The sequence below is a fragment of the Nelumbo lutea genome, chromosome 2 (assembly GCF_056320005.1).
Source record: "Nelumbo lutea isolate HS-2025 chromosome 2, American lotus-T2T, whole genome shotgun sequence".
Classification (NCBI taxonomy): domain Eukaryota; kingdom Viridiplantae; phylum Streptophyta; class Magnoliopsida; order Proteales; family Nelumbonaceae; genus Nelumbo; species Nelumbo lutea.
Genome location: NC_142685.1, coordinates 102,023,023 through 102,095,111, shown reverse-complemented (window position 1 = coordinate 102,095,111; position 72,089 = coordinate 102,023,023). Strand labels below are relative to the sequence as shown.

Here is a 72,089-nt window from a genome sequence, read left to right as displayed (position 1 = left end):
TCAAGGGTATTTTTAGTTGACCATACAAAAGAATACAACTGAACTATTGCGAAAATGTGACTGATGCTAGAGACACTCCAATGTCCCCCATAGGCCAACAACAACCCTCTCAGCCCTCAGTAATACACGGCCCTTTGCCAAGTGGGGAATGGATCTCTTTTAACTCTTCCCTCAAGCCTTTGGGAATAGGAAGTACCTCATCATCACAATAGACTACTTCACCAAGTGGGTCGAAGCTGAGCTCTTGGCAACCATCACGGCTAAAATGATCCAAAACTTCTTCTAGAAGAATGCCATTTGCTGCTTCGACATTCCCCACATGCTCTTTACTAAAAATGACTAGCAATTCGACAATGCAGGGTAAAGTGAATGTTGTAAACCTCAGTATCAAACAATAGTACACCTTAGTAGGCTACACTCAAATCAACAGCCAAGCCAAGTTCACTAACAAAACCATCTTGGAAGGATTGAAGACAATATTAGATAGAGTCAAGGGCCTTTGGGATGATGAGCTATAAAACATCCAATGGGCCTAATGGGTGACACCTCAGACAACCACGGTTGAGACCCTATTCAACTTGAATTATAGGATCAAGGCCATCATCCCAGCAAAGATCAGCTAGTCATCCCTGTTGGAAGGTGTCTGAGAGCAAGCTCAAGTTAGGGTTGTGGCCAATCAATAAAGGGTTGCCCAGTATTATAACTCTCGAGTAAAAGAGCTCCACTTTCAAGAAGGTGGCCTCATCCTCAAAAAAGTCATGGTGCCTAAGCCCAGCATTCGAGAGCTCAGACCCAACTGGGAAGTGCCTTACAGAATCAGGTATGTGATCGACCTTGTCACCTTTTAGCTAGAGTACTTGGGTGGAAGACCGATTCCTTGTACTTGGAACTCTGAGAACCTCTAAATGTGCAACTATCAATGAGGATGTGATTAGTTGTACAAAAAGCATATCAATGAAAAATGCAAAGTTCCACCCACCTTGGCTCATACTTTAGTGTAGAAATTTCTTCTCCATCCAACTACTAGGACTCCTCAGCCGCGCAACTAGCCATAGCACACAACCTTCATCAAGGTCATACTCTCAAACTGGACGATGGCCAAGGCACATGACTCTTGGAGAGTCATACACCTACTCGCTTTCTTGCTAAGGCATGGTACCTCTTAGCTATGGTATTGACCCATGACATTGGCCTACTACCTAATAAACAAACACACAAAAATGGGCAAGCTATTTCGCTAAGCAAAGAAACACTCTATGACCTCGGCCAGGCGCCATTTGTTGAGCCTCGGATGTACACGAGTCCATTCACTAAAGTCCCCAAGGAAAGTTAAGTTAAGCGGGCTAAGGCATTCACCTTTTCTTCCTTCTCGCTAAGTAAAGAAAGCCAAGGAATTCACCATTTTTCTTTACTAATTTCAAATTAACTATCACTAAATTCCCTGACACGTCATTTAGTGTCTTTTAAAATAGAGCACAATTGTTAAAATTGGGTACTAGTATTTCAAAAGTAATATCATTTACAAATTGTATTGTTTTATTCACATGAAATATTGCATAAAATATAGAATTGCAGTTCAAACAATACTTGGTCTTTCATATGTTGGATTATTTGGATGGAAGATTAATCAATTAAATTTAAACAACACATTAAATTTAAACCCATGTTATTAAGTTTCTGTAGGAATTTTTGTTCAAATTTACATCCATTCAATGTTTTATAACAAAGTAATTGAATTTTCTTTGGAGCAATGTTTTCAAACTGTCATTGGCCTAGATGGTCAGACCGTTTGGCCTGGGAAACCGTTCATGCAACTGGTTCCATTTCACCCTAAACCCAGTCCATGGACAAAAACCATTGATTTGTTTAGCCACCCGCTGACCTGGTGGTCAAACTGCCAACCCATTCAACCCGTTCAATGCTTTTTGCCTTTCTTATTTTAATTATTATTTTTTTTTATTTTTTAAGTTAAAATGAGCCATCAATTCAAATAGGATAATCAAACCGTCAACTCGAAAATCGGTGGCCAAAAAAATTCTATTCCAGGTCAATTTTTAAAACCTTGCTTTGATGATTTTAGAACTTCTAGAAATTAATTCACTTTTCCATCCTAGTGCTACCAAAGATTTTGATAGCACATAGAAAAAGTGAAAGTCTAGCAGCAATTCTTTTCTATATAATAACATGCATAGGCTATTAGAAATTCCAAGGGAAAAGGTTACTTATCAATTTAACAAGAAGAAACCCAATGGCAGTTGATGGAGGTATATGTAGCCTCCAATAAACTTGAGATTTGTGGAAGCTCTAAGACACCCACACCACTGCCTAGAAGCATCCACCTCGGCCGACTGGTGCCACCTCAGACCAACAGGGCTCATCTCACACCCTAGGGCCTACCTCAAATTAGCACAGATCACCTAGGGAGAGTTGGCCTCACCTCAAGTGACTCGACCTCTGCTCTAGTTAAACAACCGTGCTGCTAAGGGTAAAAGGCAACTCGGCTTATGAGCCGAGCAGTGTGCATAAGAAAGCACATTTCACCAAGACAAGTTGCATTAAAGAAATACCCTAGCCTCACCACGTGTATGTAGAGCAACCATTTGGAAATACAATCATCACACCTATCCATCATGTCAATCAATAGGCTCCAAGCTTCCTATATGCACAAATAATGTGGTGCGTGAACCACCTAAACATGTCCCATAACTCATCTAGGTGTTCATGTCTTCACTACTAGGTGTCCAACACCTCTCTGACATGTTTTGTTTGGTATGAGTGCCCTCAATCTATATAAAGGATGGATGAGCATTCATTATACACATTTCTGGATTCATTAATTACTGCCTTCTACACTTCAGACAACTCATCACTTACTAACTTGCTTGTTGGAGCTGTAAGCTCAGGATCTCACCTCGGGCCCTTTGACTTCCTTCTCTTGTAAGTGTTTTGTCGACCTTTGAGCTGCCTTTGAGCCTATATAGTGACTTTTTATCTTCGTCAATTGATTCCACATATAGGAGTCGAGGACAAAAAGGCCATTCCCTAGTTTCCTTTTTCTACTACCATATCTCTTTGATGCCATTCTAGATGTTCCTAGCGTACTTTCACCACTCCCATGGGGAGACCTCTTCTAGGAAGCAATCTCAACACTCCCCTGCCTCTCCAAATCGGTTACATGGGGTGTCCCAAAATGATTTCAATCATCTAGCTCAACTAATAAAAGGAATGAATGTACAGATATACACACATGCCTAGCTAGTATATATGGTAAGAGAGGCAGCCCAAGATGCTACATGGGAAGCCATGGCCCAACTACCCCTCCAACCCATTCCATAGGGATCCATATTTAGCCAGTCCTCCCTGCAATTTGAGTCCCCTCACAAGCTGAAAGACAACATACCAAGTAGCTTGGATGTTGACTGGGAGACAAGAGGAGCCAATGCAATGAAAGTAAGACCCATCACCGACCCAAGACCTTTAAAGGGAGTCTGTACGTCTCTGAGAAAGTGAGCAAAACAAACTTATCACTCCTGGACAATAACAATTTCGATCGGCGAACAAAGCATACCATTGCAACAATAGACTAGATATCACAACTCATGACAATGCAGTAAGTTGACACACCTTTGGTGCACCCAATGTGACTAGGGCGTCATCTCTCTCTCCAAAAATTTTTTAGAACCCTAACCTCTAGGCCCCCACCTCCAATACCTATGATGGAACCATAGATCCTATGGATCATGTGGAAAGACTCTAGGTGCTAATGCTCCTCCACAATGCCTTAGAAGCTAATATGTGCTCAGCTTTCCCCACAACACTAAGAAATGCACAAAACTATGGTATTTGGTGCTACCACCTCATCCAATATGAGTTGGGTCCAATTTACTAACCTTTTTACTATTCATTTTGCCACTAGGCATAGGTGCCAAAAGATGGAAACTACCTTGATGCACATACAATAGAAGCCAAACGAGGCCCTTAGGGAATACATCCAAAGCTTTAACTCTGAGGTGCTCGAAGTCAAGAATATAGACCTTGTCATAGTAGTCATAGTCACATTAGATGGGGTCAAGGACCCATGCTTTATGCTTTCCTTGGCGAAAAGGCCCCTAAAGGAATTCTTAACTTGAGTTGAGAAATACATAAACGTCGAGGAGGCACTTCAAATGAAGAGAGACTGCAATTACAAGAAAAAAGAGGAAAAGGGATAGAGATGGGGAGTAGGAAGGTGGCCGCAAGAATTCTAGGAATAAGGAATCATCCTCAAGATCCTAAACTCCACCTCAGAAGTTCTAGTCATACACTACATGAATACCATCTTATGTGAGATTTTAGTGCAAATGAAGACTATGATTACTTCAAATGGCCACCTCAGATAAAAGAAATCTAGCTAAGAGGAACCAGGTATAGGTAAGGTGGTGGTTAGGCTAGGGAGGTGGTCTCTTTGAAGGACAGAGAAAGATCGAGAGTTGGGGATTAATCAGGAAGCTAGGTAATCAATGGTGAGGGTGATCAATGATAAGGGTAATCAGTGATTAAAAGAATGTCATTCGCTATGAGGAGGATCTCTATTTATAAGGAAGATTCCAAGATACTAGAAGGAAGGAATTAGAGGTGTTAGTTTTCTACTAAGAATGGGAATATTGGATTCGTTGTCAATCATTAAGGAGCATTGTTGGGGCTTCTCCACATGTCCCTATGGGAATCTTTCCGATGATTGGCTTTCCTTTCACTTAGAGATCTCATAACTCACTTGTGCTACTACCCTTTTAAGCCTTAACTAACATGACGTAGCGCCAATGATGTCGCCGTCTGGCGGACGATGTCTTATTAGACCTATGTGCTGCCTTGCCATGTTCATCACTCCAAAGCTATATGTGCAATTAATATCTAGGCCTCGTTCTTAACAACTGGGATCCCATGGCAATTTAGAGTTCATCACAGGGCTGAGTGCATATAAAACCTCATCGCATGTTCATCTTGAGTCTGCTTTGGGATTGCGCTAAGCATAGGTTTATCACAAGTGTACAATGAATCGTGGGTTCATCGCAAACCTACGATGTACTAAACGCTCATCATAGAGGAAAGACGGGATACAGGCTGATCGCAAGCACCCATGTGGTATCAATCTAGTGTTTATGGACTGTACGAGCACCATGTACCTACACTAGGAGCGACACTGTGAGTTATACAAGGCAGTTAGGCATGACACTGAGCACTATTTAGACTTAAAGAATGAGATTAAGGAGCTGATTTGGCATGGTCAACTTAAGAAATTTGTGATAGAGGATTGCATTGCCGACCAACAAAGAGATGATGACCTAAATGAAGTGCCAGAAGGAGTAGTTGGCATCATTAGTGTTATTGTGAGTAGCTCAATCAGCAGAAGACGTTGCTACACTACCAGAAGGGCCTCGGTTAGAGAGTTGCAGACCAACCCAAGATGCTGACTTATGAAGAAACCAAAAGTAGAAGAACCCATCACCTTCACTAAAAAGGATTTAAAAGATATCAAAGTTTTGGTCTCCACTTCGAGTTGTAATCTCCACTTACTGCCTTGCGATGAAGTTCCCTACTGAGCAAGGCATAGGCATAGTTCAGGGAGATAATCTTGAGTCTCGTAAGTGCTATGTTGTCACCCTAAAGGGGAAGAAAACACTCGCCTTCGGCCTAAACCTCCTTGAGAAGATTACCAGTATAGAAAGTTGTTTAGATTGGATTGCTCCTTCCTATCAATCAACAATACAGTTGGTAAGCATTTTTATGTTTAAATTCTGATATTTTTTCTTGATCTACAACCAACATTCATGGGCTTGACCCTTCGGTCATAACTCATAGGCTTAATATGGACCTATACTATTGACCTGTAGTGCAGAAAAGGAGGAAGTTCACTCCTATGTGCTACAAGGTGATCGAGCAAGATATCGAACAAGAAGTCAAGTACATACCCATATTGGGTTGTTAACGTGATATTTGTTAAAAAAGTGAATGGGAAGTGGTGGATCAATATAAACTACATCGACCTAAACAGTGCCTATAAGAAAGATTGCCTAATGGATGTAACCTCAAGCTATGGGATATTGAGATTTATGGATGCATTATTGAGGTATAGCTAGATTTTGATACACCCCAAGGACCAGAAAAAGACATCTTTTGTAACTAAAACTAGTTTATACTATTCCTTTGGTACTTGTCTAGGAAGAGAACAAGGTGCTATGACTTATCTATTGTGTCAACAAGGCGCTTCATCCTGTTGAGACCAGGTACAATAACATTGTAAAGATATTCTTTACTTTGGTTATGTCTACTCCGAAACTCCAACCTTATTTTCAAGTCCACACCATAGTAATCCTCACTAATCAATCATTGAAACAATTCTTTTCAAAGCCTAAAGTATTAGAAAAATTGGTGAACTCAGCGAATTCAACATAAGATTTGAACCCCAACATGTGGTTAAGGCATAGGCATTGGTAGATTTCATCACTGAGTGTACATTTAGCCCAAATGCATCAACACCATATGAAGCATTCACTAGCTCAGCGTTCACCCCCAAAATAGCCAAACAATCGACCTGGGTGCTCCACATGGATTTCTCACCAAACAAGGAAGGAAGTAGAGCTAGACTAATCTTGCTCGGATCTGAAAATGTCAAGTTAGAGTATGCACTATGCTTTGGGTTCAATGCCTCTAACAATAAAGCATTGATAGTTGAACTGTTCAATGACTCCAATTCATAGTAAATCAGGTGATAGGTAAAGATGAAGTTGGGAGCCTTCTATGGCAAAGGCATTAGAATTGATCTCTTAATTTGAGAGTTTTATTATCCAACAGATCCTTAGGTTGCAAAATGGTCAGGTTGATGCTTTCAAAGTTGATTAATTTAATTGACTCTAATTCCCAAAGGATTGCAAACACTGAAGAATTATCACTACCTAGTATCTTAGAAGCCCTAATAGTTTAGTTTATTCTAGTGTTGGTATCTAAACCCAGTGGATAGACCAAATCTCTAAACATTTGCAATCCAACACTCTTCAAATAGATGATACTAAGGTTAAGAAGGTATAGAGAAGGACAATTTGGTATGTCATTATTGCAGACCATTTGCAGTCCTACCTATGGTGCTTCAAACCCACTGAAGCATGTATTCTAAGATATCCATGGAGGGATATATAGTGCACACTTGGAGGGCAAGTTGCTATCCCAAAAGGTGCCTCAACAAAGTTATTGTTGGCTAGGGGTGGCAATTTTTCACCTAACCTCCTGAACCTACCCAATCCACCCAGAATCTAACCCACCTAACCCACCCATATACTTGGCAGGTTGTAAATGGGTGGGGTTGGGTTTGGTTGTGGATAACCATTGGGTTAACCACTACATATATAAATGTTAATTTGTTAGCCTTTTTTTAATTTTCTTGTTTCGAATGAAATAATTTATAATTAATGCATTAATTATTGATTAAATTTAGTTTTGTCTCGAATCAACACACTTCACCCAATTCAACATAAATCCAAATCAACTTGACCCAAGTCCAAACCAACTCAACTTGGTCTAAATATGAACAAACCTGATCACCTCGGTCTGGTTCGTTTGGGTCGGTTAGCTCGACCTGACCAACCTAGTATAGACCGACCTAGATCGACATGAATCAAAAACGCGCCCAGGTGAGATGTTTGGCACCTGCTTGCTTTGCCTCGGTTTGGATCATCCGGCCTGACCAGTATTCCCACAAACTGCCCTGAATTCAAACTGGCCCGATTTACTTCTATTGACCCATTTTGGGTTGGTCAGTTTGGTCCCAAACCCGTGGACAAATCTGATGTGGTCCATGGTACAAGTCACTCCACCATGGGTTGAACCAGTCCGATTTGGTCTTACCAAACTGATCCAGATTAAACGGTTCAACCACCTTTGATGTGATTAGTTCGAAGACAATCCAATTAGATAGTTGAAATTGGTTTGACTAGTTTGAACCAAAGTTGTTCTATCAAATCTGAAATGTGAACATATTCAAATGGCTTCACTGCTTGTGTAAAAATAACATGCATGTAATCTGATTAGAACATTCATCGCTTGTTTAAATAGCAATTACTATAACCACCAAGCTATGACCAAATTATTTGTCAAGAGAGAGTTAGTTTTTCTTTTAAGTACATAAATATAAGATTAATGGGTTTGGGTGGGTTGGATTAGGTTAAAGTGCATTTGGGTTGAACCCAACCCATTTAATTTTATATAACTGGTCATTAATTGGTTGGCGGGTTAGATGGGTTGGGTTGAAGCTCAACCCAAAACAAACCCAACCCAACCTACCCAATTGCACCACTATTGTTGGCCAACCAAGAAGCACCTCTCAATAAACGATGTGATCAGTATCGATGCCCACCAACACCCCTCATCAACCAGCCACCATCCTAAAGTACCTCCTTAGCCCATGGCCTTTTGCAAAGTGGGGCATTGATATTCTAGGCCCTTTCCCCTACTATTGGAAGGAGGAAGCATCTCATAGCTGTCATTGATTATTTTACCAAGTGGGTTAAAGCCGAGTGGTTGGCCAACATCAGATCTCGAGATGTCCAAAATTTCTTTTGAAAGATAATCATTTGCATATTTGCGTTACTACAAGTACCAGTCTTGGATAACGGAAAGTAATTTGGTGGCATCAGATTTCAAGATTGGTGCACAATGATGGGGATACACTAGAGGTTCACCTCAGTAAAACACCCATAAATCAATGGGTGCTATTTAGCACTTACAAGGAAAGGACTCTCAATTTGACACCCTAAGCGGTGCTATTCATTTCATGCAACCATGATATCTCATGTTGACGGTTTGTCATGGAGGTTGTAATATAAAAACCTCGTTCCTTACTACCCTAGCACCTATTGGCTTGAGCTCAATTCAGTCAGGTAATGAGTTTTATCCCTTGTATTTATAATTGCATTTGTGATGCACACAAACCAAGACCATGATGCTCTTGGTGATGAGATGAAAGAAGAAGAGTGTGGGGACTGATGCGACCGTTTCTGGTCACGTACCAATTTTTTGTGATGTATCAATTTTTTGGCTAAGTACCTCGTCATTTGACCTGCTCCTAGGCGGCGTGTAACTCAGAGGATGGTGGAGTTCTCTGGTGTAGCGCAACCCAACTGCCCTCTGCATGAGGTGATCTCCTCTCCTTTGTAGGCGGCGGGAGCTGGGGGACCTGCGAGAACTGAACCAGGGGGCCCGGGGGTATTTACCCGGCGGGGACTCTCTGATGCCTAAGTTAGCACTCTGATTGTCGAGAGCTTAAAGATGATATTAGAGGAATGAGAGAGCTAGAGAACAGGGATTACCTCCATTTTTATCATTCTCCCCCCTTGTCTTTGGGGGTCAGAGTCCTTATATAGTGGTGTCCTGTCAAATCAGGCGTAACAACCTCTGTCAAGTCAGGCATAACTGCCTCTGTCTATCTGCCACAGCCGTTACTGCCAGAGCTGAGGTGGCGCGTGCAGGCGGCTGCTGCATAGTACAGCTCTGCCAATCAAGGGACAGCTCTCAGGACTGGCAGGCACGGCGCCGCCTAGCGAGAGACGTGGGCGCAGGCCTCCGGATCTGTCAGGTACGGTTGTCAGGTAGATCTTTCTGCGATACGCCGAGCTGCCCCCAAGTGCCGAGCTACTTGTAAGTGCCGAGCTGCCCCTAAGTGGCGAGCTCTTCGTAAGGCGCCATGCTGCCTGCGGAGTGGCCAGCTACCTATGGCGAGCTGCCTATGCCGAGCTACCTGTAAGTGTCGAGCTGCCCCTAAGTGGCGAGCTCTTCGTAAGACGCCAGGCTGCCTGCGAAGTGGCCAGCTGCCTGTGGTGAGCTGCCTGTAGCTATACCGAGCTCCCCGAGCTATGATGAGCTGCCCGAGCTGCCCGAGCTGCCTAGTTAGGTTGCACTTGGTTTGCATGAGGTGCCAGGTGTCACAATTTCACTGGAGGGCCAAATCCGCCCTCATCATTTGCCCCCCACTCTCGAGCTGAGAGTAACTCAGCGAAGGGAGTAGATTTCTTCTTTTGTCCCTGTAAGTCGACGAGCTAGTAAGTGCTGATCCAATTCCTTAGGCTTTGGGAGATGCCTGTATGTGGTGAGCTGCCTGCCAATGGCGAGCTGCCTGTAAGGTGTGGAGGTCTCCGCCAGTTCAGTAGTGTAGCCCTTGGGGGCAACTTATACTTCACTTTTGCTGATTTTGCTCATGCTGAGGAAGCGGCTGGGTATTTAGCAATAGTGTGGCCCATAGGCTTTGGGAACGACTCGTAGTCCACTCTTCTTGACTTTGCCCATGCCGAAGAGGCGACTGGGTCTTAAGCAGTAATGTGGCCCGTAGGCTTTGGGAGCGACTTGTAGTCCACTCTTCTTTGACTTTGCTCGTGCCGAAGAGGCGACTGGGTCTTAAGTAGTAATGTGGCCCGTAGGCTTTGGGAGCGACTTGTAGTCCACTCTTCTTTGACTTTGCCCATGCCGAAGAGGCGACTAGGTCTTAAGTAGTAATGTGGCCCGTAGGCTTTTGGGAGTGACTCGTAGTCCACTCTTTTTTGACTTTGCCCGTGCCGAAGAGGCGACTGGGTCTTAAGCAGTAATGTGGCCCGTAGGCTTTTGGGAGTGACTCGTAGTCCACTCTTCTTGACTTTGCCCATGCCGAAGAGGCGACTAGGTCTTAAGCAGTAATGTGGCCCGTAGGCTTTTGGGAGTGACTCGTAGTCCACTCTTTTTTGACTTTGCCCGTGCCAAAGTCTTAAGCAGTAATGTGGCCCGTAGGCTTTGGGAGCGACTTGTAGTCCACTCTTCTTTGACTTTTCCCATGCCGAAGAGGCGACTAGGTCTTAAGTAGTAATGTGGCCCGTAGGCTTTTGGGAGTGACTCGTAGTCCACTCTTTTTTGACTTTGCCCGTGCCGAAGAGGCGACTGGGTCTTAAGCAGTAATGTGGCCCGTAGGCTTTTGGGAGTGACTCGTAGTCCACTCTTTTTTGACTTTGCCCGTGCCGAAGAGGCGACTGGGTCTTAAGCAGTAATGTGGCCCGTAGGCTTTGGGAGCGACTTGTAGTCCACTCTTCTTTGACTTTGCCCGTGCCGAAGAGGCGACTGGGTCTTAAGCAGTAACGTGGCCTGTAGGCTTTTCCTGTGAGGTGCCGAACTGACCAGGCACTGAGCTGCCAGTGAGGTGCCGAGCTGACCAGGTGCTGAGCTGACCAGGTGCCGAGCTACCAGTGAGGTGCTGAGCTGACCAGGTGCCGAGCTACCTATAAGGTGTCGAGCTGACCAGGTGGGTGCCTTAGAGCTATGATTGCGTTGCATCAGCTTCGTAACGCTAGTCGCCCACTCCTACAAGAAGCTATTAGGAGCTCGACCTTCGGGGGCAGCACTACTAACTTTAGGTCGCCAGCTCACACGGGAGCCTTGGAAGGCTCGACCGGTAAGGGTGCCTACGTAGTCTGTTGGCCGCCAACTCCCGCGGAAGCCACAAAGAGCTCATCTTTGTAGGGGGGGCCTTGCGAAGATGACTGATGAGGCTTTATCCGAATTGAAGGTAAAGTTAGTCTGCGAGCTCCCTGCATAGTCTTTGAGTTCATAAAAAATGTAAACTATAGAGCGAGAGCTTCAATTTCTAAAAAGTGAGGACTTAGCTTTCTGGGAGAAGAGGACATAGCTTTTGTAAGATGAGAACTTAGCTTTTGTAGGATGAGAACTTAGCTTTTTGTAGCGTGTTCCCACAGACAGCGCCAATTGATGCGACCATTTTTGGTCACGTACCAATTTTTTATGATGTATCAATATTTTGGCTAAGTACCTCGTCATTTGACCTGCTCCTAGGCGGCCTGTAACTCAGAGGATGGTGGAGCTCTCTGGTGTAGCGCAACCCAACTGCCCTCTGCATGAGGTGATCTCCTCTCCTTTGTAGGCGGCGGGAGTTGGGGGACCTGCGAGAACTGAACCAGGGGGCCCGGGGGTATTTACCCGGCGGGGACTCTCCGATGCCTAAGTTAGCACTCTGATTGTCGAGAGCTTAAAGATGATATTAGAGGAATGAGAGAGCTAGAGAACAGGGATTACCTCCATTTTTATCATTCTCCCCCCTTGTCTTTGGGGGTCAGAGTCCTTATATAGTGGTGTCCTATCAAATCAGGCGTAACAGCCTCTGTCAAGTCAGGCGTAACTACCTCTGTCTATCTGCCGTAGTCGTTACTGCCAGAGCTGAGGTGGCGGGTGCAGGCGGCTACTGCATAGTACGGCTCTGCCAATCAAGGGACAGCTCTCAGGACTGGCAGGCACGGCGCCGCCTAGCAAGAGACATGGGCGCAGGCCTCCGGATCTGTCAGGTACGGTTGTCAGGCAGATCTTCCTGTGATACGCCGAGCTGCCCCAAAGTGCCGAGCTACCTATGTCGAGCTACCTGTAAGTGCCGAGCTGCCCCTAAGTGGCGAGCTCTTCATAAGACGCCAGGCTGCTTGCGGAGTGGCCAGCTGCCTGTGGCGAGCTGCCTATGCCGAGTTGCCTGTAGCTATACCGAGCTCCCCGAGCTATGACGAGCTGCCCGAGCTACCCGAACTGCCTAGTTAGGTTGCACTTGGTTTGCATGAGGTGCCAGGTGTCACAATTTCACTGGAGGGCCAAATCCGCCCTCATCAGGGACATTTAGCACCCCAACCAAGGGAGAGACCTTAAAGATGACGCCCATAGACCAAGTAGATTGAGAGGAGGACGAAGTTGATGTAATAAATGATGGAGATGATGGCATTCCTAGTGAGAAGAGAGTTGTTAGATGTTGGAGTAATAGATCTAGTAATGATTCTCTAGGCCAGTCTGTCTTCTCCATCCATAATGCTCAAGAAAAACCTATGTTGTCATTCAACCATTAGCTTGTGACAAACATGTCAAAGTTAATGGCACAATCAAGTTGAATCACTTGTTCTTAGGGCTAGTAATGGGTTGGATTTGACCCAACATATCTAGTTCTTGATATATTGTCCCAATTATTATTAGAACAAAACCAATTCCACCCAATCACAAACTGATTCAGACTTGAATTCAATAGGTTTATTATAATAGGGTCCATCGGGTTAGGCCAGATTGTCTTGAGAACAGCTTGGATTGGTTTTGGATTTTGCCAAGTCGATTCTAATTCTTCTTGGACCCAACTCCGACCTGACCCATTGACCTACTTGAACTAGGTAGTCATTACTATTCCACATGAGGTGAATTTACCATATTGCTCCAAGGTGAATTTGATTTAATTATAAATTGGTTGAATTCAAATCACAACTGATGAGATCAAATTCAAACAACTCGATATGGATGGTTTACAGCCCTATCATATAATCTAAAACAATTGGAAGTAGTTGCACAAATAGAGGTGCAAATGAATCAAATCGTGATCCAATTTGAATTCAAATCTGATCCTATTTTGTCAGATTTGGATAACCCCTTTTAGATTTGATATACATACATACATACATATATTAATTTTAAGTGAATTTATATATTATTTATTTTATTAATTTTATAATAATGACATCTATACACTTAAACTAATATAAGGAAGTCTATCTTGGTGAAACGAAAACTATAATAATGACATCTATACACTTAAACCCATATTGAGTGATGGTGCTGCCTTGAAGAATATAATAGAAACGAAAACAAATTTTGCAAGAATCTTTGAACTGGTTATTACTCTGGCTTACCTAACTTCAGTTCAATTACCAAATAACAACTATAATTAGCCATTTCTCCTTTTACTCTTAATTTCAAATAATATTACATTTAAATTAATTTGATCATCTCAAAAGTAATTGCTCAAATTATTAACAAGAGTGGTCAGATTTAGAGTCTAAGTCCTCGTGGACTAGTGATTTGCAGCTTCCTCCGTATTTCTTTCTCAAAATCTCACCTACCCCACTTCTTTTTGGAAATCTGTCATGAGAGTGTTACACAGTTCTCTTGAATAGGGTATTCATGGTCCAGTTCAAAGCCGTTTGGAGAAAATCTCAAATCAAACCAATAAATTACAGTCTGACAAATTCTTGGAACAAATAAAATTCATTTTAGCATGAAAGTAAATTAAACCAAACCATTTTATGGCAGTTCGGTGCAATTTTTAATATGGTTTAGGTTATTCTATCATTCTATTGGGTTTAACACAATTCGAAAGCCCAAATAATACCGCATTTTTCTCGAGTCCTTTTCTTATATTTTATGTTCATCTACTTTCATATCAGTATTATAAAATAAGAATTTATTTTATACATAAAATAAAACCAAAACCATAAACAGTAATTTAGGGAAATTTCCAAATCGAACCAAACTTTGATTCGTTTCGGTTTTATGGTTTGAATCACTTGTTGAACTTGGTAGATAACAAACGTAGTCATACGTATTCTATTAATAAAATGTAGCCACATGTATTTCCATGTTTGTCAATTAATGTATTCTGTTACTCAAATGTAGTCACATGTAGCCACATGTAATTCCAGGTATGTTTGGTTTCTGATTGGCTGTTATTAACTTGATTCCCTGTGTCTACAGGAGTTTAAACAGTATTTGTTATCTTAACAATTAATTATTGAAATAATTCATCAAAATGAGTTAATTTGCCCGGAGATCGAAGTTCTTGTAGAGCTGTATCCAAGCTTCCTCGGTCCAATATTTCTTTCTTCTCCTCACCTTTCTCCATTTTCATCACTATTTACACTGATCTCTTTTATATCTGAGAGATTTGTATTCTTCCTTCTACGTGTTGGATGGTTTTTGTATGCCCTTAGTTTCAATCAGAATGATGTACTTTATGAGTTTATTGTAAATGAATAAAAGTGCATATTTGATTCATGTTCCCTTGATATGTTTCTGTGTAATACCCTTAAACTGGACACTTAATGAGACTCGTGTTAGTTTAGAATGTTCACAGTCAGTGGGTCAGTCTGAGGAGACCTATCCTAATAAGGCTGACACTGTTGTGCCACCAAGTCAGTTGGGGTGGCCTGTCTCAGCTGTCAGGGTGAGACCCTAGGCACATATAGTGTAGGATTAATTGAATCTTTGAACTGGACCAGATTTCCAGTATTGCCCTGGACCTTAGAGATTGATGAGCAAAATTGGAAAGTTACACCTGACCCCTACACCCAATTATGGTACTGTACTAGGTGTCGGATTAGACTGTCTTTGATATGCCAATCAGTGAGATCCTTAGCGGGGGTCAAAACCTGGGTATGTCGGGACAGTCTGAGAATTCATCTAAGTGGGTGATCATAGTGACGGGATCAGCCCCTTTGTCGGACAAAGGTAATGATCGGGGATGCACTCCCTCTGATGGAAACCAAACTGCCAGCAGTTGATTTCAATCGTTGGAATTTTTGTTTTGCAAAATTTATATATATATGATATATAGATAAGTATGGTTTCAAAATGTTTGCAAATGGTTTTAATTCCCGGGATCCATATAAGTAGAGAGTGCAACACTGTTCTTTGCAGCCGAGAGAGAGATCCTCTCTTGTCGGGCAGTGCTTGATCATTATGGGCTGAGAGGTTAAGTGTAAGGCCATTTGGGATGATACCTGATGGGCTAATCTTGCACCTGCCCACAAATCCTGAGTTTTTATAAGATGGCTTGTCCCAGGGACCACTTAGTGTAAGTGTTGGGCCCATAGGGTCCATATGATGGGCTCAAGGAGTTGACTGGGCTCTCCAGTGAATTCGGTCAGGCCTTGCAACAGAGGCTGGGCTGAACCCATGTGGTTGATACGTAGATCAATGCTTGGGTCCCACACCATACAAAGAAGCCCAACTAGGCAGCAGTTTGGAAGACTTTTGAGCGCATAACCTTATTGGGCCTAAAGCCCATTTCGAACTGGGCTGATTTGATCAGTCATTATTAAGGGGCAGATCTGATATTAGAATGAGCCCAAAAGCTTATCTAATCTGCAAATAGGATAAAGAAGAGTCATAATCCAAATACAGATTTGGATAAGGGGCAACTCCTGATATGATCAGGAAATCCTTTCTTAATCATTAAGCAACTGGAAGAAACCCTATTCGAATTACATGAATTCGAACCCTAGGGAGACAGAACACACTCTGCAGTTTGTGAGATAGGATCTTAGAAACCCTAGAGAAAAGAAAAGCAGTTCGCCATCTATTTCTCTCGCTTCCTCCTGCTGCAGTCGCCATCCATCTGTCAAAGTTCATTTTCTCTGTCAAAGAAAGATCAAGAAGAGTTCTTGATATCAGTCTTTATTGAAAGGCTGATTCGGTTTGGTGCTCATTGTCATCCAAAGGATTCTTGTGAAGGATTCAGTGTGTAGGATGCACCCTGTTGGTTCTGTTCAACAGGAGCAGATCTTGGTTCCTTCTTTGGGCGTGAACACCAACTTTGAGAGAAATTTTTCTCTGGATCATGTATAATTCCCCCTTCACTTTTTGATTCAGATCTGGTTCGGTTCTGGTTCAAGTAGGATCCTTGAATCTTGATTCTAAAATTAGGGAATGTGATTCCCAGTTGAAAGGCATGTAGAAAATTTTTAAAATTTGCCCACCTATTCCGCAACTATTTTGGCGTCCATACGATGGATTCTACCATCCCTTTCAATGGTATCAGAGCCACATGTTCGAATCTTGAACTGAGAATTCAGATCTGAACCTACGCAATTCGGTAGAAGCTGTTCTATCCGGGTATTGCGCAGTTTGCTGTTTTATTTCAAGAAACTGTTTCTTGTTGAGGGCGATTGATCTGAAATTAATTTTATTTAAATTTAAAATTTATTAAGAATGGTTCTTAAACAAGCCAAACCTATCCAGGTTGGAGTCTAAATCTGTAGAATCTTCCAGCAGCAATTCAATGTCTTCACTCGCTCCAATTATTAAACATCAATGAATGTCCCCAACTGAAGAAACAATGCAAAAAGAAAGGGGGTGGAGATTGGCTTAAAATCTCTCATATTCCATATGTTAGAATAAGTTGAAAGGTCATCATCCACCCCATACTTCACTGGTTGTTGGATTAATGGAAATAAGAAATTACTTTCACTCTGCCCTTATTCTTCCTCCTCAATACATGGCAAGTTCCTTCTCCCAAAGTTTATTAATTCCTATTTAATTAAGTGAGATGCAGAAAGGTCACTGGTTTGATATCAATGCTTTGTTCGGCTTCTGATGTTTCAATATTAAATATTATCTTTTTTTTCTTTCAATTCTCTATTACTCTAGTTGCTTGTTCAGAATCCTTGTAAATGTCATGATTTCATAGTTGCCTTCTCTGTTTTTGATGCAATTCTTTACTGATTTCACATTAATAGTCATTGCAGTCGGAATCAGAATCGGGATGGTCTACTCCTCCTGTCTGTTGGGTTCAAACAGAAATTGGGATCAGCTGGAATGGATTCTCATTCCCAAGGGAGGGGAGGGAATTGTCGCTACCTCAAATGGAAGAATGCCATTCCACCAGGAATGGGAATGAGATTCCTATTTTCGCCAATCAAATGTTTGGAATTGGACGGACCATTCTGATTCTGATTCCAAATTCATATTCCCGCAGACCAAACAGACCCTGTCTCTTTCAAATATAGCACAGATATTAAATGGTATTTCTTTCATTGACTTGTTAAACATCTACAATCATAGTGGAACCAGCACACTGCATGAAATTTATGAAGAAAAGATTCTAACCTAATTTCCTCTAAAGTCTACTACATTTATACACATGATGATGATAATGGATGAATTTAAAGTACCACACTACCACCACTGCAGATTTTATTCCCATGGATTGATGGAGTTATTGAATAATGTTCTTCACTGCAACTCTATATACTCTAGATGTTCCTTGTTCTGCTAATAAGCAAACCACCTCATTGGCATTACATTTCAAAGGCAAACCCATCTATGCTACACAACCCTCTTTAGTGTGTTTCTCTAGACTTTTTCTTTTATTTTTTTAAATGGAAGATTAAACCCTCTTCTTTTTCTAATAGCATCTCAAGCAGCATCATCCTAAAATTTAGACAATTTGCATGCATGTCAGAGGAAGATTCACATCCACACAATAATATATAGCAAGGCTTTTTGGGCAAGAAAATTTTGAAAGAAATAATCTTCTTTTTAATTTTTTTGGCTTGCAGCTACAATTTAAAATTGTTATTGGAGATCCAGATTTTCACTGTATGGTTAGATATATAAATTATTTTCCTTAATCCATGCTTCCAACTTGCTACTTGACTCTATAGGGTGACACGCAAGAGGATTCTCCCACTAAGCATTGTTTGAAGCTTTAAAATTTTCATTTACAAAATAACAGAGAAAGAAAATCCTAGTGAAGAAAGAAATGAAAAAAAAAAAAAGCGAAACCTTTTGGGTGCCATCTCTTCATTTCATGCATCGTTAGCAAACCGAATACTCAAATAGGATGAAAGCTGTGGTGGATTGTGTTGGACAGTTTTGTATGCCCTTAGCTTCAATCAGAATGATGTACTTTATGAGTTTATTGTAAATGAATAAAAGTGCATATTTGATTCATGTTCCCTTGGTATGTTTCTGTATAATACCCTTAAACTGGACACTTAATGAGACTCGTGTTAGTTTAGAAGGTTCACAGCCAGTGGGTCGGTCTGGGGAGACATATCCTGATAAGGCTGACACTATTGTGCCACCAAGTCGGTTGGGGTGGCCTGTCTCAGCTGCCAGGGTGAGACCCTAGGCACATACAGTGTAGGATTAATTGAATCTTTGAACTTGACCACATTTCCAGTATTGCCCTGGACCTTGGAGATTAATGGGCAAAACTGGAAAGTTACACCCGACCCCTAGACTCGATTATGATACTGCACTAGGTGTCAGATTGGGTTGTCTTTGATGTACCAATTAGTGAGATCCTTAGCGGGGGTCAAAACCTAGGTATGTTGGGACAGTCTGAGAATTCATCTGAGTGGGTGATCATAGTGACAGGATCAACCCCTTTGTCGGACAAAGGTAATGATCGGGGATGCACTCTCACTGATGGAAACCAAGACTGCCGGCAGCCGATTTCAATCGTTGAGATTTGTTTTGCAAAATATATTTTATATGAGATACAAAAAAAATATATATATATATAATATATATATATATATAATGGTTTCTAAAATGTTTGCAAAAGGGTTTTAATTCCCGGGATCCATATAAGCAGAGAGTGCAACACTGTTCCTTGCAGCCGAGGGAGAAGTCCTCTCTTGTCAGGTAGTGTTTGATCATTATGGGCTGAAAGGTTAAGTGTAAGACCATTGAGGGTAATACCTGATGGGCTAATCTTGCATCTACCCACAGTCCCTGAGTGTTACAAGGTGGCTTGGCCCAGGGACCACTTAGGGTAAGTGTTGGGTCCATAGAGCCCATTTGATGGGTTTCAGGGGGTGCACTGTCCATAGCAGTGTATTCGGCTAGGCCTTGTAACAAAGGCTGGGCCGAACCCATGTGGCTGATGTGTAGATCAATGTTTGGGTCCCACGCCATACAAGGAAGCCCAACTGGGCAGCAGTTAGGAAGGCTAAGTGAGCACATAAGCTTAATAGGCCTAAAGCCCATCTCGAACTGGACTAATTTAATAAGTTAAATATGGGCGAATTCTGAGATGGATCAGTAGATAGGATAGGGTCTTAACCCTATCCACTCAGAGAGTCCAGATCTGAATATGATTCAGATCTAAAAACCTCCTAATGAGATTAGGAGAATAATTGTTTAATTTCGAAACTGAAATACAATAATTAGGCCTGGAATCTTGGCCTAGCCCGGCCTAAGCCTGGGCTTATATTTTTAGGCCCATAATGCGTCTGGATCGGGCCTAGACCTAGTCTAAACCTGTTGTTATGAAGGCAATGCCTGGCCTGACCTGGCCCATGATCACCCCTGTTCCTATTATAGTGTCTGGTGTGTGAGCATTTTATAAATTTCATTCAAGTCAGAATTGGATAGTGGTACAACTTGAGTGGGCTTAGGTTTAAAGTTTATAAAAATTTAATTAGGCCCATATGAGAATCTAGGCTCAATACAGTATGAAATTTTCAAAATTAGGTACCTGACTTGCAGCCCTAGAATTTAATTATACCTTGTAATCTTCAAGTTTTAATTGGTCATTAGTATGCTAAAAATGTTAATTTTAACAAACCAATTCTTCTATCAATAAAAAATCAACCTAAAACCTATAATATCTATCAAAAAAATAACCATCAATTGTCATGTAATAATCACAAAACAACTTTAAACATCTCTATAAGGGGCTCCATTTTCCATTCAACTCCTATAAATAAAAAGTGAAATAAAAAAGATTTTAGCAAAATAAGAAAAAATAGTTCAAATTAACGTAAATAAATAAGTAATAAAATATTGAAAATGGTTTCAATTTTACCCAAAACTTGCAATCACTATGAACTTCAGATTTATCTTCATCAGTGGAGTCTTCATGAGTAGAAGATTCTTTTGGTGAGGGAGAGAGATTGGGCGTGGTGGTGATTTTGTGAAATTGGTGAGAGAGAGCCGAGAAGATTAGGGTTTAGTAATTTCTTTTTATTAATTTTTATAACATATATATATATATATATATATATATATATTATTTATAAATATCTGGGCTGGGCCTAAAAAATTAGGCCCAAGCCCAGATTTTCTAGGCCAGGCTTGGCCGGGCCGGGCCAGATTGAAATGATCACCCCTAAATAGAAATGACAACAGGGCATATTCAGGGCAGGGCACTCACTCCCCATCTGAGACAAAGAATCCCCAAATTTTTCTTACTCCAAGGCAATACCTAAAAGTACATTTAATTTGGGGATATTTTAGAACTAGAATTATGAAAATTTGGGTGTATTTTAAGAATTAGATTATGAAAATTGGAAGTATTTTAGAAATGGAATTATAGGATTTTTTTAGAATATTAAAAAGTTGGGAAAGACCCAAGGGTATTTTAAGAACTAATATTAAATTTAGAGATATTTTACTAATTTACCATCAGATTTAGGGCAGGTTCAAAGAACTATATGCAATCCTCGTTACATCCCATTAGAGCATGGCGTGACCCCAGTTTTATGAGGAAAATTGTCATCCCTACACTATAAAACAACTTTTTAAACACCAATAGCCACTCATAAATCATTTTAAAAGAATACATTTCTAAAATAAACAAAGTATTCCATTGCCTTTCTAGGATCATTTTATGGTTTATTTATTGTCCAAACAACCAAACATCCTTATCCATATGAAGATAAACTAGGCATAAACTAAGCCAAATGCAGTTGATGTGTTATTAAAGCATCCACAATTTTTAGAATTTTGGTTGCTAGTGATACTTTATAATTAAAAGATACTTTAGACCAAGTCATCTTACCTACTTTTTCTATTATTAAATATTGCGTAAAAATTGGAATGCTGAAATTACGCCATTCCCATTTTCATTATTGATCAAGTCAGCTCGAGGTGTTTGGATCTCCTACCCACACCAATCCACACATCATTATAGATAGGGTGTCAATTGGATTGGATTTGGTCCAATCTGGGTCCAATCCAATGTAAGTCTATTACAATGGATCTGGTCCAATCCAATCCAATGAATGTTTTGGATCAATTTGGACTGGTCCAATTCAATGTCTAGACCGTCTAATCTATTCAAATTTATTTTAATTTAGATTGATTTCAGCCCAAACCCAGTCCATTGACACACATATTCCTATCTTATATCAATGGATCAGATATTGGTTTAATCTAACCCAATCCAATATAAATTTGTTATGGACAGACCAGGTCCAATCTAATCAAATAAAGATTTTGAACTGGATTGGTCCAATTCAATATGTCTTGTTGATCTGTCCAATTTGTCCAAATTGATTTTGGATAGGATGGGGTCCAATCCAAAACTGGACCATTGACACCCTTAATTATGCCTACTAGGGATGGCAATTTTACCCAAAAAATTAGGTCTCTGATCTGACCTGCCCCGAATGGGGCCGATTTTCCCCGGTCACAAATGCATACAAGTCGGGTTTGGCAATTTTTTTGCCTCGAACCAGGACGGGGTGGGAATGGGGTCTACCTATAAATCACGAACCCACCCCAACCCCGGTTGTAACTATACCCTTATCTATATAATGTATTAAACGTATTAGGGTAAGAGTAATTTCGTGTTTCCTTCAGTTCCACTATTCAACTTCAACCTTCGCTCGCAGAACCGCAGTTCACACATAGCCACATACAGAGACTCAGAGACCTTCAACCTCCGCACAAATGCCGACCACCGGGCATCGCTGCCACCGTAGAACCGCCGACTGTCGTAGCACAGAGTTGTGGCTCAGTCTGTAGTGGTTTTCAGTTCAGTCTTCGTCTTCGAGACTTCTCAGTTTCCCAGTCTACAATCTTCTTCAATTCTTGCTCTCCATTCATCTGCCAATCGTTGGGCACCGCCGCCACCATAGAACTGCCGACCGCCAACCACCGTAGCACAGAGTTATTCTCATTCTCAATTCGGTAGTCGGTACTCTCATTCTCAGTTTATCACCATGTTTCTCACTTGCAGGGTTATTCTCACTGGGTTATATTTATATTATTGTTTTTGTTATTTGCAAGCTAAAAAAGTTTTTACAAGTTTCTTTGACAATGCACATGGCTTGCATGCTTACCACATTGTTCTTTCACCCAAGAAATCCAAAGTGATGTTGTGCATTCATTTTTTTTTTTGAGCAAAATCGAATGCATTCACTACCCAAAGTGATGTACTGGGGGAACAAATCGTCTTCACAGCTGCTGCAAGTGAGAAACACAACTACTACAAGGGGCTATCCTCACATCGTCTTCACAGCCCCTTCATTGAGAATACCTCCACACTTAATTGTTTTTATTTATAGGAGATATTTAAAATGCACAGCTACTGCAAGGGGCTGTGAGAAGTAACTAGAACATTGCTTCCTAACTCGACCAGTAAAGGAAATATTGTGTGTGCACTTATTAGTGTAGCCAATTAAGACACCATTGCTTGGTCTAGTGGTAAAATTTGGTTGACAAGAAGGTTTTTATTATGGTGAAAGTTTCAAAGCAAACTAATTTAGATTATTATACATTTGTTAGCGGTAATCTAGTATCATGAATAAGAAAACACTCTCCTGGGATAGTTGGGAGTTGTTATTGATGGTCCTACAGGACTATACCATGACAAACAAACAGCAATAAAATTTGCACATAATCTAAAGTAGCATAATAGGAGTACAACAGCAAGCATATTTTAATGGATTGGTTTTATTATGGCAAACGTTAACAGGTAAAGAAGTCTGTTCTCCTTTCATAACATTTGAAAATCTACCATCCATAAAAAAAATGTATTTACCAATGGTATTGTTAAGTTTAAGGTTAGTCTTGAATCTTGATGTCTGGACAAGGAGATAATTCACTCTCTACCAGTCCCGGCTATCCAAAGTGCTATCTCGTCTCTTGCTTCAACGTTAAATGAAAATGATACAACTACAATAGCTCCTCTATCTTCAAGTTCTATGAATGGTGTTGGCAAAAGAAGTTCAAGTACCACAACTTTAGAGGCAACATCTAAAAACAGTCATTTCTATTAGTAACTATTGATGGACAAGTCAAGGCAGCTTGTAACTACTGTAATAAGAAGCCTAGTGGGGAATCAAGAAATGAAACTAAACATTTGCACGAGCATTTGCATGGGTGCCCAAGGCATAATCAACAGGATATAAGGCAACAATGTTTGGGGGCAAGTCAAAATAAGAAGGATGAAAAATTTAAAGTCACATACAACACCTTTGATCCAGAAAACTCAAGGAGAGAACATACTAATATGACCATTCTACATGAGTATCCTCTCTCTATGATCAACCACATTAGATTTAAGAGGTGCTCATATAGTCTACAACCTACATTTATAGTGGTTTTGAGAAATACAATTAAAAAAGATATTTTGAAGATTTTTGAACAAGAAAAAAAAAAGACAATTAAGTTGTTGGAGAAGAATGAGAGCAGAGTAGCCATCATAACTGACATGTGGACTACTAATAATCAAAAGAAAGGGTTCATGTCCGTCACAACACATTTCATTTATGCCAATTGGGTTTTACAAAGTCGAATTATAAGATATGCCTTTTTAATATAATTTTTTTATCCCCAAACTTTACTCTAGGTGGAGGGACGACTACCTTATAATTTTATCAATCAATATCAAATATAAAAAGGTATTACAGGAGAGGACATAGCCCGCCTTACCCCAAACCCAAGATATAGATCTCTCAACCTGTCTTTTTTAATATAATAATTCATTAATAGTATTTACTATTCTTAAGTAAGTTTTACCATCTTTTAATATTTACTTTTGTTACTTAGCTTTTTTTATTTTATTTATTGTTATAGGTTTGTTTCTGTGCCTTGTCCACACACAAAAGAGGTTCTTGCAAATATGTTAGTGGAATGTTTTTTAGATTGAAATATTGATAGAAAGTTATCTACAATTACTGTTAATAATTGCACTACAAATGATGCCATTTTCAATGATAGTATAGATAAGCTTTCTATGAATTCACTTATGTTGGATGGAAAATTCTTGCATATACATTCTTGTGCACATATACTTAACTTGATTGTACAATATGGATTAGTTGTGATTGGAGATGCTATTGAAAAAATTCATGACAGTATTATGTGTTGGAAAGGAAAGCAATCCCCAAAAGAGAACAAAAGTTTGAGGAGATATCCCTACAGTTGCAAATTCAAAGTAGTAAGAAGTTATCTCCTTATCGTAAAACCAAATGGAATTCAACATATGAGATGCTTTATACTACTTTAATTTATAAGGATGTTTTCTCTTGCTCAAGGCAACGTGAATCACAATATAAATGTTTGACAAGTGAAGAAGAATGAGAGTTGGCAAAGGAAATTTGTGGGAGGTTAAAGTTGTTTTATAAAGTGACTAAGTTATTTTCAGGAAATAAGTATCCTACATCAAATTTATATTTTCCCAAAGTTTGTGAGATTAGAATAACATTATCTCAATGTCTTAGATGTTCATATGAAATTGTAAGGAATATGGCATTGAAAATGTTGGAGAAATTTAACAAGTATTGGTGTATGATTAATGTCATTTTGGGTGTGGCAGCAGTATTGGATTCAAGATATAAGGTGAATTTGATGGAATATTATTTTCCTATGATATATGCGGATGGTGCATTGGATGAGATTAAGAGGATTCGTCAGTTGTGTTATGACTTGCTTCATGAGTATCAATCCAAATCCAATTATAAAGAATTTGGACATAGTAGTGAAACTTTAGTTAGTCCAGTTTACACATCTGAAAACATTGATATGGAAGAAAAAGATCCGCTTTCCAATTATGACTTGTTTGTTAATAGGAGCTCAAGTAATTTGATTGTGAAGTCAGAGTTGGACCATTATTTGAAAGAAAATATACTCCCTAGTATTCAGAACTTTGATATTTTATCTTGGTGGAAGTCAAATGGATTCAAGTATCCTACTTACAAACAATTGCCAGTGATGTGCTAGCTATTCTTATTTCCACAGTTGCTTCAGAGTCTGCCTTTAGCATTGGGGGAAGGCTAGTAAGTCCACATCTTAGTAAATTTCATGCCAACACATTGGAAGCCTCAAAATTGGTTGGTGCATGAAATTCAAGGTAATGTTATTTAAATTGAATCTTTATATATTGAAAAAAAAAATGAATGCTCATTATTTCACCTTTATAATTAACTTTTTTCTTTTATGTAGATGCTCATGTTGGCGAGGATCCTTGCACTTATAACACCATCAATAGTGATGATTCAAATATAGATGATGAGGTATTTAAATAGTGATGATTCTGATATAGTTTTAACTTAAACTCTATATACTAATTCTTGGTTTTTCTTTATTGTTTTAGGAAAGTGGGGCTGTGGATTGAAGTAGAAAGTTGTTTGAGTGAGATGGAACTGCATTTGTGTACTTTGGATCAAGTAATACATTTTCCAATTTGTTGGAAACCTATTTGGCGTGATTGTTTTAACGTAATTTTAGAGAAAACCAGTTTTCTTACATGAAATATTGTTTTCTACTTGGGCCAATTTTGGAAAATTTGAAATTCCATGTTTTCCCCATAAAGATCCCATCTTTATGTGAGATTATCAGCCCATTAACTAAGGACTTTTACATTGACGGAGTTAGACTTCTTAGGACTTACCACATTTTATTAGGGGTGCAATTTGGGTCAGATTGGGTTGAGCATTTTAAAATTTTGAATGGGCCACCTTTTGAACTCAAGCCCAGTGTAGATGAAATTCTTTCAAATGGAGCAACCCAATTTTTCACTTGTATGTGTACACACAGAGAACACATTTGAATGGGCCCATATCTGATCTCAAAACCATTGTAATTGAGATTCTTCAAATGAAGCAACCCTTTGCACCTGCATGTACACAAAGTACAAACAGACACATCCAAGTCTGAATAGGGTACAAAATTTGCATCCTAACTCGAATCATGATAAGCCTAAAAATTGGCTTCTCAACAAACTTAACATCATAATTTCAAATTTCAATTCATTGCTTGTAAGTGAGGCCATCCCACTTGAATGTCTTTAAGGTGAGAGTTTGTTTAGGAGAAAGACTTGTCGTGAACAACCTGTTAGCATAGATTGCTTTTTCCCTTTCAATGTTCTGTTCATTAAAGTTTTGTTGGTATGATTATCTTAGAGTCCAAGAGAAGAATAATGATGAAACAAATGGAGAAGAGGTTATGATATTCTTTTCCAAAGTTTCTTTGTATCCAAAGCTCAATATCCCTTGATTTCTTTATTACACTCGCGGCTGTAATCAGGTCGGATTCAATTCAGATCCAAGCACATCCAAATCTGATCCAACTATTGGAACTTCAAATCCAAATCTGACCCGAAATTTAATTGGATGGTGGGGTCTCAGTTCGGATTCGGATTTGATCCGAGTCTACCTCATTATTTCTCAAAGCAAATCAACCAGTTGAACCATCAAATCTGCTATTAGATCGTTGTTCACAAGTATTCTGAAATCCTGCTATTATGCTCCCTCCAAACACTCCAGAAAACAGAAAATGACCTATTGGACATATATTCTAGCAAGACAATGTGTTCATTTTTTTTCTTGGTTAAATAACAGAAAAAAAAAATCATAATTTTTTATTTCTGATATGGCATTTTTCTGTGTTTTCCACATTTGGCAGAGCTCCATCTTTTGGTGTTTCAAAAAATGCTCTTGGATTTGGTTTTTCTGAGGAATTGGGCACTCCAAAGTGACAGGCATGCATTTGGTTTTTCCTGCAGTTTTGTTTTCTGGAGAAAGTTTGCCATCTCTTGGTCTGCTGGTTACCTATGAACAGGATTACGATTTGCTGATTTTGTTCCTGCAGTTTTTTTCTGCAGAATTTTTTATTTGCTGATTACGATTTAGTGCAATGTTATGTAATAGTAAAAGTAGCACCCATCCTATTTGTAATTTTGCACTCAGATACATTTACACTAGTACAAATGAATAAAAATAATTGCCGCATCAGCCCTTGTACTCCGATACATTGCATGCACCGCTGTATTAGCCAACCGAATCATCAATTCTCTGACCAATAAAAATAATTGCCACATCAGCAAAAATCAATATAATTAAGTTTATTGATGTAACAGTTGTTTTTATTTGAAAAAACAAAATCATAGGGGTTATACTGCTCCTGTATGGCTAGACCACTTCAAATATTTATTCTCATTCTTTTTCCGATCCCAATTTCTGCAATTGAAGTTAGAACATTCACTTACTTCCATGGTTTTCAAAACCAGACCAGACTGAATGGTCAGACTAGAAAAATTGGAAATCAGTCAGGCAATCAGTTTCATACTTCCATTTTATCTCAGAACCGTTATTTTGTTAAAAACTATTAATTTGGTCAGTAAATTATTGATTCGAGTGGTCAAACCATTTGAACCATCCAATGATTTTTTATTTTTTATCAGAACAGCCATCCATTTTGAACCCCTGACCGATTAGTTGCCTGATTCAATTTTAAAAACCTTGCTTACTTTCCTTGCATGCAGATCTAAGCTTAAAGATACCAATAATTGAATTGATAACTCAATTCAAACTGGATTCCAATTCCTACCAAAACAAATTAATTTGGATTCCAATTATTCCATCAAAGTTGGATGACATCACAATTTCCTTGAGTGCTCTTTGGGGGGATTGTTAGGGTCAGGACTTGTGACTATTGGCTTTGTGAAGTGGAATCCACTCAGAAAAGTCTACGAGTAATGTTTGGGATAAAAACACAGAGAGCCGAATTCGATCATCGTATAACCATTTATAAAGCCCTTCCTAGAAGGCCATTTCCAATAGTTTATTCAAACAGCTGAAAGAGTTAAGTCCTCCCAAACGGGTCCTAACTTTAAAGATGCACGTCTGTAAAAGGGCTAAAAGGTTTGGATGGATTTAATGATAAGATTTGATTTAGAAGGGTCCGTAATGGAGCTAAAGTGCCTTTTTGGCTTTTACTTTAACTTTTTAAGCTTTAATGTTTGTATGTTGAGAGGAGAAGCTTTGAATTGCAATTCAAAAAAGAACGCCAACGTGTTGAGCGAGACCAGAAGAGCTGACGCAGTACCTCATCTATCATCAGACTGGGGCTGCCGGACTGAATGTAGAACCCTTTCGTTATCGGGTCACGGGTCCAATGGTTCAATCATCTGGTTCAATCGTTTGACCTGCTTACCCTATTATTTCAAAAATCATTTAAAGTATTATACTTAAGTTTATTATGACATTTGCCCATTGATAGAAATATAAAAAGATAATTTGCCCTTCATTTTTCTTCAAATTTTTAAGGTGATAATATTTATTTGAATGTGCAGTCCCATCTCTATAGCAAACAAGGTGGTTGTTGTTTCAAAATTAAGCATGATGAACTCTGAATCCAAATCGTCCTCGTCTCCCTCTCCTTACCCTATGCCTTTTCTTCATCTTCAGCTTCATTCTCAATGTAGAAGCTCTAATCCAAAGCCGAATTCTGCATCTTTTAGTCTTTATTTATAAAGGCCTTTCTTTCTTTTCCTGCAAGAGATCGCAATCACACAGATCTGACATCTGCACCCCACATGTACATCTTAGCTTGCATTGGGGACATCTCCTATACTTGTCATTCGGAGATGTTCCCAATACACAATTGGAATGTGCTGTGGGGAGTTGTGGGACACGCTCTGTGGGGAACATATGTGATTTTCTCCCCAACCTTCTTCATGTTTCCATCCAAGGCCCCTCTCCTCCTCTTCCACAATTGATCATCAAAGTTTTCATCTCTGATTTCCGTCAGTCTCTTCTTGTCAATAGAAGTTAATGGGGCCTCGGGTCTCACTCTGACGCAGCATGGAAGCAATGGAAACCGGAGCTGACTATGCAAGCACCGGGCAATCGCTAGCTCCTAGCGAAGAACACCGATCTCTCTAGGAGAGAGAAAAGGTGGCGGAAACTCAAAGAAGAGAACTTGAAGAAATTCTGAAAATATGAAGTGTCTATTAACTGAAAATTATCAATATTTATAATACATCTTGGAAGTTGTAAGGTAATTAGGAAAGAACATGAATCTTAGACTTTCTTGATCTTGATCTTGATCCTCTTGGGCTGTCCTGATAAGGTCGAACCTTCTTGGAATTCTTGGGCTTGATCTTCCACCGTCCGATCTCCTTGGCTCTCCTTATGCATGAATCTGGGAAGTCTTGCTAATCTTGATGCTTCTTGGAGTCTTGTTGGAATTCTGATCTTGATTTCTTGATAATCTTGGAAGTCTTGCTAATCTTGGGAGTATCTTGATTTAACCTTATCCTAGGAGCTGTCGCCCCTAGGGTGAGATGGGCCTTATGATGGGCCTCCATCATTCTCCCCCACTTGGAGAGAACTCGACCCCGAGTCGTGACTAGGATAGGCAAGTGTGATCTCTGGCAAATACCGATGAAGGTCAGCAACGTTGAAGGTCTTGGATATACCCATATGATCTGGTAGGTCCACTACATAGGCATTGTCACTGATCTTGTATGGACCATACTTCCGAGGGTTCAACTTGTTGTACGTACCTACGGGAATCATTTCTTTTCTTAAGAAGACCATAACCTCATCACCTACATCAAACACTTGAGGCCGGCGGCGCTTGTCTGCGGCCATCTTGTACTTGGCGTTAGTCTGCTCTACTTTCTGCTTCACGGCCTCTTGGACGGACTGGATCTGTTCTGCTGAGGTACTGGCGCTAAGTACTCTAGGTAGCTTCACTAAATCCAATGCATGGTTAGGAACCTTCATATACACGATGGAGAATGGGGATCTGCCTGTAGAGCTATGCACTGCATTGTTATAGGCGAACTTGGCCTGGACTATAGCGAAATCCCACTATTTGGGCCTCTCCCGACATATACTGCGAATTAGATTCTCTAAGGTCCGGTTTACCACTTCTGTCTGTCCATCTATCTACGGGTGGGATGTACTGCTGAAATTAAGTGACGAATCAAACAACCTCCACAGGGTCATCCAAAAGTGACTGAGGAACCGTGTGTCACGATCTGATGTGATGGTCTTGGGTACCCCATGCAAGCGGACAATCTCCCTGAAAAACAATTTGGCTGTAGCGGATGCATCTGTTTTTTTCTTGCATGGGAGGAAGTGAGCCATTTTTGAGAACCTATCAACCACCACGAAGACAGAGTCCATGTTCCTCTGGGTCTTTGGCAAGCCTAGCACAAAATCCATGGACAGGTCTTCCCATATAGTAGTAGGAACGGGTAGGGGCATGTAGAGACCTGTGTTCTGGGTTTGTCCCTTAGCTGTCTGACAAACATAGCACCTGCTTACAATGGTAGACACGTCCCTTCTTAATTTCGGCTAGTAATATCGCCCCTTAACTGCTTCTACTGTTTTATCCCTCCCCAAATGTCCTGTTAATCCACCCCATGCAAATCCCTAATGATCTTTTCGCGGAGGGAGGTGCAAGGGATACACAACTGTTCCCCTTTCATAAGGAACCCATCATAAATAAAGAAGTCCTCTGCTGGCTGCTTATTTACACATTTCTCCCATACCTGTTGGAAGTCTTCATCCTGGGCATATAAGTCTTTTAGGCACTCAAAACCCACAATCTCAACACTATGATTTTGTCCCCAATCTTCTTCATGTTTTCATCCAAAGCCCCTCTCCTCCTCTTCCACAATTGATCATCAAAATTTTCATCTCTGATTCCCGTCAGCCTCTTCGTGTCAATAGAAGTTAATGGGGCCTCAAGTATCACACCCTCAAAATCCATTTCCAAAGAAATCCTCCAAACCCCTCGCCCAAAGCAAAAGAATCCTTATGCAGTGCTAGAGATGAATCACAAACTCCATCGCCTGAAAATGTTGTATGCAATGCTGGAGGTGAAACACAAACTCCACTGTTTAAACTTGGTGTTATCCCTGACAAATTCCATCTCCAATTGACCTAAATAGAAGGTCAAACCCGCAAGGGGAGATAATAATTAAGGAACCATTTAGGAGAGATGAAAAACCCTAGGAAGGTGAGGAGGAGAGAGCACAATGAGAGATAACAAAGAAACGAGAAGAGTGTTGAAAACATTTGAAAAACTTTGAACCATTTATATACCTTTTTGATGGGTATTTGGGGAAAAAGTTTTGTGCATGATATGGCATGAGAAAGAGCATTCCGGATGAGTTGGAGACAAAACATGACGCAGCGTGGAAGCAATGAAACCGGGCTGGCTATGCAAGCACCGGGCGAATACTAGCTTCTAGCGAAACAAAAACGAAAGTCTCTAGAGGAGAGAGAAAAGGTGGAAAAATTGAAGAAAAAATCTGAAGTAAAATCTGAAGTTTGAAATTGATTCCATTAACTAGAAAATAGCAGTATTTATAATACATCTGGAAATTGAAATTGTAAAAGAACTAGGAAAAGAAATTAAATTTGTAGTTGATCTAAACATCTCAAACTTGTAGATAGGATCGAACTCTTCTTGACTTGATCTCCACTGTCCGATCTCCCTTGATCTTATCCATCCAGGAATCTTGGATTATCTTGAATTCTTGAATTCTTGATGGATCTAGAATTCTTGAATTCTTGATGAGTCTTGGATTCTTGAATTCTTGATGAGTCTTGAATTCTTGAATTATCTCGAATTCTTGAATTACCTTGGACTCTTGAATTCTTGATGTATCTTGAATTCCTGAATTATTTTGGATTCTTTGAGTTCTTTAGCTTATCTTGAATTCTTCCCATGAGTTGTCGCCCATATGATGAGATGGGCCTCCATCATTCTCCCCCACTTGGAAAAGACTCGACCCCGAGTCGTGGCTAGGATATATGAGTGTCGTCTCTGGTAGGTAGCGATGAAGGTCAGCAAGTATTAAACCAATGGTCATCACCGTCTTTCCAAGTCTCATAGCATCTGCTAAAATCCCTCCTCTAGTCATTTTGGTTGCACTGGGAAATTGTGTAGTAGCTGTCCTTGAGAATTTGTTAACATAGATTGCAGACGCTCTCTTGTCACATATACGGTAGGCTGTCCAACATGGATGAAGTGTTTTGGCCGCTTGCTCAACATCAATTCCCTTCTCCGATTCTGTCATCCAATAAAGGGGTTGTTTCTGATACGACCTTAGACCACACATGAGTGTTTTTGGAGGATCAACGTGAAGCTGTATATCTCACATGGGTGGGAGTTCATTTGGTAACTCATCTGGAACTACATCATGGAACTCATCAAGTAGTCCCTGCACTTCCATTGGAATTTTATTTTCCTCCAGTGTTTCATTCATATTTTCTCCCTTCCACAAATGTACATCGTAGGTATCCTTACATTCTTTTATAAATTCAGTATGATGATGTGTAATAGTAAAGAAATTTTCCTCATTTGTTTTTGGGGCCTTTGGAACATTCTTTTCAGCCATGAGTAACAAAGTGTAACGAATACCCTCTTTTCCAAGTTTGTAGGTATTCTTCCTACCCATGTGTCTTGCACCTATATCAAATTGCCAAGGCCTACCTAACAAGATATGGCAAGCATCCATGTCTATAATATCACAATAGACTTCAGCATTATACTTACCAATGGAAAATGGTACCTTGCAGCGTTCCTCCACCCGTATGCCGCCTCCTTCCTTGATCCACCTAATTGTGTATGGGTTTGGATGTTTTTCAGGAAGTAGTTGTAACTTTTGTATTACATCCCTGCAAATAATATTTTCTTGACTGCCACTATCAATAATTAAATCAAATAATTTACCCTTGACAGTACATCTGGTACGGAACAATCTGTTTGGTTTTTCTGGGACAGCATTAATTTTCTCACAACACAAGTATACTCTTCATGTCCGTATGGACCCTCTTCATCTTCCCCATCAGGTCCATAGTATACTTCCTCCTCAACATCTTCTTTCTCCCTTTTTATCATATTAACTGCCTTCCTCTTGGACAGTCACTGGACCTATGCCCAACTTCATTGCATTTAAAACATTGAAATGGAGCAAGCTTTGCATAAGGATTACTGGGCTTAGGAGGGTTGGAAGGATTACCTCGAGTATGTCCTCCTATGATGGTCTTACCAACGTTAGCTGTATTATCCGGGTGAGAAGGTTGTGCCCCTGAAACTGATTTGCTTCTGTCGACAGTTGCCGGTCTGTTGTCGCTCCCGCTGTACCGGCGGTAGTTATCATTACGGGCCTTTTCTTGGAACATCAATTCTGCTTTCAAGGTCAGGTTCCTTGCTTCCTGCACACTAAGAACCATCTGTACACCAATTTTATCTCTGATAGACAGTCTCAAACCGCTCAGATAACAGGCTGCCTGTTGGTTATCACTTTCAGATAACTGATTTCTTTTAGCTAATCTTAAAAATTCTGATGTATATTCATTAACGCTACGGGAACCCTACGCACACCGCTGGTAAGATTCAAACATGTATTGTTCATAATTTGGGGGTAATCTACATCTGATTAACTGTTTCATGCGCCTCCAGGTTCGAATAGGACCCCTTCCTTCTCAGATCCGGGTCTCCCTCATCCGTTCCCACCAAACAGATGTGCCTCCCTTTAACCAAAAAGCTACCAATTTTACCCTCCGTTCTTCGGGTATCTCCATGTACTCGAAGAAACGGTCGACTTCTGTGATCCAGTCTAGAAGTCCTTCTATACCAAGATCTCCACTAAAAGTAGGAATATCGACTTTGAGTTTAAATTCATCATTGTTCATACGGGGATGGAGATTACCTTGATTGCGCCAATTTCTGTCGTTTCTATCATCGTCGGGAAAGACTGGAGCTCCACCAAATTCGAACTCATCATCACTGTCATCGTCAAGAACTGGACGTCGGGACGCAGTATTGACAGGTGGTCTGTCGTGGTCATCTCCTACGATTGGGTATGGATTTTCCCGATTCCGTGGAACATCCTCCCGTAACAAGGTTCGCAGTTGTCCAGCAATCTCTGCCAATTGCTGCTCGATGTTACGTGTGGTTGTGCGTTGTTCTTCAATTGCTCTCCAAACAGCTTGTAACCCCTGATCACCGTCACGGGGTGGGTTACGACTACTACCGTCTTGGTTGGCCATCTGACTGGGCGAATTTCCTGCTCTGATACCACCTGACGCAGCATTGAAGCAATGAAACCGGGCCAGCTATGCAAGCACCGGGCAAATACCAGCTTCTAGCGAAGCAAAAACGAAAATCTCTAGAGGAGAGAGAAAAGGTGGCAAAAATTGAAGAGAAAATCTGAAGTCTGAAATTGATTCCATTAACTGGAAAATAGCAGTATTTATAATACATCTGGAAATTGAAATTGTAAAAGAACTAGGAAAATAAATTAAATTTTAGTTGATCTAAACATCTCAAACTTGTAGATAGGATCGAACTCTTCTTGACTTGATCTCCACCGTCCGATCTCCCTTGATCTTATCAATGCAAGAATCTTGGATTATCTTGAATTCTTGAATTCTTGATGGATCTAGAATTCTTGAATTCTTGATGAGTCTTGGATTCTTGAATTCTTGATGAGTCTTGGATTCTTGAATTCTTGATAAGTCTTGAATTCTTGAATTCTTGATGGATTTTGAATTCTTGAATTATCTTGAATTCTTGAATTACCTTTGACTCTTGAATTCTTGATGTATCTTGAATTCCTGAATTATCTTGGATTCTTTGAGTTCTTTGGCTTATCTTGAATTCTTCCCATGAGCTTTCGCCCATATGATGAGATGGGCCTCCATCAAAACCATGCACACGGGGCTGGGCTGCTTATCAGAAGTGAACATGCCGGTGTTCACTGTAGGTTCTATCTGGGCCCATCTATACTGAAAACTGACATGTTCATTTGTGATAGGTAATCCATCCCGGTGTGCATGAAATTATCTCTGGTCAATCTACTCCTTTGAAAGAGGAAGAAGGGTAGGAAGTAGGGTTAGAGATTTAACTTTATCTCTTGTTTTAGATGGCAAGATTTGACCAAATATCATTTACCTCCTTTTTGTTTGTCTTTCTATCTCTTCCTTCCTGTGTTTTCTGTCACTTCTAGTAGCTCTTAGTGGCACCGGGGGTGTCAATGGATCAGTTTTGGATTGGACCCTGTTCAGACCAAAATTAATTTAAATGGATTGAATGGACCAATAAGACATTTGAATTGGACCAGTCCAGACTTAATGGTCCAAAACATTTATTGGATTGGATTAAACCTGGTCCATCCATAACGAATTTATATTGGATTGAGTTGGATTTAGTCAATATCTGGTCTATTGATAAAATATAAGAATATTGATATCAGTGCATCAGGTTTGAGTTAGAATTAATTTAAATTAAAATAAATTTAAACAAATTGGATGGCCCAGACATTGAACTGATCAAAAATTCTCCAAAATATTTATTGAATTGAATTGAACTGGATCCATTACAGACTCATATTGGGCTGGATGTATTGGACCAAATCCAATCCAATTGATACCCCTAAGTGGCACCACTCGTCAGGAGCGGAGCTGGTCCTCCTCTTTCGTAGCAAGAACAGCAATGGTTAATACTCTTGCTGCTACAACAGCAGTTGGTTCAGCCGCGCCATCCAATCTATTGGGTCTAACAATGGGATAGTTTTGGATTTTCAACCAGTGTCCAAGTGGGATTTTTATATTTTATCCAAAAATGAAGATGTGGGGGAAATATAAAAAAGAAAAAAAATAATTTTAGATTTAATTTTGAAACTTCAAGAACATAAGAAAAACGATAGTTTTAATATTAAGAAAAATTATATAAATCACATTACATCATATGATAAATATTTCATTTTGGCTGTTGATTCACATGGTTCAACCATCCGGTCCAAATATAGCAACATTGTATCACCTATGACCTCTCAATAAACATGTCCCATCACTTCGTCCGTCTCTGTGGTTGTCAATACGTTATAAGCATAAAGCAGAACATAGTGACATTCTTAGATCGATCATGCAAGAAAAGCAAGTTCTCAGAGAACAATCACCATATAACTAAAGCTTTGGTCTTAAAAATATCTCCCCATTCTTACCCATTAATTCTCACATTCAATCATTCACAAGTTTCCATAATCCTCCCAAAAGTGAGAAAAAAGCTTTGCTTCATGGCGACTATTTTCATGGTAGATAACAGAACCACGTTGCCGATCAACTGTCCTTCTCTTTCTCTCTCGTTATATATTTGTTGTGCCTGTGCCTTAATATTTACAAATCAATGAAACACCTCATGGCTTCTGTCTTCCTGTACTCTTGCAGTAACCCGAAGTGTCTCCCACCATTTTCTCCCAACATTTTGCCAAGACGGAATAACCTCTGCAAATCCCCAAAACATCTAATCCTACCCAGTTCACCAAAGCCAAGAACATTACTGAAATGTTCATCAGTTTCAAGCTTGATCTCCATTTGGGATGAGAAAGCAGTCGTCGAACACGTAGAAGAAGAGAAACCACTCAGAGATGTTTGGCAGGAAATTCAGGGGTGTAACGACTGGGAAGGACTCTTAGATCCCATGGATCCTGTCCTTCGCAAGGAGATCATCCGATATGGCGAATTTGCTCAGGCCTCATACGATTCGTTCGACTTCAATCCTCATTCCAAGTACTGTGGGACCTGTAAATTCCACGGTGCCCATTTCTTCGAAAGACTCCACATGGCCAATCTGGGCTACCAGATCAGTCGATACCTCTACGCAACCTCCAACATCAGCCTTCCCAACTTCTTCCAGAAAGCAAAGATCAGCAAAGTGTGGAGCCCCCACGCAAACTGGATGGGCTACGTCGCCGTTGCCACCGACGAGAAAGAGATCGAGCGCTCAGGGCGACGTGACATCGTTATTGCATGGAGAGGCACAGTGACTTACCTTGAATGGATCCATGATCTCAAAGACATTCTTCGTCCAGCCTGCTTCGGTGGCGATCCGTCGATCAAGATCGAATCAGGCTTCTTAGACTTATACACTACTAAGAAACAAGGGTGCAATTATTGCACGTTCTCTGCTCGAGAACAGGCTCTAGCTGAAATTAAGAGATTGGTGGAAAGATACAAAGGAGATGAATTGAGTATTACAATCACAGGCCATAGCCTTGGGGCCGCTTTAGCTTTACTAAGCGCTTACGATGTTGCAGAGATGAAACTCGACGTTCGACGTAATGGGCACAGTCGGACTAGAATTCCAATAACTGTGTTCTCCTTCTCAGGACCCAGAGTCGGAAATTTGAAGTTCAAGGAGATGTGCGATGAGCTCGGGATTAAGGTACTCAGAGTGATCAATGTGCATGATAAGGTGCCCACTGTGCCTGGTGTGATTGCAAACGAGAAATCTCAATTTCAGAAGTACATAGAAAAGGTTATCTCGTTCCCATGGAGTTACGCCCATGTGGGTGTGGAGATTGCTCTGGATCATACGAATTCGCCATTTTTGAAGTCCACGTTTGATCTGTCTTGTGCACACAATTTGGAAGCTCATCTGCACCTTGTGGACGGATATCATGGCAAAGGACGCCGCTTCTGCTTGGCAAACAAGAGAGACATTGCGCTTGTTAACAAGAGCTCTGACTTCTTAAGGGAAGATTATGGTGTGCCGCCTCACTGGCTTCAGGATGAGAACAAGGGGATGGTGAGGAGCTCCGACGGCCGGTGGGTCTTGCCGGAGAGACCCCGGATGGAGGCTCACCCACCTGACACCGCCTACCATGTTGAACAGGTTCTCAAGGTCTTCAATTCACCGGTGGAGAAACTGTAATTTCATTCTGACCTCTGAACAGTTTATATCTCCTAACTTTCATTTCTACTTGGTTTTATTGTTATACTAGAAAAAACCAGTGCGATGCACGGATTGGTGTAAAAGATGCCAATCTTCTATAAAGGGATGGTAGATTCAGCTTCCTAATAAAAAGAAAATAAATTTGTTGTGAATGAGTGTAAATAATCTTATGTTTAATATATTTTTTAGTTTTAAATTCCAAAAAAAAAAAACAGAAAATTTGGGGGCCATAGCCCATACGGTAAGTTTGGTGGATGGGTTGGGCTATTTATGAACAAACCCAAGTTCAAATGTTCAATAAACAGCCTAGATTTACTATTGTTATTGGTAGGGGTGATCGTGGGCCAAGATGGGCCGGGCTCAGAACCTATGAGCTATGATAGGGGGTTTAGCCAGGGTCCAGGCCTGGCCAGTCCTACGAGCTGACTTGTTCAATTTGCTTTTGAGCTAGTCCAATTTCCATGTTGAATTTTGTACAACAAATCACAGGCTAAAATTTCAGAAAGAACCACACCCGGAACTGAAATTGATAGGCAAGAACTAATTTTTCGGAAGCAGAGAAGAACCTGTTCATGGATTGGGAGAATGGTATGTGAAATCAGTTAGAAATATCTAGAGACCAAAAGGATCACCGTGAATTTTGAATCCTGTCTGTCATAGTGGAGAATTCTTTCTTTCTTTCTTTCTTTCTTTCTTTCTTTTTTCAAAGTATTCTTTTGAAAAACAAATATTATAGAACATACTTTGGTATAACAGAGTTGTGCTAAAGCTTTTGGATAAGGAAAAAGGGAACAGGGAGGTTTCCATAATATGCTTTCCCTTCTAAAATTTTTCTTCATTTACAACACTTTGAGAGTAAAGCATCTACAAGAAATACAATCTAAGATCGTCGATGGTATTCGATTGCTGTAGCTTTGCTAGAGCAATATAATAGATCTGTCGAACCCTCTCCCTGGAAAGGTTTAACAATCTTCCTATCTCCTCAAATGAACAAGGCGTCTCTCCATTTAGTCCAAAGTACAATCTCAAGATGTTTGCCTCTCTTTCACCAAGCATCTTGAGGAGCCTCTCTGCTTCCTGCTTCATTAGCTGTCTATTCACCATGGTCTCTGGCGTTGTCTCCTCTGGCCCTGATATGATCTCCTTCACCATACAAATTTAAATCAATGAGTATGACAATTACTTTCTCCTGATCTCTAGAACCCATCAAATAGTCCTAATAATTTATTTGTTAATACTGCTCCAAGTACAACAAGAGTATTAAATGGGTAAGCAAAGTGGTTAAGCAAAGATGATGAACCTGTAGTTTCATACATCCATGGTCAGAGTAAGTGCGATCTACCGACATTGGTGGTCTACTTCTCTCGCAAAGGAGCGATACAGTTGAAACACAAATGCCAAGCATGTCTGCAATCTCATCATATGTGGGTACTCTTCCTAACCTCGTGCTTAAAACAGTGTTAGCTTCTGCAATCTTTGCCATCATCTCAGACACGCTTCCCTACACATGACAAACTAACCATGCATTCACTAATTACCATCCTAAGAACAACCCACAAACTTATTTCACAGATCTTGATTTGGTCAGCTGAAAACACCTCAATTAGAAACAGGGATTTAATCATCAAGATGGGAAGAATTAACAATAAGTGGATAACCATATTCAACTAGTCTCAGGGTTCATTCTGATGACATCTTTATAGGCCGTTTTAGAATGTTGTAGTGATTTCAGGTGATTGATTAGACTGATAACATAAAAATAGCACAGTATCTTCCAGCTATGCTGTGACCCATTGATCTATGTCTGTGTCTGAGTGAATTTCAGTAACTAGCAATCTCTTTGACATGATAATTTAAGCAAGTCATTAATGAAAATAAGGATGTTTCTAAATTGACTAGACCAATTTGTAAGGCCATGAGATAGATCAATTAGTCCATTATGAAAAATTCATTTGGACTCTAAGGCCTGGATCAATGATCCTTTAGATGATTTCATGGGTTGACAGTTCTTGGACCTGCCATAGAACAAGTTTGGGCCTGTATGTCAGGGATAGTGGCTGGGCCCAGCTCAGCCTAATATCTCCTATACTCTGTATTATCCCAGCCCAGCAAATAGCCACCCCCCCCCCCAGGCCCCAACCTTTTCCCATTCAAAAATTGACTCGCTTGTATATCTCAAAGATGAACCACCTTTCAAGATTCTATCAAGCTCAATTGTGTGTTACTGGGTATGGGGAGTCAATAAGAAGATGAAATCCTTTTGGTTTTGGGGAGACATACATCTCAAGTGTAGTTTCATACCGGCAACCTGACCATTCTGGATTTGCTTGCTATAGCTCTGATAATAGCCTGCTTGATCCACCAGTAGACATATGTTGATAGCTTATATCCTTTTCTTGGATCAAACCTCTCCGCCCCTCGAAGAAGTCCAATGCTTCCCTCCTAGTATCATGAAACAGCATTAATGCTACTACTGATTTAAGAAGCAAAGTAAAACAGCAATGTGCATTAGTTGGGACCTGGATGAGATCTTGCAGGCTTAATCCCTTGCCTTGATAACCACTGGCAATTGAGAAGATGAGTCTCCGGTAGCTGAAAACAATCCTTTCTCTAGACTCTCTTGCTTGACATAACATCTTGTCTAGAGTTGCTCCCTTCATTCCTGCTGCTTCAGCCCATTGAGACGAGGTTGGCTCATGCTCATTGGTCTCCCTAAGTCTTGTCCTGGCTGCTTCTAATCTTGCTTCCTCCTGTTAATCATAGCAATAACTCCTAGTATCAAAATTCAGGAACAGATGAGCTTTATGGAATGTGCATATTCTTGTGTACTTGGTATTTCAAATTCTGATAGGACTGACTCTGATCCAGAATAACCGGGAAACCAAGGAATTTCAGTTCAGTTTCCTATCCTGCTAGATTTTCTTTTCCCTATTTGGGCTGTCTTTATTTCAATGTAAAAGGGACAGAAAACATTTTTTTTGTCATAAAAGCCAAAAAAAAATATAACTGAACTTATACAGAAAGAAAATTTTTCCAGCTATTTTGCTGTGAAACAGACAAGACTTTGACAAAAGTTTGAGCACAGCATTAAGGACACAATTTGATTAAAAACTTTGATTTGAAGAAAGAATTTCTAAGAAAGAAAAATGAGTTCACAACATGGATAATGTCTTTATATATTTTGGGTCATGTAGGAATAATTTGAACCATATGGTGAAAGAAAATAGAAAAACACAAGAAGAATATTTGGTCGACAAAATTTTCTTATTCATTCAGAGAACTTTTCCCTTCTCAGAAACAAAAATCTCTCTTTCTACAAGCAGCAAGAGCAAGTTATAGCCCCAGGCCCAGGTTAGTAATGCATTTCACTTTTTCCTTTTTTTTCCTTGCCCTCCTGTTTTTTTTTTTTTTTCATATATATCCTGGTTTGTTTGCTGTGCAATTTCATCCCACTGGTGCAAAAATAGGAGTGCAAATTTTGATTTGTTTTTGTTTCAGCTTTTGACTTATTTTTGTTCGCTTGAAATGAAGTAAAATAAGACCTGAAGAAAACTAAGGTAAAATCCAAAACAAAAGTGAATGACGACCCTTCAAGCTCACATTGTAGATGAATAGATGTATAGACTGTGGGCAAACCACACGCGGATAGATAGATATACACATGGCCTTAGAGTGATGTAAACAGAAATTAGAAACTGTACTGTACCTTGAGATACAGAGAAAACTCAGCCTCTTCTTTAGGTGTTAGATACATAGACCGAGAAGGCCTAAATGAACAACTTTCCATGCAATTATTGCTTAAATCCACACCTGCAGATAATTCCAAAGCCTTACTGCGTTTCTTTCTCCTACTCCTTGCAGCTCCCCCTACTCTGGTCCAATCAGCCCAATCAGATACTCGATCAAAATTTCCTGCCAACATATTGTTCCCACCAAATTGGCACTCAGTGAGCGCCAATGCCGAAGGAGCAGCATCTCTAGCAGCCTGAGCTGCAGCACTTGCGAGAGCAACTGCTTCAGCTGCAGCCGCTACAGCAAGCGAGTCGTCAGAGGCTAGGCCGAGACCACCAGGCTTGGAAGATGGAGTAGCAGAAGAGAATGATGGAGGATACTGCAAGGGTTGCAGAGTTCGGACTGAAGATGATTTGGTGGGAATGGAGTAGAGAGAGACAGTGGGGAGGGATGGAGAATGGTTTGAGGAGGAAGAGCATATAGTAGCCATAGACGTGAAGAAAGATATTGTGCTGAGATAGTTCGAAGATTTCAGTGTTGAGTCTCAGACTCTCAGCTCAAACAGATTTCAAGATATTTTCAGCGCATCGCGACAATGCTCCAGAAGATAAGGGGAACTCTACCTTCTATTCCCTCCACGCTTGTGCATGCAATTGGGTCGCTCACACCAAATTGTAGGGTGCAAATTGGGTGGGCCCAACCCGAGCGCGAACCGACCCAGCCCGAAATTGGGGCTTGGATTTTTTATCCTTGGATTTTGGGTTTTTTATTTTTTGAACTGGGTTTATTGGAAATTATTAGGGTGGGTTGAACAGTAGAGTTAAGATTTATTAAGGTGGATTGAACAATTCCCAAAAATAATTTAATCCATTGGAAATTATTAGGGACTGTACCAAAATCCCTTACTGTAGACCAAATTTCTCACCTCATTTTCAAATTTAATCCATGCAATAAAAAATAATTTCCAATTTTTGAGCTAGTTAGTTCAGGACTCAAAAATTGTGGCTGCATGGGTTTTTACTTTACATTTACTATTGTTGCATGCAAAACTGGATCAGTGTTTTGCTAATATAAACTTGACGCCGGAGATAGAATTCAAACAGCCATGCAAGATATGAAAAGGCAGAAGCCTACAAAATATAAGGTAAATTAGACTAAGCTGATGGTTGAATAGAATGCTTGCAAACAATCAAATAAATCTTTTTCTTTCATTACAATTTTAAAATGTAATGCAAATCATCTTTCAATTCAATAGAATATATTAATTCATGTATTATGATCAAAATTAAAAATAAAATGTGATAGTTATATCAAAGTTTGAGGTTGGAACAAAGTTGGGATGGTTGTAAGCCATTTTTTAAACTATATGCTAGAGACACAACAATTAACAATTACTAAAAGCCCTCTTCCAATCATCTGGTACAAAGAATTGCAGTCTGTCCCTCAACATTGTGCAATCTGACCTAGAGGAGCACCAGCTTTTAACAATGTTTTTCAATTCGCCGTTGACTTGGTCGATCGAATTGTCATCCAGTCAGGATTCTAGGTCTGGTTCATTCAAGACCCATCAGGTGGTCAAAAATCATTGACTTGGTTAAGAATTAATCATTCGATCTAGTCGGTTGAACTGTTGACCCATTCGACCTGGTGACTGAGTCACGAATTGCACATTTAATTCATGCAAAATTTTCGGAAGCCATAATTTTGCACTTTAATGTTTGATTGAGATGTTTTATCTTTTTTTATTTTGTGTAACTTTTCGAGATCTAAGTGTCTCAAGGAGTCATAGACGCCTTTCCCCGCTATTTTCATGAAATAATCCATTTTTTAGCCTTAATTTACAATTTTTAATATTTTTATAAATAAAAAAATTAAAAACTGAATTAAAAATTATAAATTAAATATAAAATAATACATATAACATATTTATACATTATTTATTGCTAAAATATATATTTATACACATATGTACGCACATATACACATATATAATATATACAAATATATATACTTATACACATACATGCAATGACATGGCATGGTCTGAACCATTTGACCCGGCTGGTCGAACTGGTGACCTGTGCCCCGGAAGCAAAACGGTTCAGCCTCTGGTCGGTTTTTAAAACAGTGGCTTTTAATACGGCAGTTTTTGTCCAGTTCCTTGTCCTCCCTATCTATCTGTTAGCTCAAATTGCAGTGATAATCCAATATAGTACTCTGTGATCATATATCTCACCTAAAATGCATGTTATGGTTAGTTATAGACCTCTAAAATATGTTGATAAAACTACTGATTTGTAAAATAATGTGATTGAAAATCCTACTGTTGAAGCCTGTAGATAAATTCAAGAACATATCTTTCAAAAAGTGCAGGTGTGCTTTAATCAGTCATGCAATTTACAAAAGTTCAGAAAACCAGGTCAATGTTGTATGCAAAAGTTGTGTTAATGGTACAAAGCAATTACCTGGGCCCATAATGCAAAACACAAATCTAATTCATAAAAGTAGGGAATAAGCACAAAAAACTATAATTAAACAGATTTATCATTCTCATTCTTACCATGGAAAAAGAAGTTCTAATGGCATTTGATGTCCACCAAGAAAATAACGAGCAAGAAACTTGGCTTTGGTTACCTCCAATATCTCATCCATTTGTGAATTGTGGTTTTAATCTTTGAAAATTGGAATCACAAATTCACAATGTATAACTGTATCATCAGCTGCCCTCAATTATTCTGAAATAATATGAAATTTGGAACAGAGAATTAAATCAACCCATATCAACGACCTAGATGGTGGAGATGAAGAGCAATTTACTACTGGTAGAAGTAGCCTTAAATAGGAAAGTTCTCTTAAATCACATTCATAGCATTTGTGTTTGTTCTAACTTCATTTGATCATGCAAGAAACTCCAAGGATACCAAATACGTGAAGAGAAGTTGAAAACACATGAAAAGCGAGAAGAAACAAGCACTACTTAGTTAAATTTGGCTCGTATTAATTAAGCATCTTCTGGGCCACCACCCATTCAAAGTTTAAAAAGCAACAACTCGTATGAGGGGCTTAGTAAGTGAAAGACCGAGGCATCATCACAAAAGTCTGTATCCCTTCTCTCTCTCTCTCATAACTTTTGGTTCTGAGCTCTGAAATAAGATTAATGCCGTCAGTAGTTCGGATCTGGCCTGCTAGCGAGAAAATGGTTGAGTCTGGTCCGGGTCAAGATAAACTTGGTCCCAACCCAATAACTAAATGTGCAGAAAAAGTTTTGAACCAGACCTCATAGATATGGGGTCTATGATGGCAGACCCAAAATTGACCCAATTATTAATTGACGGATACTTTTAGCCTTCATTAAATTGACACATATAAGCATAATAATATAATAATGCTATAAATATATTGAGTTCATAGAGTTTTTGCTTTTAGGAGATGGCCTGTTGCCATGTATGCACCCTGTCACTAATCCACTGATTGGGTCTACCATGGTTTTTAAAACCAGACCAGACCGGAAAAACTGGGAATCGGTCAGGTGATCAGTTCCACTTTTCTTCAAAATCGGATATTTACAAAAAAAAAACTTTGATTTGGTCAGTAAACCGCTGATCCATGCAGTTGAATCGTTCAAACTGTTCAACGGTTTTGACCATTTTTTTAATTTTTTAATTTTTTGTTAGAACGGACTGACCATTCGGCTCAAACGGTCGGACCATTTGGCCCGGGAATCAGACCCCTGACTAGTTTGTTCTCCGAATCGATTTTAAAAACCTTGATTGAAACTGCATCATTAATACCAGAAAATAATAAAAATTAAAAAAAAAAAAACATGCATACATATTGCATAATACAAAAGCAAAGTAGACTAGAATATGCATTCCATTTTCACTCTCAAGCATTCGTAGTGGTGTAGATGAAATTGCATTGCAATAAGACATATAACTTCAGCAAAGAGATCGGAATGAATGGGAGTCTTTACTAGCTGTTTATTTCATCTTTACTAGGGATGCAAGTTGAGTAGGTTGGGCTAGGTTTAAGCTTAACCTGGGCCCATCCCTAAGAATTGGGTCTAAGACCCAAGCCTAGTGTCAGTCCCACTCTGAAATTTGATGCAATTGAGTGAGCTCGAGTCTGGGCTGGGCTCAGTTTGGTCAATCAACCTACACTTAAATTTGATATAAATGTATATGTGTATATTTATTCAAGCATATATCTATAGTTTATGCATGTATGCATATAAATATGTATTTATATATGCATATATAATCAGACCAGGCTCAGGTCAGATTCAACTACCTAAGGGTTAGGCCAGGCCTGACCCAAAAAATAAAAAAGTCCAGACTTTTGGCTCAAGGCCCAATCCAAAGACTGAACATCCAAGTCCAGCCCATATAAAATTAATTATAGATTGGGCAGGTCTGAGCTCAGGTTAGACCCGCCCAGGCTGCACTCTTGATCTATACTGATTCTCTATGGGGATATTGCTTAGCCCTAAAAGTTGCAAACTACAAATGCCAAATACGAGGAATTGGAAAAGCAAAAGCTTGATCTTCTGATGCAAATAACTTCAACCAACAGAATACTGGACATATCAAACTTATTATAAGTCTCTTCAATATTGTACATTTTCATACATTGTCTGGACGTTGCAAAGCTTTCCTAATTGTTTCAGTCATTTAATATGAAATGGGAGAGTCGGTTTCAGAGGTCCTGAAACCACATTGGAGCCACGTAATTTCATGATAGGATCTCTAGGCTGGACGATATTTGAGTCTTTATTTGGATAAGAGAGGCGAGATGCAGGAAGAGAGTTTAGAAAGAGTTAATGAAGATGTGATTTCCATGAGGGAAAGCCGCTTTAAACTTTCTGTTTCTCTTATTCTCTGTCAAATCAAGTATAGCCTCAAGAGATGCATTTCTGTTTGTGTAATTCCATGTTTAGGAATAAAAATGCAAGAGTTGAAAGAAATCATGGAATTTATCCTTTCTTGCGTGTTCACCATTATAAATGCATCACCTTAGAGGAATGTGAAGACACACCCACACAGATTTACTTCATGACACTATTGCCTTTGGATAGAGAGAGGAGAATGGACTTCTCCAAGCTTACAGTCCTTGTTATTCTCATTCTCTGCCTGACTTTCTCTGCTTGTTCTCTAAAATATTTTGGTTAGTAGCTAGTAGGATACTTCGTTTTTTACATTTTCATTTTCTTCAATTTGCTATTTTAGAGAGATTAAAAGCCTGTTTGGCGTGTCATTTCATGCGGTTTTTCGGCTGTTTACAAGTCGGGAAGACGTGAGAAGTCCATTTTGGGCTGATTTCGGGAATCTACAAATGATTCTTCTCGCGTTTTAATCTTGCACAGAAAGGCTCGAAGCAATGCATGAAAAGATGCTCGTTTGCCAAATAGTCGTCGGGCTACCTAGATCTTATGTCAAAAGCTCAATGTATCTTTTGAATGTTAGAGCTACAAGAAGATCTTCTCAAAAAGACTTGCAAAACGGGCCCTAACTCTACCAACATGAGTTTCTCTTACACCACCAGTCCTAGCCCAGATAAAGGAGGGTTGCATGAATATAATAGTCAATACTAAATCTTTTGCCAAACTCTCATAATCTTGGATCCTGATGTGTTTTTTTATTCTGAGATGAATAGTAAAACAAGAATCATGCAACCAACCCCATATAGTTGGGATAATGGATAATCTTTTTATGGAATTCTGTTATTTATTCAAAACCATCGAAATTATCTAGATATTGAAATCCTAATATTCCATCTTAACCAGATGATCTAGCGATGGAGAGGGAGAGAGAAATGAATTCAGCTTCAGTCAGGGCAAAGTCCGTTCGAACAGCCTTTAAAGCTTTACATTGAGAATATCTCCGTACTTATATACTTCATTTCATGGGAAAATATGTTGAATTTTTGTTTTTTTTTTTTTTTTTTATGATTCTAAAATTATATCTTCTTTGTGAATGCAGGACCCAAAGAAACAGGTGTCAATATTGGTTGTCACTTCTTATTAGGACCATGTCTATAAAATGCGGATTGCAAGAGACAATGTGATGCAGAGTTATATAGATATGGTGCTATATGTGATCCTGATCCTTATCATGGTGGTCGACACTGTTGCTGCATTATTGAACAGAATGAGATGAGGCTTGATGAAATTATGGTAAGAGATTCTTCTTTCAAGTCTCAGTTGTTTGAAAAGTACGATTGAAAATTTTAAAGTATAATGTAGAGAAATTATAAGCCAAACAATCCGATGAAGTTAAAAGTAAACAAATTGGAAAGATGAGACAATGGGATTTTTCATGTGGAAAACCATCTAATATGAAGAGATAAAACACAGAACCTAATCAGTTAAAGAATCCATTCTCGCAATGTAAACAAATCAACTTGCGTTGTATTGGCCCAGACTGACATAGACTAAAAGTAAGACGATTTTTCGTATTTTCTGTGATTGTGCTTTGAATGCATAGAACGCAAACATCCATATAGATTCCTAATTTTGATCTAGAGAAGTTAATAGGTCCCAAGGGTGATGAGACAAATCCTTGTTAATATCTCTCATTTAGCTGTGGCCCCCGAGTCTTAAGAGACTGTTTGGGAGGGCCTTCATGCAGTGGCTTCTAGGTTCTAGCAGTGTAAGCTTGCAAGGCAGGCTTCCAATGGAAAGCAGTGAAGTTATGTTTGGTGAAAACCTCATAAATTAAAAAAAAAAAAAAAAAAAAATTGCTTAGATTGAGCTGAGAAATTAACTTTCCAAAGAAACTAGTTTTGGAAACTTCTTCAAAAGGGCTCAGGACCCATTTGAGAGGATTTCAACATTGATTGAGCTGTGTTGACTTCAATTGCTTCGGAAAAGCTATTAAAAATAGCTTGACGGAAAAGTTGATTTCTTGGGTCATGGAAGTGTACTTTTGGCTTTATGGGCTTTTCATTAAACATGGCTTACAGCTTTCTCTTTGGGACCTACTTTGCAATGCCAGAAACCGCTGCATGAAAACCCTCCCTAAAGGACACTCGGTCAATGTAGCTCAATCAACACTGAAGGCCTTCCAAATGGGTTCTTAATTCAATTGCCTCTTGAGTCTTGAGGTCCCAAAAAGAAGAAAATGGAAGTAATATAAAACATGTACCCAATTCTTTCATAGGTGTTCCATACTCTGTAAGCATTCCTCTTGTATGTATATGTTTATATGGCACATGCTGTATTAGATCAACCTAATAATGAGCAAGCTTGGTGCGGGATAGGCAGACTAAAGCTATAAAACGAGAACAGATTTTGTCCTCTGAAAAATTGCAGTTGTGCATGGAAAACATTTCAGCTCAGTTTAGAAAGAGTATAAATACAAATATATACAATATAAAATAATACAAAACACACAGATTTGCATTCTACATATTTGTATTTGTGCTTCTTCCAAACTGAGCTTTCTGTACGTGTATGTTTCATTCATGAGAAGATGCTCCCAATATACAGCTGAAGTATTGTGAGTACAGCAGAGGAACAATTTTGTGAAGACGAAATCTGAATTCGCTATAAACCAGGCCCCAGACCGGCCTATAAACCCATAAAGATAATTGGAGCACAAGACAGAATTTGGATCCTCTACACGATTGACTGGAGTATGGCTTCCCGATATACCCCTACAGGGGGTGTATCAGAGTTCTGACCAATTCAGGGGTGGAGGAACCCTAAACCAGCCCCCCTGAACCGGTTTTGAAAAAAAAATAAAAAAAAAAAGCATAAAACAAACTACCGATATCACCCAATATGCCCCTACCGAAGTATCGGGCATATCAAGATTTTGAACCTTGGATTCACCCTTTGTAAAGCGAACAGCCGAACATCTACAATTAGGGTGATTCTATAAATCTGCAACAGGTACAGCAATCGCCTGCATAGCCACCAATTAGGTAGTTTGCATCCTATTTTCACCTGATCCCATCGGCCCTCACTTCTTTTATTTTTTAGTTTATTTTCAAACTTGGTTCAGAGGGATAGGTTTAAGGCCCGTCTACCCCCTGAATTGAGTTAAACCCCAAAACACCTCCTGTAAAGGCATATTGAGAGACTCCCAATACAATATATATCAGCTGATATGGTTCGATACATATCAAATTGATTCTTGTTTTTTTGTTTGAGCTTCCACCTTATGTTATTTGATTGAAGTGCGAATGACCCAATCCAAAGCCAAGTAAAGTGAAACTCAAAAGGCAAAAAGTAAACCAGAATTTACATTATTTTCATTTACACTCGTACATTTGTACTAGCCAAATGAAATTACACTAGAAACATACCCGCGGCGGATTGACAATGGCTGAAGTGACTGAACTAAATGGCTTATATTGCTTTGTGACTTTGTGTTTTAATGGACAAAATACTTGTATACGGCATACTAGTTGACCCAAAACCACCTCCAGACATACTGACAACCGAATTGCAATCGTTTCAATTAAAAAAATAATAAATTTATGTTTGTCTTTTGTCATAACACCACCAAATTGTCATGTTCTTAGTATCGAAAATAATAGGAACCACATGATCTCAGATGAAGGGGAAAAAGAAAAATGAAAACAAAAGAAAAGAAAAACAACACCAATTTGCAACCAAAATTAAAGCTCAACCACCGTCAAATATAACTCTCGGTAATTCAAGATTGCTTAAGAAACTGAATATAAGATGCATTACATGGAAACAAAACTTTTATCAAGAAAGAACAGACTGTTACAAGCCATGCCAAAATTTGTGTCAATCCAACTCACAAAATAGTAAGCCTAGTCAACTTCCATATCAGAAATGGCATCACTAAGAATCTTCTGGAGTTCTTTCACTCTTTGCCTTGTAAGTGCAACACAATCCTACATCAATTGAATACCCTTACTCATTAGCAATCAATTTTTCACAAGACTATTTGGTTGCAGTGCAATTTTATTTGCACTAGTATGAATGCATGGGAGTGCAAATGAAAAGAATGCAAATTTTAGCTTAAATTTGTTTTAGGGTTTATTTTACTCTGCTTCAGGTTTTATTTTACTTTATTTGTACTGCAATCAAACAAAACAAGGTAAAATTTGAAACAAAAAAACAATCAGAATTTTCATCCAAATCATTTGCACTACCATAGTTTTCCATCAGGTCAAATAGACTTGCACTGCAGCCAAAAACAGCGAAGGCTCAGTTTAGAAAGAGTGCAAATACAAATATGTACAGTGCAAAACAGAGCCTAAGAGTACAGATACAAATATGTACAGTACAAATACATACAATATAATACAAAATACAAGGTTTTGCAGTCTACATATTTGCATTTGTACTCCTTCCAAACTGAGCCTAACAAACATAAGTGCACAATAAACAGGGGCGCCCAAAAAAATTAAAGTACTTAATTAATATGCCTCCTTCCACCAACATTTCCTTCTAATTTCTAATTACTAAATCATAGCTAATTAGAATTCTCCAATCAAAAATTTTGGGAACCCTTAACCCTTACATTAGTTCATCTATACTCTACCTACTGTCACTATTTAGTGTCATTTGTTTCACAGCCAGAATCAGAATCGGAATTGGAATCAAAATTCCTCACAATCAGAATTAGAATGGTCTATTTCCCAACCTGTCTGGTTCAGGCGGGAATCAGAATCAGCTAGATTGGATTCTCATTCCCAAGGGAGGGGGAAGGAATGGCCATTCCCTCAAATAGGGGAATGCCACTCCACCAGGAATGGGAGAACCGGATTCCAATTCCACCCCCATTCAAATTCTGATTCCAGACCCCTATTCCCATGAACCAAACAGACCCTTAGTTACCGTTACAATAGCCAACTCAAAACCCTATTGCCACTGTTTAATTAGCGCAAAAGCCAACAATATCACTTTGTTAACATCCACACGTTCTCTCTCCCAACAATTTTTGGATGTGCCAGACAAAAGATGCCTAATTGTTCACTTCTTTATATCATTAGAAGCTGTAATTAAAATTATTTCCATATGGATCATTCATCGGGTAAAAAATCAATATAGGATTTCTTATTTAACATGGATGACTTGCTTCATAATTGATATGTGATAGCAAGCACTTCAACTAGAAGGGAGGAAAGAGTGGCTATTTGAATTTTGAATACCTCTACGACAAGGCCTAAACCTAATAGAGAAGAATTTTGATGGGTGCAGTTTGGGAAATCCAGGTGTTTCTGGAATAGGTGGTTCCTTGAGTTGTCATAGGGGTGACATTCTAGTGTTCTCAGGCCCAATTGGTACTGCTAAAACTCGATTAATGTTAACTTCACAGCTTGATCCAGGCAACATTACTAGAATATAGGACTGTGAAAGGTTCAGGCATACCTAACCCAAACCAAACCAACCCAATTACGTAGTCTGGGTCTGCATTATGTGTCCCTTTTTTTTTGAAAGGTAAGATAAAATTATATAGAAACAGCAAGCAAATAGCACACACTGAGATTGACTAGGAAAGCAAATCAGATTACAGACTCCAAAGGGAATGGGATCTTAACAACTCAGACACATTCAGGCTTTTGAACTCAGGTTTTACAGAGACCCAAGATTTACTAACAGATCCCAATTATAATTGGGTAAGGATCGGTTTTGGCTGTTCCAAACCAATTTATGTATATACTTACCAAAGAAACCCAATTTATGTATATTTTTGTTGGCACATTACAAAGATAGCATCAATTTAATACTTATATTCTCTTTTACCATAAAAGACCAACTTTTCTCATGATATACTTTTAAAATCATCATATTATGATGTCTAAATATATTGGTTTAACAAACTGTCAAATTATATGTTAAAAATATGGTTTCCAATTATAATCAGGTCAGAACTGGTAGTCTCGATTACAGACACTATAGTGTCTGGTTTGGAACTAGTTTTGAACATCTACTTAACGGGTCAGCAGTCAGTCAGGGTTTACCCTGACCCTGACCCAGACCCAACCAATTGATAGAACTAGAACTACTAGAATACAGTACAGACAGCAATATGCTTGTCAAGATTCAATCACAATCATTAACTATGATGGATAAAAGTGCATGTCCATAGCAGTTACGACACTTAATCAGAGAAGCAAAATATCTTGCCAACTCTTTTGGGGTGGCATTTTCCTGGGTTCTACAGTCAGCCAACTTTCTAGATGACTTATTAACTAGGAGACAAAATCTGCATTGAGGGGTATATCCATTAGAGTAGCCTGCTCAATTCAGGTAGAAGCCATTGACAGGGAGAGTGGCATTGGGCTAGTTCTGTTCTTGATGTAAAACTTATAATGCTTCTGCACCTATTCTTTTTAGATAATTTGAATAAATTCAAAGAGTTGTTGATCAAAAATTTGTTCCTTCTATGGTTTCTTTTTCATTTTCACCAACTTATAGCAATGGATTTATGGTTTTCAATAGAAAGGTTAAAAATATATTACAGGATTTCAAGTTATAATGTCATCAAGGAGAAAAGCTTAATCATTGTTTGCCTCGTAGTAATCAGAGTCCACATTGAGAGCTAAGCCTTTCAAGCAATACATAAACTTCCTTTTTTTGGAAGTTTCTATAGGAAGAAACTTCATTGACAACTCAATTTCTTTCTTCTATCCTATTTTCCTATATCAAATTAGTTGCTGCGCTTCTTACTTGTATTATTTGACTGCTAAGGAAATGAAAAGTTTTTTGTCAATTATGACCATCAGAAAAACACGTATACTTCCACTATACTGCAGAGATTTCTTAGCCAAAAGTTGCTCACTATACATTTTTTACATCAAGGGTTCAGATGATTGACATTTTTGTAGCATATTATACATTTTAGTAATGTTTATTTATTGTGTGCTTAAAGATATATCTAAGATTCCTTTTATGATGTTCTTTCATGGATTAATCTTATACAATTAAAATTCTTTTGGCCTGTTTATCTATGATGGGCAGGTGGACCTAATTCATAGATCCAATATCCAATTTATTGGCTTTCTTTTATAAATTTTATTTACTAGTATATACTTCCAAGTTTAAACTTTCAACAATCATCTTTCTTTATAAGCTTTAGCACAAAATAATGAAAAATATTTCCTATAGCATGAGGGAACAATAAACATGATTTTAGAAGATAGATAGTATATATTTTTGGGGCATAAATGGAATTTCTGTTGTAAAACATGGGGGGTTGGAATCTTCCTTTCTGATAAATAAATAAATAAATAAATATATATATATATATATATGTGATATATTCTAGCACGTTATGTAATTTGTTCATCCTAAAAAATTAAATTAGCCTCCTAAAAGAAAATCCCTGGTTCTGCCCCTGTGTGATGCATTTAAGTCAGTTCATGGTTTCCATCTATCTGATCTCTTGGAAACTATCCCATGTTAACTTGGAGTGATTAACCAAAAGTGACTCTTACTAAGATGGCATCTAGGTTCTTGAAACCTTCTAACCATCTACCTATGGCAATCCATTTGGAATTAAACTAACCTATACCTTATCTTTTATCAAAATATAAATGGATCTTTCAGTTTCAGGAATAAATACCAAAAGGTTTCATTTTGGAGGTATGTGCAAACAAACCTGAACAGCTGACATGTAAGCAAGAACTGGTCCTCCTGGCTTGTAGAGGGACACAAGTCGACTTGAAGAGTCTAATACCACAGTAACAGGAGTTTCCATCACAGACTCTTCTTCTGCAGTAGGGTCAGCCAAGATGTAATTTTTGTGAAGGATGCAAGTCAATGAGAAAGGAATACAAGTCAGAGTAAGCTTCCTTTTCTCTTTGTTGACTGGGTCTTTTAGTAGCTTGCCTTCTTCATTTTCCCCTGACATGATAACAACTCTTCCATCATCATTGACAGTGACAGCTGGAATTTGCACTGCAAGTTGAAATGAAAATTATACGATTAACACAACTTGGTGCAGGAATAAGAATAAATTCAACAAATTAATCATATAAACAATTAAACATATCTATGAAACATATTGTGGTCAAAATTTTTGGTAGTGCCCAAACTAAAACTGACACTGCCAACAGTGACGTAGCCAGGAATTTTTTTTCTAGTGGGATCATACAATAACTTAAAAAATAACACTACTTAGAGAGGGAAAACATGATTTGGAGTTCTCCTTTCTTTTTTCTTCTTTTAGTTGTCTTCTAGTTGCCATGTAATGACCAAAATACCCTCTACTCCTTTTGTTTATTTTGCATTTCAAAATGTCAACTTTTTGACATTTTCAACCGCCCAAGTTATTAGTCTAATAGTCCAAATTGACCCCACCCTCTTTTTTTTTTTAACCTTACCGGGGTCAATACGGGAAAATGGGCTGAAACAATGCAAATAGTTCATTTTTTTTTTTTGAACATCAGTGGGACCAACCGCCCAAGTTATTAGTCTAATAGTCCAAATAAAATGTCCAAATTGACCCCACCCTCTTTTTTTTTTTCTTTTAACCTTACCGGGGTCAATACCGGAAAATGGGCTGAAATAATGCAAATAGTTCATTCTTTTCTTTTTTTTTTTTTTTTTTGAACATCAGTGGGGTCAGTGGGGTCAGTGGACCCCACTGAAATACATGTAGTTCTGCCCCTGACTGCCAACCCTAGTTGGAGTTGTTGATTTGCCCTATACCAATTTGGGCATAGGGATGAAGGAACATCAAGCAAAAAGGGCACATATTTCCATCCAATGCTGTTAAAATTGTTTGATGGCTGATCCGAATAGAAGGGATGAATGGACAAGATGGATAAGTAATATATTAGTGAAAAAAGATTGTCTAAAAGCCAAAATGAATAAATAACTGAACAAACTGAGTGGCAAATATAAAATGGAAACTATTAACCTAGAACATAGAAAGTTAAATCTACCAGAATCTAAATGAATAAAGTGATAGTACAGGCTTTACTACCAAATATATGATATTCAAAGACGAATTGTAACTTAAGGTTTTTCTTTAGAGCAGAGATGAAGAAGAAACAACACAAAGCTGCTGAATAAGACCTTGACAATTCTACCATAAAGACTCAGAGAGATGAACCTTGAAGACTGCCTTGCACATGTCCAGAAGTGCCCATTGTCCGAGGTAGGCTCTGGCGGTAGTTTGGGAATTAGTTTTTTATAGATTAATTCCATTGTCTAACACCTACATATAGAAGAAGGGAGTGCCAACCGGGGTATATTGTAGGAGGGATAAGACTTTGTGTTCCTCAAGGTCAGGAAAATAAAGCAAGTTCTTAAGAGAAGTAAAAAGGTTGCAGCTTGAATCACTGGAGAAGATGAGTGACAAAGTAAATTTGTGGGGTGGTCAAGGTGGTGTTTAATGTTCTTTTAGTGCAGGTATATAGGTGATGCTTTCGGGTTTGGTGTTTCTAATTTTGGGCTGGTTTGGTGGTTTTTCAGTTCGAGCTGTTCGATTGAAAGCCGAAAGCAATTTTAGATATAAGGTCTTGTATGGGTACGGAACAAAGTAAATTTGTGGGGTGGTCAAGGTGGTGTTTAATGTTCTTTTAGTGCAGGTATATAGGTGATGCTTTGGGGTTTGGTGTTTCTAATTTTGGGCTGGTTTGGTGGTTTTTCAGTTCAAGCTGTTCAATTGAAAGCCAAAAGCAATTTGAGATATAAGGTCTTGTATGGGTACGGCGTATGGGTGGTACCTTTTAGTCCTTCTTTGGTTTGGAGAGATGAAACTTTGGAGGCTTTATTTGTCTGCATTTTTAGGGTTAAGAAATGAGTGGGTATGGGCAGTAGCTTTCAGTCTATCATTGATGTTTTATGATTTATGATTCAGATGGGTCATTCAAAACCGGTTGGGTCATCAATATGTGGATAGTTTTCAACTGTTCATACCGGCTTTGAATGATTCACTCGATTTTTCAGAAATTTGAAAAACCATGTTTCTAAAAAACCAGAATGCCTACTATTTCCTGGTTTTCATGGTCCAACCATCCAGTCCTGTCTGAGTCTTACAACATTGCCTGACAGTTCAAATCCTAGGGCCAACTAGGCCCAGAACTTAGTCTTTCCCCACGCTGCACCAATGTCTCTGGCACAACGTGTAGTCAAACTCAAACCTAAAATAGCACTAGAATGATGGACAACTAGGCTTAGTGTGCCCAAAGCCTAATCTCTTTCAACTTTGATGCTACAATTACAAAATGATCCATACACAGAACCATGAAAAGATTCAATCAAACTTTATTTTCACTTAACTTACAGAAACTTTAAGCAATTTTAGCTGAACTGACCTTATTTGTTATTATTGTCTTCCTCTTGTATAGCTTCATAAGCTTATTGAACATACTAAACCCCAGGAATTGCCTTTTATTTATTTATTTCTTTTTTTTATAAGAAGACTTTTGAAACATGCACCAGTCTTTGATTGTTTAAACCTTTAAAATGATCAGAAGCAATGATATTTTGCTCACAAAAGCAATATCACAACCAATGGGCCATGAACTTGTGGTTCAAACAGGATATTCTGAATTTTTAGGTTGTCAAAGTTATCTGTCTGATCTCAAATTTCAAGGTATATATTACCGGGGGGAAAAAACTTCAAGGTAAGCAAAAAATATCCTGCAAGTCACATGCTGCTGCCTTTCCAAGATTTCAGGAACACTACTTTTTAAATCAATGCAGATCAGTTTATAAAACTCTTAAAAATACACATTTTAGTGGTAATACCATTAACTCATCTTAGGGAATGAGATCAACAGGCATGTCAATCTTTTATCAAGTCAAGTTGGACTGTTGGAGCACTCAAGGAGCGAAGGAAAAACAGAAAGCATATCTTACAGTGAGAGAAGGCAGCAACTGCTGCAAGTAATGCTGCATCGAAAAGAGCACCATCTGCATCTAGACAGTATATATCCTACAAAACATGCATGTTTCACTGTCATCCAAATATAAGAAACAGATTGACAATGATATTTGCATTTTTTTCTCCACCATTTTTTAAGCATATGATGTATATCATCTTTTCAATAATTTAAAAAACAAGGCAACTTTTAAAGAAACCTTTTATACCAGTAAAAAGATTGAAAGAGAATTCTCAGGTTAAACGAAAGAAGACAATGAAAGAAATCTTTTTTATTGGTTATAGTGGAGGAATGCCTTATAAATTCTCTGTGGAATTGAAATTCTACATATTAGATCTCATTACCAAGTATGCCATCCAAGCTGCCTTTCCACTGACTAATGACAGTTCCTTTAAATTGATCATTCCAGAACTGCACACAAATAACAAGCCCATCAAAGATGCATATCCAGAAAATACAATCATCAGAATGCAGCAAAGCACTAAATGTGTATCAATCATTCAACAAAACCAATCAAAAACACTACAAGGATAACTAGATAAGTAAGAAAAAAGAAATGCAAGTTGAAATTAAAAAAAAAAAATGACACTCAGATTTCTCAATTACAAATTAGGTTAATGCTCATATTTGGGACTTTACATAGTAATTTCATGCATGCTGTATTTTTCAGTATAAATCTTAAACTTGCCCATTCCCATTGAGATGCAGTGGTTCTTGGGTTGCAAGATATTATTGAACATCCATTTCAACCACAAATATCTATTCTCAGCCTTGAAGTTCTATCTCATGGCTCAGGATTTCCATCAGATATGATCAAAACTGACTTCACTAGAATTAATCTTGCAATGTAATTTGGCTACGGGGTTGATCCAAAATGACATACCTATTGCAAACCATGTAATTTAGGCCTCAAAATAGAGTATAGTTAACAAACAAATTTGCTACCCGTCCCATCCAGCCTACCCCTCCCAAGACTCCAGATAGCCAAGACCATTATTAGGTAATGACCCTTTACACAATGAGCTACCCTCATAGTGATCAAATCAAAATAGGTCCCATCCCTGGACTTATTTTCAGTTCTCCTTAGATGACTTGCTGAGGAATTGGAAGGAGATAGCTAACTCTGCCAAGGTCAAAAGGGTTTCTAATCCCTCTTGGACCCCTCCTCCCACTGGGTCTATAAAACTAAACTTTGATGGCAGCAGCTTTAGGAACCCAGGGCTGTCTAGTATTGGGGGAGTTTTCAGGAATGAGGAGGGGTTTATTCTAGTTCTCAGGCCCTAATGAGGAAGGAAACTCTCTTAGGGCCGAGATCCTTGCGGCCCTGGAAGGTTCCCAAAGAGCAAGGGAGTTGAACATCAGAAGACTGGTTATTGAGGATGACTCGGAGATGGTGGTGAGATGGCTTTGGGAAGACAGCTCTGGTATATGGAATTACAGCAATGAAAAGAAAAAAACTTAAGTGGCTGACTAGGGACATTGAGGTTAAATAGAGTTGAGTAAAGAGAACTGCTAATTCACTTGCCGATGGGCTAGCCAAGCAAGGGGTGAATAGGGTTTTTTTTGGGGGGCTCATTTCTATGTTTCTTTTTTATGCTGTTGGGAGAGTTAAGACAGTTTAACTCCCCCTCTTTCGTGATAACTTCACTGTTTTAATAAAATTTTCCGTTATTAATCAAAAAATAAGTGAGTGAATGCAGAGGATACTCTCAAGTTCTTCTCTTCCAAGATAAAGCATAAAATTGCCAGAGCAATACATCTAGACATCATCTTACTCCCTAAAGCTTCTTAGGAGACCATGTACCAACTCCAAACAAGATCAACAGTATCCTTACCACAAGTCCACTAAGCATCTAAATATAACAGCACTCCAAAAAGTTGTACATATAGAGACACAAAACCAATGGATGAAATGGATGAACAAGACCTTGTTGAAGTTAAAAGCTTAATGGCCATTCTTGTATGATCCAGAATTTTACTCTGATGCCTCATCTGCACTGGGGCTTCCTTGGAGCAATGCCTTGGTTTCAATATATAAAGTATAAACTATCAAAGAAGAAGGATATACCAGCATAAGTCACTCACTCACCCCAGATCATTAATCAGGCTCTGTGCCAAGTTCAAAACTCCAAATCCCAAAAGCCTACAACCTATAGAATACAAGCATTCCCTCCACATCAAGAAGTTTGGCATCCACTAAAAGATGAGGAAAAACCATCGTAACTTAACCAACCCTAACTGATCAGCCCAAGTGCCAACTCCAAAGTTCGAAGTCTATAACCTTTTGCATAAGGAAGCCCCTTCTCAGTAAGAAGTGTAATATCCAGTAAAAAAGGGCCGGAACATACTTTCAATCTTTCATTCTATAAAAACCTTAAGTTATGTACAACTATATATCAGATTTTTTATAAGAAACAGTAACTTTCATTACCTTAAAAGAAAAATGAAACAGAAATACAACTGTCACCTACAGAGACATAAGGTGACCCCTCATCATAAAATCAAATTAGAAAACAGCCCAAAACAAAGATTTCCAATTTACTCCTTGCTTTGCTAGATTGTCAGGTAAAGCATTTACTGACCTCCTAGTCCATTTAACATGTGCACTTAGCTCCCTTGTGAGGCTCGATAGTTCACTTACAGGTTGTCTAAGGAACCATGTTACCAAACTATTTGTTTGCAACCAGCCTATTACTAAATTTGAGCCTCCCTCCACTTCTAACTGTTGAATGCCTGCACCCAGCTCCACGAGGACCACGACTGGATATCAGATTAGCCCAAGTGCCAAGTCCAAAGTTCTAGAGTTTATAACCTATTTACTAAATTTGAGCCTCCCTCCACTTCTAACTGTTGAATGCCTGCACCCAGCTCCACGAGGACCACGACTGGATATCAGATTAGCCCAAGTGCCAAGTCCAAAGTTCTAGAGTTTATAACCTATTACACAAGGACAGACCCTTCATAGCAAGAACTAAGAAGTGTGTTAGAGTTAGCAGTCAAGAGGGTATTTTAGTCTTTATATTCTGTTATTAATAGTTACTTTGTCTCTTTTATCTCAGTTTAAGTTGTGTCCCATACTTAATTAGGGACATAAGAGTCTTTGTATATTAAAGTCCAAAACATATAAATAAGAAGGTGATCAGCTGGGAGAGGGTGATTTTTCTCTCAAGCTGTTTCTCTCTATTCTCTTCTCCTTCTCTTTCTCTTCTTCTTCTCTATTCTTTCCTTCTTGTTTCTGACCTAGGGCTGAACCAGTGCTAACCGAACCATTAACATGGTATTAGAGCATTGGTAATCAGTCCAGAAATCAGTCAATCTTCTTTTCTCTTTGCATTGCCTCTCAGTCCATTGTTTTGAGGATATCTCATCACTCACTTTGAGGATCAAGAATGGAAGAAAAAGGGTTGGTCGTTTTTCTGTTTAGGAGGTAATCATGCTTCCAGTAGTTGATGCAGTAATCGCTTCCGTGGGTTGTTAGAAACCCTTTACTCGATGACTCGAAGAGGGCTGGTTGGTGAACAGGTCATTGTATCTTGTTTTTGGCATGGTGTTTCAACCCTATTAGGAGTGAAATTCAAGCCTTTTAGCAGTGTTGATCAATAGGTAGGGAGTCATTTTTCTTCTTTCTTGGTGACTGAATGTGTGTGATAGCAGTGAATTTTGTTGATGAAACCTGTGACAGTGTGTGTTTCAACAACAATTGACTACTAGTAGTGTGGTGCAGTGAGTGCTGAATAGTGTGGTGTGGAATTGGTGATTGAAGATCTTATTCTCTTAAACCCATGGCAACAATAGGAGAGAGTAGTGGCAATAAATCCAGTGTTATGATTCCCCCCAACTACCTGAATGTACAAATGGCATCCATCAAATTAAATGGTGAGAATTATGTGCCATGGGCTAAGTCAGTGGAAGTTTTCCTTAGAGCCAAAAAACATGTGAAAGAGAAAAAACCCTTAACTGAACCTCAAGGGTAATAATGAGTGGGAACAAGAGGATGCACAGATTATGATGTGGTTGTGGAATATCATGGAGCCCAAAATTAGTGTGAGTTTTATGTTTTTAGATATTGCCAAGGAGATTTGGGACCATGCTAAGAAACTTTATTTTAGACAAGATAACACTACACGAGAAGTTTATCAAGAATACTTTAATCTACAGTAGGGAAAACAAAGCCTTGAGGAATATTATGCTAGTATGAGAAACCTTAATAATGAGATTAATGTGTATCATCCTTTGACATCAGATGTTAAAATTCAGCAACAGCAACGAGAACAGCTTGATGTTACCAAGTTTTTAATGGAATTGAAATCTAAATATGTTAAAATTCTGCTCTTCCCTCTCATGAGAAGGTGTTTTCCCAACTTCAAAGAATCTCCAGGGCAATACATTGGCTGAAGACCTTGGAAATCTTTCATCAATTCTCCTTTAATGACATTTGGAGAAATTGGTCAGCAGTAGCAAGGTGTTCATCTTTAAAGGCCAAATCAATTACAAGCTGGTCTCCTCCACCCGAAGGCTCAATTAAGTTGAACTTTGATGGAAGCACCATGGGTAATCCAGGATTATCCGGAGTGGGGGGTGCTTTGAGAAATGAGAAGGGAGAGTTTTGTTGCTCTACTCAGGTCCTTTGGGAATTGGGAATTCCATCAGGGCAGAACTTTTAGCTGCTGTACAAGGGGTCCAATTTGCAAACCAGCTGGGTGTACAACAACTAATAATCGAGGGGGATTCCAAAGTGGTGGTGGGTTGGTTGAAAAATTCTGAAGAGGCTATGTGGCGATACAAGAATGAAATGAAGAAATTTAGTTGGTTGACAAGGAATATGTTGGTCACTGTACAGTGGGTGGGGAGATCAGCAAATACCTTGTCAGATGTGTTAGCTAAGCAAGGGGTAAATAGGGAAGAATTATTTTGGGCTCAGTTGTGATTCTTGTTTTTCTTTCCTAGTTTACTTGTAAGTTTCAAGGAGGGGCTGCAGCTCGCGCCTCTCACTGGGATGATGTATGAACTCACTCTAATTTGCTTCTGAATCAATAAACTTATTATTATTCATCAAAAAACTTCATAGAATCTCCATTGGGCCTTTAAAGAGCCATACCATCTTTGATAGGTCTACGTTTGCGGTGGAAGGAGGGGGAGGTCGTAGGGTGGACATGAAGTCCAAGTGAGACAAGGTGGTCCTATGCTTAACCGTACTAGTGGACGTAGTGGAGGTCAAGATTTAAGGGGAGGTTGTGGTAGAGGGCGTAGCAATGGTCATAGAAAGTGCATATATTGTGGAATGGAGGGACATACTGTTAATTTTTGTTATGATCAGCATGGGCCAATCATGTTGTGACAAGTGGTAGTTAGTGAAAACCAACAATCTGATCAGATACCTTCTACATCTACAAGTGCATCTAGGAAGGAGATGTTGAGTGTTCCACGCGATGAACACAAAAGGTTTCTTTAGCCTTCCTCTCAGCAAAAAACAGCTACCCTTGCCCACTTAGGTATGGCTTGTTTGGCATCCAAACATTCCCATTGCATTATTGACTCTAGAGTTTCCGATCATATGAATGGAACTCCAAGTGTGTTTTCTTCCCTCTCAATCTTCTACATCCTAAATAATTACCTTAGCTAATGGTTCTACTTCTCTTATTTATGGTGTTGATAATGTTGATCTTACATCTTTATCTTTATCTTCAGTTTTATATGTACCCAAATTCCCATTTAATCTCATGTCTATTAGTAGATTGACTAAGTCTCTTAATTTTCTATCACCTTTTACACTTCTTGAGTTCTTGTACTTTTCAAGATCTCAAGGCGGGGATGAAGATTGGTGGAGGACATGAAATTGGTGGATTGTATTACCTTGATGGCAGTGATCCAAGAGTAGCACTCCAGTCTTCTCTAACTCCTCTTTAGTGGCATTGCAAACTTGGTCATCCATCTCTTAAGGAACTCAAGTTACTTGTTCCATCATTCAGTCATCTTTCTTCTTTGGATTATGAGTTGTGCCAGAATGGGAAACATCACAAAGTTCCCTTTAGTCCTAGAGCCAATAGTCAAGTTTTGAGTCCTTTTTCTTTGGTTTATTTAGATGTTTGGGGTCCGAATAAAATTGTATCGTGTAATGGTTACAACTTACAAGTAGTTTGCAATTTTCAATGATGATTATTCAAGGATGACATGGCTTTATCTTATTAAAGAAAGAAGTGAATTGTTCTCCATTTTCCAAAAGTTTTATGCTAAAATTCGTACTTAATTTGGTGTAATATCCAGTGCTAAGTTGCTAACCAAACCATAAACAAAGTGTAATATCCAGTGCTAACCAAACCATAAATGAAGTGTAATATCCAATGCTAACCAAACCATAAATGAAGTGTAATATCCAATGCTAATCGAACCATTAACAAAGTGTAATATCCAGTGCTAATTGAACCATTAACAAAGTGTAATGTATCCAGTGATTAAAGGCTAGAACACACTCTCATTCTCTCACAACCATTAGTTTAACATCTAGTATAAGAAGTGCCAAAACAATTGTAGGCTAACCGCTAACCAATAGTCACCCCTAAATGGAGAAGCACCAAAACCTGATCAAACCTTCTCTCCAAAACCTTTCCTGGCCAAGCCAAACAACATAAACTAGAGAAAACACACCCAAACAACCAGAACAAACACCCTCAACTAACGAAATGAGAACATCAACCCCCAATAGACCATAGAGCCTAACTAACCACATCCAGGAAACAAAATACACCCCAACCTGAGCCTCATCCCAACTAAAAAAAGCTCCCAAACTCAAACCAACCCCTTTGTAAGGCCTTATAAACCCCTCCTTGATCTAAACATTGCAATTTCTGTTTCTTGGGTTTCTTAATTTTCTTGCTAGGACCACCCCCCAGAAGTCCCATCTTCAATCTGCTGAAAACTCTTCAGACTTGAACAGTTCAAAGTTGCTTCTTGTTTCTAAATCTTCTTAACGCATTAGGCAACTATTCACTCACTCCTCACAATAAGTGTAACACCAAAGTTCTAGAGTCTGCAACCTATTGCATAAGGACAGCCCCTTCACAGTAAGTTTAATATCCAGTGAAGAAGGGCAAGAACGTACTTTCGTTCTCTGACAACATTTAATTGGGTATGACCAGATATCAGATTAATTGTTTTCTGGCTTAAAAGAGCAACACACTTTTAACCCACAAGCACTTGCCCCATATCCTCTCTTCAGTAGAAGTTTCAACCAAGTAAAACAACGGCAAGCATGAGAACGCAGGTTTGAGTCTGAGCCTCTAAGTATGGCCACTTTGTGCAGAGAAAAAAAAAATGTCAAAAGTTAGGATCATACCTAGTCTAGCCCTCCCAAGACCCCAGATAGCTGGAACAACATTGGGTAATGGCCTTTCTTAAGGGGTCATACTTCATTTTTAGTGTAAACTAGTTATCCAACACCTTTTCCGGTCATGTCCTCATAGCATCTAGACAAAGTAGCTCTTAGGTGGATATTTGCAGACATGTATTCTTGATCAAATTTTGGTGTTTCTAGAATTTTAAGCTGCAGATACAAATTCACTGGGACGGTGATCAAGGATGGAAGGAGAAAACTGCACACTTGGGTGTAAAGTGTTCATGGGGCATAAACTACCAATATTTAGCAGAAGCTTGTCAGTGGCTGCCTACCTGGAACACCCCTCACCTATCTTCTAGGTATGCAAGCAAAAAACTTGATAAAGGAACATCTATGCAAAATCCAAACATGAAGTAGAGAAATACCCAACTACCTTAGAATACCAATTCAAAAAAAAACAATACTTTACTACCTCAGAATCAGCAAACGAGAAGAAATATTTCTTAATGGCATAAGAACAACCAAATAAATAAATTATAAACATTCACATGCCTTATAATTGCGTCAGATAACTGTTTTGACACAACTGGTGCCACCTCTGCTGGTCTGCCAGGCCTAACAATTGGAGAGCAAATTGGAGGCATGTGGAAATCAATAGCTGGAAAAAACAAGTAGTTTATCCATTAATATAAGGAGGAGGAGGAGGAGGAGGAGGAGGAGGATAAGAAAAACATAAGTTGAACAGAACCAACCTACGGAGCCCTCGTCTGGTGAGTCCAATGGAGGAGTCATAACTTCCAACTTGATTGCAGCCAACATGGTCTACGCATGAATAAAGCAATCAACCATTGAGAAATTATCAAATACCGAATGCACTTTGTGAGAGAAAACAAAGAAGAACGGAGAAAGGGATAAGGAGTAGAACAAGAAAAGAGAAGAAGAGAGAATGTACCGTGCAACCAATCTTCGCCATGGCTGACCCATCAGCAGTTGCCACAGCCCCTGGATAATAGAAAATGTTGCTCAGTAGAAATACGTACAGATGAATTTCAGAAGGAACACAGAAATAAATGAAGAGAAGCGAGACAAGTTTAGCAAACCAAGGGCCACAGTGGTATCTCTTGCTCTGCCAAGTGGCCTGGCATCAGGACGTACGGACTCAAGGAGATGGCGTTCATAGAAACGCAGAGGGAAGAGACGCCTAAAAGCATCCACCTCCATCTCCCCAGATAAATCTCCAGAGGCACCCGATGACCCCATTTTCCTTTACTTTCAAACCTTCAACAAGCCAACCTTCACCTTCAGAACTAACAAGTAGCTCTGCAAAAGCCAATAAATCCAGAACTTCATATCACTGAATCATGCAATATTCGATAGAAATAAAAAAGAAAGGGAAATGCACGAACCCAATAGGAGGACCTACCTCTTCCTCGTCTTTTCTCTTATTCCTCTCCGTCCAGTTCGGAAGTTGCAGATTTTCGAGAGTGGGTATTTCGTGTTTGATCAAATTCCAAAGGGCTTCTCTTGATTTTCTCCTTCTAAATTCTAAAATGTAAATTGCTGAAACCTCCCCTAACATTTCTGATAGTATCTGAAATTACCCTCTAAAGTTTAGTAGGTGTTTGCTAACTCTCTTTCTTTGTTTGTGACAGCAAGGTGAAACTTGGGCGGGCTTGGCTTGGATTTTTAATCCTCGGGTGGGTTCGGATCTAAGATGTCAGAATTTTTTACTTTTTGCGTCGGGCTCGGGTCTAATCGTTAGATAGTTGAAACTCGGTCCCATCGTTTATTTGGGAATGCGAAAATTATGATACAAAAAGATATGGTATGGAAAGAGTTTTGACCAATCAAAACCCATTCATGAATTTTGATAAATAAGTTATCATGTTTATGATTCCAGTTTACTAGTTAAAAGTTTTTTAGATATCATATCTTTTTTATATTATAGTGGAACCCAACTTATTTATATATACATTTATATACACTAAGAAATATGTATGCGTATTTGCACGTGGCAATATTAGGGATACAAACGGGATCAGATTGAATTCGAATTAGGGTATATTCGAATCCAATATGACATTGTTCATGTTGGATCCGATCCAATTGGATATGATAGGACTCGATCTGAATTCGAATTCTACTAGATCTTCGGATCTAGTTTGATCTAGCTTGTTTTCTTTAAAAATTAATAAATTATTAAAAGAAAAAACAAAATATACAATTTAAATAAAGAAAAAACAAAAATACAAGTATTTTTTAATTATTTTCATCATATATATACATGTTTTTATAAAAAATAAATAATACAACAAATTTATAAAAATACAATATAAATAATATACTTATATATAAATAAATAGCATATATATGTATTATATATATTTATATTTATAAATATGTAACATATCGGATCGGATCTTCTCGGATCCGATAGGGGTGATCTGATTCCAATCTGATTTCAAATTGGATCATAGGATCTGATCCGAAGATCCAATTAGGGGTGATCCGAATTTGACCAAATATGATTGGATCTCATATCGGATCGGATCGTGATCTGATCCATTTGCACCCCTTAGATAGTATCTCTAAGACAAAACTATTTATAATTCATGGACAATTTCTGGACAGTTATAAGTGGGCAGTTTCTAAAATGAGAGTAAAGGACATATATGCCATCTTTACTATCTCCATTGTATGTTTAGAGAAGGGGAATAGAAAACGTTCAATGAAAACTCCATAAATAATGGACATTCTCCCTTTTATAGGTAGTAAAGATGTTTACCTATATACATACATATTTACATATATACTTAAATATCTATACTACTTATAAAAGTGTGAATGAGGAGGTACTAACTTCTAGACTTTTTCTTTACTAAAATATCCTTCCTCTTAAATTTAGTTCATCTCCATTAAAAGGGTAAAAAATGTAATTAAAAGAATACCATTAATGACATTCAATTATCTCTCATTAAGCCTCAAATTTAAGTCATTAAATAAATCACATCCTCTCTTATTAAATCCAACATTTATACTTTTATTTATCATCATTAAATTTCACTAATAAAGCCATGCACAATAATTATTAATAGAATGAAATTTTGTATTTTAAAATAAACATAGAAATGAAATCATATTTTTCATATAGGTGGTGGGTAAATAGTTCAACCATTTTGGTCAAATGGATAATTTCATGACATCATAAATAAATAATACAAATTTGGAAATTTAAAAGATATTTTTGTTTATCACCATTAAATTCCACTAATAAATCTATACACAATAATTATTAATAGAATGAAGTTTTATATTTTTAAAATAAACCTAAAAATGAAATCATATTTTCCATCTAGGCCATGGGTAAGTACTTCAACCATTTGTTTCAAATGGACAATTTCATGATGTCATAAATAAATAATACAAATTTAGAAATATAAGAAATACAAAAATATAGCAAAAAAAGAAATTTAAAAAAAATGGACACATATCTATTATGATATATTTTTTATATTAAAAAATAAGTATGATAAAATAGATATAATTTTACTAATGATGGACAGCAAATATATATACAACTTAAAACCGATGGGAAATTAAACCATAAACCATCTTCATATATAGGGGCTGGGTTAGTGGTTCAACCTTTCAAGTCAAATAGGTTAACCCATGATGTATAATTAAAAATATATATTTTTAAATATAATAGTACAAAAAAATATGAAACACTTTTGGGCACATTTATAATATTATATAATAATAATAATATAAACAAAAATAAGTACGATACATAATAATTATTTTATCAATGATATAAATGAAATGCAAAATTTAAACCAGTTTAAAAATGAAACAATTTCCATAGCTAAATGGTAGGTAGGTCAATGATCTAACATTCTAGATCAAATGGGTCAATCTATAATGTCATATATAAGAAATGGGTCAATCTATGATTTAACATTAAAGAAGAATATAAGCTTTGTATAAAGCCTTTTGATACAATTCTATTGTTATATATTCACAATATTAAACAAAAATAAATGTGAAAATAAGAATTACTTTTATCAATGATGGAAATGGAATACATGATTTAAAATCAACCGAAAAAGCAAAATGTTTTTTCCATCCAAGTGATGGGTTAGTGGTTAAACTATCCATGTCAAATGGGTGTTGTTATTAAATAATGATACATAAAATTCTAGAAAATATAGAAATTTGTCGATAATTTTGGGTACATTCTATAATATTATATATTCATCATATAAAAAAGTGTGATTAATGAAATTTATTTTCTTAATGATGGAAATGGGATAAAAATTAGAATAAAAAATAAAAAGCATTAATGTCTAGCACATGACCCCACTAACCATGTCAAATGGTTCAATGATTTAATTAGATAAGTCATTGTAGGCAAGTGGTTTGGTAGGAATGCAAATAGATTGGATCGGATTTGAATCAATGTATATTTGAATTCAATTCGATCCGAAGATTTGATTGGATCTCATAAATACTGACTCAAATTTGAATCTAATCAATATGTTGGATATCCGAATCTGATACGATCCAATTTAATTTAAAAAATAATAATAAATTATTAAAAGAAAAAGAAAATATAATAGTTGAAATAAAGAAAAACAAAAAATATAAGTATTTTTTCAACTATTTTCATCATATAAGAAGTTTACAACAATGCAATATAAATAACATATTTATAAATAAATAACATATATATTATATATTATATATAAGTGATATATATATATATATATACATACATACATGCATACATACATACATATATATATATATATATATAATATATATATATATATAATTGATTTGACCATAATATTAAAACCCAATATTCAAACAATATATTGGAATTACATTTCCCCTTGGTAAAAAAGTAGTTTTCATTATCTCATAAATTAAATAATAAAAAATAAAAATATAGATTTTTTTGTAAATTTTATAGAAAAGTTTGCACATGTATTAATATTATATATTCCTCATATTAAACAAAAATATGTTTGAAAAATAAAAATTATTGTTAGTAAATATAGAAATGGATAAAATACAAAGAAAAAAAATGAATTAATGTCTTAACCATAGTCCATTTTCCTTGTTAAATAGGTTAATGGTTCAATCAGTAAGGTCATTTGGTTGTTGACTATTATCATCATCATCATTTGATATTGCCACATGCAACGTGTGTATACTTTTACTAGTATGTATAAATATCTGCATAAATACATATATGTATAATTTTATAATGGGTTCGTTGACTAACCCGAGCCCAGCCTGGGCTTGGGCCCTAAGCCCAAATTTTAGGGCTAGGCTTATGTTGAAAATAAACCTGACCCAACCTGCTCGACTTGCACCCCTAGACAACATGGCATCTATACTACTTAATAATCTATGGCAAAGGTAAAATTACAATAATAACATTCAAATTTGAATCGGCTTGTATTCATAGAGGCTCAGTGGAAGGAGTACAAATACATACAAAATAATACAAAATACATATTTGTATTTGTACTCCTTCCTTCCAAACTAAGCTAGAACCCAGAATATCAAATGGATTCGAATCAAATTCAGGTTATAAACTTATAATTGGATATTAAATAGTATAAATGAATTAAACACAAAAAATCAGTAGAATATTTCAGAAGAAAGCAAAAGAAATCAAAGAAGAAGAAGGAGATAGAAAGAAGAGGGATGAAGATTGGAGAAAAAAGGAGAGAGAAAGGAGAAATTTGAATGTCTCCTCTTTCCCCTACTCTAATCTTTTATTAGACTTACTTAAGTTACATAAATTACAAGGAGGCCCTTAAGTGGGCGTCCACATCAGCACTAAACTTAGAAAACATAAATAAGAGCTAAAGGCCCAATAAGAAAACATAACATGAAAGAACTAATAAATAAGAGCTAAAGGCCCATTCGGCCCAATCTCTCTACACTCCCCCTCAAGCTAAGCATAGATATCCATCATGGCCAGCTTGTTTATATAATGAACCAACTTTCTTTAGGAACACCTTTTGTCAAAACATCAACCAACTGTTCTTTAGAAGCAACAAATGGTAGATAAACTTCTCTTAAGGCAACTTTCTCTCGTATAAAATGCTTTCCAACCTCAATGTGTTTAGTTCTGTCATGTTGAATAGGATTGTGTGCAATGTTGATAGCAGCCTGACTGTCATAATATAACATCATTAGCTTCTCAAAATCTATACCCAATTCATCTAAAAGTGATCTCAACCACAAAGTTCAGAAACTCCATATGCCATTGCCCTGTATTTCGCTTCAGTTGAAGATCTTGCCACTACAGACTGCTTCTTACTCCTCCATGATACAATGTTCCCTGCTACCATAGCACAATAACCTGAAGTAGACCTCCTATCATCAATACATTCGGCCCAGTCAGCATTAGTGTATGCTTCCAGCTTCATGTGTCCATGCTTAGCAAACAAGATACCTTTCCTTGGAGTCCCTTTTAGATAGCACAGAACTCTCTTAGCACCTGCTAAATGTGTATCTCTGGGAAAATGCATAAACTGGCTAATTACACCAATTGTAATAGGAAATATCTGGCTGTCATGCAAAGGTAAAGTAACTTCCCAACCAGTCTTTAGAACACCCCCTTATTAGGTAACAGTTCAACTTCAGTCGTTGATAACTTATGATTTATGTTAATAGGAGTAGAAGCAGGTCGAGTCCCCAGTTTCCTAGTCTCTACAAGGAGATCAAGAACATACTTCCGTTGAGAAATGAAGATATCATCCTTAGATTTGGAAACTTCAATTCCCAAGAAATATCTAAGTTTTCCCAAGTCTTTAATTTCAAACTCAGTGTTAAGAAAACTCTTGAAATGAACAACTTTCTGAGTATCATTTCTTGTAACCACAAT

At 38.3% G+C, this 72,089-nt stretch overlaps 2 protein-coding genes, 1 long non-coding RNA gene and 1 pseudogene across 13 annotated transcripts; 2 read left to right on the top strand and 2 right to left on the bottom strand.

Moving 5' to 3' along the window:
• Positions 1-22,149: 22,149 nt before the first annotated feature.
• Positions 22,150-27,546, top strand: LOC148872377 (uncharacterized). 5 transcript variants are annotated; one of them, XR_016106975.1, is made up of 5 exons: positions 22,152-22,507; positions 25,555-25,666; positions 25,759-25,829; positions 25,910-25,982; positions 27,220-27,546. It is a non-coding gene; the product is annotated as an uncharacterized LOC148872377 (long non-coding RNA). The 5 variants fall into 5 exon arrangements; XR_016106973.1 differs by lacking the exon at positions 27,220-27,546 and having other exon boundaries at positions 22,150-22,507; positions 25,136-25,666; positions 25,910-26,094; XR_016106974.1 differs by lacking the exon at positions 27,220-27,546 and having other exon boundaries at positions 22,150-22,507; positions 25,133-25,666; positions 25,910-26,094.
• An 8,945-nt stretch (positions 27,547-36,491) lies between these two features.
• On the top strand, positions 36,492-38,458 carry LOC148872376 (phospholipase A1-Igamma3, chloroplastic pseudogene; annotated as a pseudogene). Its single transcript, XR_016106661.1, has one exon. The product of XR_016106661.1 is annotated as a phospholipase A1-Igamma3, chloroplastic pseudogene (transcript).
• Positions 38,459-39,098: 640 nt separating this feature from the next.
• On the bottom strand, positions 39,099-42,651 carry SIG4 (sigma factor 4). Of its 2 annotated transcripts, XM_088967794.1 has the most exons (5): positions 42,005-42,646; positions 40,818-41,048; positions 40,600-40,740; positions 39,599-39,799; positions 39,099-39,441 (listed from the first exon to the last, which is right to left on the bottom strand). In XM_088967794.1, the coding sequence occupies exons 1-5, from the start codon at positions 42,518-42,520 to the stop codon at positions 39,163-39,165; spliced, it is 1,368 nt and encodes a 455-aa protein (XP_088823920.1). In that variant the 5' UTR covers positions 42,521-42,646; the 3' UTR covers positions 39,099-39,162. The 2 variants fall into 2 exon arrangements, with proteins under 2 accessions (XP_088823920.1, XP_088823921.1); XM_088967795.1 differs by lacking the exon at positions 39,599-39,799 and having other exon boundaries at positions 42,005-42,651.
• A 7,988-nt stretch (positions 42,652-50,639) lies between these two features.
• LOC148872374 (3'-5'-exoribonuclease family protein) lies at positions 50,640-66,750 on the bottom strand. 5 transcript variants are annotated; one of them, XM_088970561.1, is made up of 10 exons: positions 66,606-66,750; positions 66,283-66,502; positions 66,135-66,184; positions 65,935-66,004; positions 65,735-65,840; positions 58,194-58,260; positions 57,827-57,902; positions 54,845-54,913; positions 54,615-54,727; positions 50,640-50,898 (listed from the first exon to the last, which is right to left on the bottom strand). In XM_088970561.1, exons 2-10 carry the CDS (start codon positions 66,440-66,442, stop codon positions 50,815-50,817), a joined length of 795 nt encoding a protein of 264 aa, XP_088826687.1. In that variant the 5' UTR covers positions 66,443-66,502; positions 66,606-66,750; the 3' UTR covers positions 50,640-50,814. The 5 variants fall into 5 exon arrangements, with proteins under 5 accessions (XP_088826687.1, XP_088826684.1, XP_088826686.1 ...); XM_088970558.1 differs by having other exon boundaries at positions 54,615-54,913; XM_088970560.1 differs by having other exon boundaries at positions 54,615-54,913; positions 66,283-66,526; positions 66,606-66,694.
• Between the last annotated feature and the right edge of the window lie 5,339 nt (positions 66,751-72,089).

Coding starts and splice junctions, on each gene's coding strand:
- LOC148872374 (XM_088970558.1), bottom strand. CDS start 66,442: ATGGGGTCATCGGGTGCCTCTGGAGATTTATCTGGGGAGATGGAGGTG. Junction 57,903..58,193: donor CAGCTTGGATGGCATACTTG/GTAATGAGATCT, acceptor CATGTTTTGTAG/GATATATACTGTCTAGATGC. Junction 54,914..57,826: donor AGTTGCTGCCTTCTCTCACT/GTAAGATATGCT, acceptor TTCAACTTGCAG/TGCAAATTCCAGCTGTCACT.
- SIG4 (XM_088967794.1), bottom strand. CDS start 42,520: ATGGCTACTATATGCTCTTCCTCCTCAAACCATTCTCCATCCCTCCCC. Junction 41,049..42,004: donor AGTTTTCTCTGTATCTCAAG/GTACAGTACAGT, acceptor TATGATTAACAG/GAGGAAGCAAGATTAGAAGC. Junction 39,442..39,598: donor ATGGATGTATGAAACTACAG/GTTCATCATCTT, acceptor TGTATGGTGAAG/GAGATCATATCAGGGCCAGA.